General features: G+C 44.5%; 1 long non-coding RNA gene across 1 annotated transcript; it reads left to right on the top strand.

Moving 5' to 3' along the window:
- Nucleotides 1-47,793: 47,793 nt before the first annotated feature.
- On the top strand, nt 47,794-61,445 carry LOC135903472 (uncharacterized). Its single transcript, XR_011509696.1, has 4 exons — nt 47,794-47,908; nt 49,222-49,308; nt 55,405-55,618; nt 61,249-61,445. It is a non-coding gene; the product is annotated as an uncharacterized lncRNA (long non-coding RNA).
- The last annotated feature ends 10,644 nt before the right edge of the window (nt 61,446-72,089 follow it).

The following is a 72,089-nucleotide window of genomic DNA, read 5'->3' as shown; positions in this document are numbered from 1 at the left end:
AAGGTAAACGGCTGTTCATTCAGATGTCATTTACAATAACCATCCGATCAAACAATCTAGTGAGACAAAATTTCTTGGTGTTATTATCGATAACCATTCGCTAGTCGCAATGTCGAAACTATTTCCCTCCCTTATCAATCTTCACTATGCATTTGTTCACTCTCACATTATTACTGCTTAGCGATCTGGGGTTGCGCATTCAAAACTCATCGGTCACCGGTGTTTGCACTTCAGAAAAGAGCTCTTGGCATTATAGCACCCAACAGTATGCATATTAAGAATGAAGATTTATTTAAAACCCTCAACATCCTCAACATTTACGATTTGACAACATACAACATCGCATCCGTCATGCATCCTATAGTTAATGAAAAACTAACCATGACAACAGTCTCGCTCCATCCCTCACTTCGCAATGTTGGAAACGCATCTCGCTGTTGTTTTTTGTTGCCAAAGGTAAATACTAATTACGGTCACTCTACACTACAGTTTACAGGCACCTCAGTTTGGAATAAGCTTGATAGTGACCTAACCACTCTAAGAACATTGCATACATTTCTTAAACAATTAAAACACTTACTTATTATCAATGCATAACACTATGCATGCTTGCACATGTCCTCACTTTCTTTTTTTTTCCTGTGCCGATGTTTTCGATGACGTAGCAAAGAAAATTGTTGGAAAAATGCATCTCATTTGTGAAATTTTTGCTACTACTGTATTTTCTTGTTTTATTTATTCAGCTATTTCAGTTTTATGTGATTTTACAGTATAAAATAACAGCTGCCATAGAAGTGCTTTTTCCTAATAACAATCGGTAGGGACCCTTTAAGAAATTTGTTAGGTCCCAAAAGTGTGTACTTTGCCATTGTATACGTTCATTATGTTAAATAGGCTGTCAGACTCTCGCTCTTCCAAAATATAGGTGAACGAATAAAAAGTGGCTGCTCTTGGAACTTCTGCTGGGGGCGCGACGCACGATTGCATGCTCTGGCGCACTATTTGAGCCACCCGCAATTGCCGTTCGAAACAATCTTATGAAGAGTGCAAACAACTTCTGTTGTCAGCTGATGCTTCTTTGTGCGAACATCGTACCGTGATAGCCTAGCGCCTGGCCAGGGTGGTCGATACCCTTAATATGCTGATTTTCACTCTTCATAAGTGACGCTTTGATAGACGACGGCCGTTTTGCGGTCATCCGGGAGGCACAAAAGTTATAAGCGCGGCCTTGCCAGAAGACTAGACAGAAGACCTGACATACTAGGCCGTCCGGCCATCCACGTGTTCGTAGACTACCCTGCCCATCACGAGCGGGAGGCACCGGGGTAGAACCTGCAATTTTAGTATTTTGCAAATATCGGAGAATTTTGATAGTTCCCCCTGCTCCTGTGCTACCGGGCCTACCATGGGGAGTTCTGTTGCCGTGTCCCTTTCTCTGATTGGGGCAACAACCAAGTGCAATGCATGCGCAACTGCCTGCAGCATATAGAGGCTGACAGGGCTGTATGCATTAAAGTGGATTCCACCTGGCGCACTCGGGCTAGGCGGTGACAACCTGTGTCCTCCAAGAGCATCGCTTCACTAAGCTGGTCGGGCTTTCCTTTTTTGTTACCTTAAAGATGGCAGAACTGGTTACCGTTTCTCCAGCAGCCGAATTCCCCCTGCAGAATTAGTACCACGATATTGTAGCGAAGCTTTGCCCGATGCTAATGCCTTGGACGTCTGAGGTTTATAGTGGTAAAATGCATGCAAGGAGGTGGGCATGATATTGGGCAGAAGGAGGTCCCTTAGTGAGAACACTGTATGAAGACCTCCTGTAATATCTTACATGAAATTCAAAACTACTAAACAGCAAAAAAGAATATTAATGAAAAAAACTGTTACCATACGAGCAGTAGCACAATCTTTGGTACAAAAATAAACAAGTACAATCATTTCAATTTTTAAACAATTCTAGTCAATATATGGTCGTTATTTAGCATACAATGATAAAGGTGAGAGTATTTTACTAGACAAATTGTGCTATTGCTCGAGAATAAAATCACGAAGCAAACGTTTAAATGATGATACAGGAACAGCAGTATTATTATTTAGAGCAAAAAAGTTCAAAATTTAATCGAAACAAAACCAACCCTTTGCGCACCGTAGTTAGTGCGGACTTTTTTAAGGAAAAATTATTTTGAGAAAAAATCCTAATAATTGTATTGTAAGGCCTTGCAAGAAAACAAATTTTATATAGAACGTGATGGTCTTTAATTGCACAATATGCAAATGTGTAAACACTCGATCTCCCAAGATTAGTAATGCAGAGTACGTTAGGGTCGTGGTTCTGTAGTTCTGTAACATATGATCGGCGATTACTCCGAGTAATAGTACGGATAGCTTCATTTTGTAGAAGTAAGGAAGAAAGATGGCAGTGATAGGTTTGAGCGTAGCAAGTTCTTCAATAGCTTATATGGCTAGGATGAATGCACAGTATTGAATAACCAGGGTATGTAAATCAAGATAACATCTAGCTTTGAGTCGAAACCTGGGGCACTATAATGTAAAACTATTCCAATCTGTTTTTATTCCAAATCGGCCATTAGCCTTCCCTGGTAGGTAAGAATGGTTCAGGTCCCGTATCACACCCATATGGGTAGAGCCCAAGCCATTTTGACGTATCACGGAGGGCTGATAGCCTATTTGGTATAAAATCAGATTCGATCAGTTTTACGTGACATCAGCCATAATCCCATATGATTTTTTTTTCTTTTTAGCTCATAGATGTGGAAGCTAAATTTTAAGCGTGAGTCAAGCTCGGCACCAAGGAATAGATATTGGTTGCAGGGATAAATAGTATGCAAATCAATAAAATTGGCATAACTTGCGAGTTATTAGTGGGCCTAGAACTGAAGATTAAGAACTTACTATTCGAAGTATGATTTGGAAATTTGTTTTGAGCACACGAAGTAGAGATATCTAAAAAATCCGCAATAAGGGTCGTTATAACATTCCTTAAACAGTTACCCGAAGATAAAATAGTGGTGTCACTGGCTAGAGTATACATTCTGTTGGTGGAATTAGACACGTACGCAGATCATTAGGGAGTTTTAGAATAGGGGCCCCAATAGTTTGGGGCCCCAAAGAGCTTTGCGGGTGTTAGCGTTGGGGCACGTAGGACAGAAGAGTTTTAGAATAGGCTTTTACGTTTGCGGATACCGTCTTGCGCTGACACTGCCACTACGGCGTCAAAGAAAAGCTGTTAGATATAATTAAATAAAATATACCATTTTGTGATAGGAATAATAACTTTGACTTGCGTGTATTCGCGTTTAATTACAATTTAGAGGTTATTCTGTAAGCAGCAAACAATTAGTTGCGCTTAGTTTTGAGCAAAACCAACTTTACTAGCCTTCACCAGCCAAGCTTAGCCGTGTTAGGCCTACGAGCCATGAAATCCCCAATCGAATTCAAAATCAGCGGCGTCTAATGAGTCAATCTTCACAACACACGCTAGTTGAGAGAAAGCGATAACCGCAGTCACTTCTCCTAGCTTGCGAACTTCACGCGTTACCGCGAATCGAACCCAGTTTTGTGCTAGGTTAGAGCCGTCGCTTCGATGGGTGCCGCCATGTTTGCCGACGCGAAGTTTTTGGGGCCGCTATTTGGGCTCACGCTAAATCGGTGAAATAGCGTTCCCAACGCAAAACCCAAACGGAGTTTGCGTCTTGCGCATGCGCAGTGGCTTCGACGCTATTTCTTTGGGGCCCCAAAACGTTTGGGGCCCCTATTCTAAAACTCTCTATTAATATGTAATAAAAGCGTAATAAACGTAATAAACGTAAACGTAATGTAATAAAAAGTGGAGACTTGTGGAACCCGGATAATAATTATTCTGTCGTGAGAAGAAACGCCGCATAGGTATAATACTTGCTCACGATCAGATAAGTAACCTTTAAAGAAGCTTAGAGGGGTCCCTCCAATGCCATTAAAACCAAGCTTAGAGAAGAGACTATTATGACTGTTTGTATCAAACGCTTCAGTGATATCTAAAAAAATCAGAAGCAACGTACTTACCATTGTCTATTTTTATTTTGCACTTATCACTTAAGGAAACATGACCAAGGTTTTTTGAAGAACTGTGACAGAATCAAAATTGTTTAGGGTGAAACAAGTTAAAATTTTCAGGATAGCTAGGCTTATAAATGTGTATTAGTATTTGAATAACTTTACTAAAGAATGACAGAATAGAAATTGATCTGTAATTAGAAATTACTGATGTATCACACTTTATAAATACCGGGTTCCCCTCTTATTTTTAACAGGCTGGGAAACATGCCCGTTACACTCTAAAAACTAGGGAGGGTATCGCAGCAATGAAGCGGCCGATTTACTCTTCAAAGCGTTGCTTTACTCTTACAAAATGTCGAGTGGAGTGAAATGCATTGTTCACTCCGTCGGCAAGGAGAGAGTGAAATGTGCTTTTCACTCTGCCCTTCTGAGAGAAAGTGGAATCCGCTTTCTACTCTTGTGGCAATAGAGAACAAAACGTAGCGTAAGCTTCTGCTTCAACAGTAAGAGGCTGGCCCCAAACATGGAGATGTATCACTCACGCACGCTGAGCAAAGAACACACCGTTTTGATTTTAACAGGCAGCTACAGATTAATGAAACGTGCAGCGAGCGCTCTACTTTTTCACTTGGAGTGGCTCCAACGCGCGCGCGCTCAACATCACAGAACAGCAGAGCACCAGAGAAAAGTGATCCGTCCAGCGAGCAGCAACGAAGGCCATCCAAAAGATGTCGTGTGTCAGCCATCTTGCTTCACCTTGAAAACACAACAGTCGTTCGTCATTCCTTGGATATAACAACAAATCCTGCACGGTAAGTGAATTCCAACTTAGGTGAACATTGTGCCTATATGATATGCTATCGCCAGGAAGTCGTCGCGGCGCTTAGCCGACGCGATTGACAACGGACTAGGCAAGCTCGCTGTGTTTCTCAATGTCAATCGAAAAAGCCAGTCATCGCGATACCTGCGTGTGATTTTATCACTTGCCGCTATAAGTAAGAGCTTTGAAAATCGCAAACGTTGCCAGAACCATGGTATGTTCAATAAGACGTGAGGCTAGAGGACGCTTAAAACGGTTTGTTCACCAGCCCAGGATACCGAGCCTGTGCGGAGCGGGCGGAGCTGGCTGAACGTGTGTGTTGTGTGCTTGAATTTATTGAGTTTGGCGGTCTACTCTGTACGGAACGCTGTTAAAATAAGGAGTAATATAGCAGAAGGCGTCATTTTGCTGGGGGCATGGTTACGTTATAAATAAACCGCGCGCTTGACGGTGTCTCGCGCATGGTTAATCTGCGACCACTGAAGTTACGTGCAGTGCCAGCGCTAGTTAAAAAGTTTGCCGTAGGCATTCAGCTGGATGATGCAAGAGGTCAGTTGGGTGCGTTTTCTCGAACTGACTGAAAACGCATGAAGAAATCATGTTTTATGCTGAATAAAGTATTAACTCCATATAAGCGATCTTGCGCGCGACAGCTACAAGCCATGCGATGGAGATGTCTGTAGCGTTCGCTTGTCACCTACAAGTCGCACTCCGTGCGAGCGACGATTTTCAGTGACGTCTCCCCGGTGTTACCGGTATGAGGGCTGCAAATATGCGTCGAAACTATCGTGACGCGTGCTTTAGTGATTTAAGTTTATGTATTTTACCGTAATAATAGCTTGAAATATTTCCGAAGGTCTTGCCGTAGGAAATATTCAATCGTGTGCTCGTTCCGCGCGACAATCGGTAGTATTTGAGCAATGCACATCCATTTCCAGCTTCACGCTATTGGCTTGTTGCATCATAGCACTTACGGGGGACGAGCGACGAGTTCTAGATTTCCAGAACCGAGCGATCTGTTCAAGCGACGGCCCGTTTTCTCGCTCGAAGCCGTCGCTCATCGCCGTCGTGCACTAAATTGCTGTATGAGCGTGATCTTTTGCGAGACAGCGACGAGCGACGGCTGCGACCGACTGATCGGGCCGTCGCTTGAACAGATCACTCTGTCTTGTCTAGAATCTAGAATCTGTGGCTCGTTGCCCAGAAGTGCTATGAGCGACTAGCCAATAGCGTGAAGCCGTAACTGGATGTACACTGTCGTCCTTTATGAAAGGGAACACGCAAGCGCGTGGCCTGCGCTCTGCGGCGGTAAAGCCCCTCAATTTTCCAAAAGTAGCGCCATTCTTAGACCTTTCCGCCCCCCCGCTCACCCAGGCGCTTCCTCCTCCACTCCTCCTGTCGCCCCACCCCCTCCGCTCCCCCATTGGCCAATCTGTGTCACGTGAAAGCAGGCCCCTAGCTTTTGTCTATTTTTTTCTTTCCGGCGCAGAGCAGGCGCCACGCTTTTGTATATCTTTTCTTTCCAGCGCGCTGCGACCCCCATTCTTGGGCCTGCGCGACGAAAGCGCGGCAGGCGGTTTGAAGGAGCGCGGTAGTTTTATACAATGTGTTAAGGCCGAGTGCTAAATTGCGATGCCGTGCTGCTGCGCCTACAGTTGCCACAACAGATCCAGTGACGGCAAAAAGCTTTTTGCTTTACCATCCGCCGGGCGCAACGCAAAACGAAGAAAAGTGTGGATTCACAAGATCGGGCGGGCTGACTTCGAGCAAGTGGCAAAGAACGCGCGGCTTTGTGAAGTAAGTGCCACGGCTCCTCCATGCCTCTTCTTTTGACGCCCGTGTCAAAACGGGCCCGTGTCCAGTGCATTGGGGGCGCGTTAAGGAACCCCAGCTGGAAAAAACTTAATCCGGAGCCCCCATTATGGCGTGCCTTATGAGATCGTGGTGTTGGGATGTAAAGCCCAAGAATCAACTTTTTTCTGTCTTGTGTGACTTGACCGTTCCAGTTAACGCAACACTGCTTCCTTGTGAAAACTTACAACGCAAAAGAATACAGACGCACGTAGTATACAGAGATAAAATTAGCACTTCAACAAAAGTGTTGCTGGTGCCAATGAGGGGAGGGGGATAATTATTTTCTGAACCTCTTTCCAGTTGTCCCATCAAGTTCCTTCTTTTTTTTCTATAAAATTCTAAACATTTGCACTGTAATAAATAAATAACGATTTCATATGCTGGTACGTTGTTCAAATGATCTATACCGCCTATGTGTGAAAACGTTGCTCATGGCCACCACAACCTGTGCATGAACTACGTACATCTGTAAAAGGCACGGAACAGAAACGGCCCTGCTACCAGGCATTGCTGACCGCAGACAGTCGGAACCTCTCACGCGCCAGCCGAACAAAAGCATCCTGCAGGTACGTAAATTAACCTACGAAACCACGTGCACATACTTTCACGCTGTCAAAACCTGAAACTCTGGTAATTACTCGCGTGTCTGAGCACACCGCGTGCTTGTGTCGTGTTTCAGCAACACGAACTTTCAACGTGCGCGCGCTTTACGCCTTAAGTACGCCTTGAATAATGGTGCTTTTCTCTATTTCTTCCGCAAATCCGACACGACATTCTTAAGGCCAGTTACCGACTGACAAAGCAAGATCCAGATTGAAAAAACTGCTCCGCAGGACTCGAACGGACTTTTCCGCGGATTCCCTCCCGTAGCGTGTTAGCCGTCGTCTGCTACGGCAGGCCCACCACCGGCGGCGCCACCGTCGAGGCCGCGCCGAGCGGAGGAGGAGGGAAGTGAATGGCGCTACTTTGGGAGATTGAGGGGTTTTATGCGGCGGCTGCCCACAGCGCCATCAGCCGACAGCTAAAGAAAGCACGTCCGCTTTTGGCGTCATCTATTGGCAAACAAAATAACCAGTCATGGCCGGTGGGCAAGCGCTGATAGACTATGCTCCCTCACCGCTCGCGCAACGGGCGATGCCTGCAGCGCGTCGTCTGCTGGTAACAAATCGAGCGTGGTGCACGAGCACGATCGAAACCTAGAAGCTCTGTCTCTCGCCTTACGCCTGTTGCGCTTCGCCTAAACTAGAGCTATATAGGTGAGGGCGATGCACTCAGCGGAAGGTTTGGTTGTGGTTTGCTTTTTCGAAAGTGTATCACTGAACGTCGCGGAAATTTTCCTTCGAGGCAGATTCCCACTTACCCGGAAAGTACTTGCCTGTCGGCAGAGTCCGTGTAGTATGTGCCTGTCGGGTAGTATGTGCGTGAGCACGCCCTCAGTTTCCCTTAGTGCAAAGGAATTAGATTTCCTCAAGCGCTAATCGGAAATTTCATATCCGGGGTTTTTTGTGATGAGTGCAGCGAAAACGATCGCATGACAAAGCCGGCTTGGCATTGGTAGATGGCAATATTTGTCAAAACTATTTTAGCTTTTTGTTTGTTTTTTGTCGCTACCACCCTCCCCCCTGATGATCTTCCTGTATTTATTCCACTGACAAGGGAATAAAACGATAGTTGCAAGTAGCGCTCTGTGGTGTGTGTCTCTTCTGTGTGTATCGTCAAAGTGTTGCGCATTCCAACCTCCAATATGCTATACCAACACGCCAAGTCGTCAACCTTGGAAAGTTTTCTGTCGTTTAGTATATCTGCACTTGATGCTAAAACGCCATGCACAATCAAAGCACCCTGACCGTGATGATAGCGAAGGTATATTGCTACGTAAGAAACTTGGAGCAAAAAAAAATTTTTAGAAATGTTTGTAAATATTTTAATGAATCTTGTATCTGTAATGTAAAAGACGTGAGCACAAAATGCAAAAACAGATATCAATACATTTATTGACATAAAAGATATACGTATATTTTTTTCTTTTGTATTGAGCACCAAAACAAAACAAAAGTCTGAAATATGTTGTGTCGAGGCACTTCTCCGTACCTCGTGCCGTCCCCATTTGCTGCGACGACAGCTGCCATTCTCCAGGGTAGCGAGTTATACAAGGTGGCCGTTAGTGATCTGTTGCTTCTCAGCCGCTTCCACTCCTTTGTGACACCCCAAAGCTCTTTGGCCGATAGCCCGTGCAGACCGAGCCGCCAGCGCAGTTTTCAAAAGGCCCCGCACGTTCTCAATAATATTAAGGTCTGGAGACTGGGGCGGCCACCTTAGAGAGTCGATTCCACGATCCTCGAAAAAGCTTGTCACCCTTCCGGATGTATGTATGGGCGACTTGTCTTGCTGGAAGATGTAAGCACCTTCCGGGAAGGGTCCATTCAGCAAGCAGGGCACCATCACGTCGTCCGTGATTGAGCAGTAGGCAGCAAACGTGAATCTGTCCTCTATGCGGACTAGTGGACTAAGCCCTTTTTTGGTCACGAGGCCCCACACGCACACTGCTGAACGCCCACTTGCAGCCACTCGCTGGAGGTATTCTGGTCTGTAACTGCAGGAAAGTATCATTAGATCATGCATTGACACCAAACCGACAGTCACTCAACTTATCTCGAATACCCTTCCTTTACGCCAAACATGCGGTATTCCGCTGTGCTACATGGCGCGCGCATTTATCGCCGGCTGCTCATGTATACGTTTCGTACTGTTATAGGTTTTCATTCACTTTCCTATTTCTTTCAAGTTATTTTGCTATTTTCTATTCTCTCATATCGAAACAGCAATTGAGCTGGTGGTGTGCCTCTGTTTGTGGCAGTTGCCAGCCTACTGCCTCCTCTTCCGTGTATATATATTCAGCATGTGCTAAAGTTTCTTTCAATGCGAACTAATACTGATGAGCGTAATAATATTAGTAATATTAGAGAACGCATGCACACTTTAATGCTGGTGAACGTAATCTAACACCGTGCCTTGAATATCAAGTTCTCTCTGGCGTCTACGCCAGAGAGAACTTGATAGGCTACAATATCACACAATGCATAAAGAAGGGTAACCGCCCGGTAGAGTTTTTTCAGCATTTCTTACAGTGATATAATTACCGTTAAGGATCAAACGTCACCTACCGGCGGTTTTCTGGGCGCCACACTCTGTCTCTGGTCCCACCGGGTCGTGAATGAACCTTCGTCGCTGAATACAACACTTTCGCAATCGGAGGTAATCCAATCTGCGTGCTCCTTCCCAAACTGCAGGTGTTTGGCTTTCTTGGTGCCTCGAAGCAGAGGATTCCTGCAAGCAATCCTCTTTTTTGAGGAGAGCTTCGTCGAGGGGGCGCGTCGCAGTCGTCTCCCACGCCCTAATGCCAAGTTCTTTCAGTACTTCAGTGACTGTTGTCTGCGGCTTCAGTGCTACTGCAGCCACAATCACATGGTCTTCGTATTCAGTTGTTACCCGAGGTCAGCGCCTGTGCTGAGCGTCCTTCACCCGGCGTTCCGTCTTGAAGGCCTGAATGATCCTGTTTGCTGCTTTTAGTGGCCTCCTTGTAGTTGATGCAATGACCTGCCTCCTGGCCCACAAAAGTAAGGAATTAAACTACATATGCCCCTATCACTTTTTATCAAGCCAGTACGCAAGGCATTCAGCATCCTACCTTTCCCTCTCGTAGTATTTTGGAGCCCATATTTACACGTATGAACTAGTACATTATCACTGCTATCTTTATCCCGGCATTCCTAAATGGTCATAGACTCGAACTTGGTCCACCGACCGAACTGATCATAGCGCTGCCACTCGGCTGAATACCATGCAGGCGTTTTGAAGGACTGCTGCCGATTATCGCACACACAGTGACCATTTAGCCGAGGGGAATCGCTACCGTCGTCTTTTTTTAACTGCACGCACGGATTCGCGCGGACGGAAACGCTCGAATTCGGGGGTTAGTGCCATGCAAGGTTGGTGTGAAATTTATCCTCGAGCGAGTCTAAACTGGTATTTCTACTTTCATTCCCGACGCAGGGACAATACAGCTGAAGCTAAGCATATTTCCATGAAAATTCACGCCTTTATTCGCTGGAGAACTATAATGCTGCATACTGTGTTCTTGGAAATGTATTCAGTTGTGGCTTAAGCAAATGCGAGTTCTACGACGAATCCATAGAGCTCGCATGATAGTGTATCACTGAATGATACAAAGTATCTTTCAGTTATGTGATGTTCCGGCGAAGAAGAAGAAGACAGAAGAGACAAGAACAGCAGGGAGGAAGAGAAAGAAGTGATCAAGATGTATACCTGTAAATAAATGAGTGTATTTTAACTCGTACTTTATATTTGGCGCAGCCGACCATGTGGCTCGAAGTAACGTTGGCAAGAAGAACAGATGGGCAGACGACCGTGAAGACCTACCAGCTTGACGGCGAAGATCCAGTGCTTCTTCAGGAATCAGCGACTTCATCGGAACTGCTCCGCATCATCGCTGAGAAGAGTCAACTGAACGAAGCAGCCCTCGTTGAGAAAGGTGTGGTAAGAATCGATGCTTCTATGTCTGAATTTGAGGTTATGTTTCCGGGACATTCAAGGATAGATTCCAAGAACGAGACTGAGCACTCGCATAACGCCTTGTTGCAAGCGCTGTTTCAGCAGCAGACCACGCAGTATGAGCAACAGCGACTGATTTTCGAAGCAGTTAGCGACTCACTAAGAGCACAGAAACCACATCAAGAAGAGTTCAAGCCCGATAGTTTCGATGGGGTGTCTAATGCCGCCAACTTGTGGCTCAGATTTTATGAATATGCATGTGCGCAAAACCACTGGACGTCATTGGACGACAAAGTGTGTAACATGCGCCGTTTTTTATCTGGCAATGCCAGAACATGGTGGGACATGCGAATCGCAAGTCAATGCCGTGATTCATGGCAGAAGTGGAAAGATAGTTTTCTTTCTGCTTTTGAGCGAAATCCGGTTGACAGATGGGACGACGCATTAGCTTTCAGACACAGAGAAGGGACAGTCATGGATTATTTTTTCGAGAAGAGACGTTTACTCTACATTGCCGACCCTAATCTACCAGACTCTGCAATCCTTCCCCTGATAATTCAAGGCATGACTAACGAATCGCAAAGAGAGGTTTGTGTACACCGTCCAACCTCCACGGATGACTTACTTGCTTGCCTTAAGTATGTGTCCAGTGATTTTCTGATTCACGGTCCCATCAAAAGGCATAGTACTCTACCACTGAGCATTGACGCACATGGCGAAACGGTAGAATATTTTAATACCGAGTCCGACCAATGTGACACGATGGAAAATGTATACCTTCTGAAGTCAAATCTCCTATTTGTTAAAATGATGGTAAATGGAAAATGTCTGGACTCCCTGGTTGATACTGGAGCATCTGTAAGCCTGGTAAATCAGGAAATCATCCAACCGAGCAAGGTTTATGAAGGAAGAATAGTTAGTGTTCAAAGCTATGATGGAAAAACTAGAAGGTTTCAACACTGGGCAGAAGTAGAGGTTGAATTTGGTGGACATCACCTAAAAGTAGATGCCCTTGTCATGCAGGGTGTTGATTTCCTGTTTCTTTTATCTCGGCCTGATATGAAGCGATTGAAGATGAATATTTCTTGGAGAGACGAAGTGACTATTGACGGATCATTTAAGCCTAACTTGCGTGGAATTGAAAATTCACATCGAAGAGTTAGAAATGCTGATGAGATACTGACAAATTTTCCCGAACTTATTTGTGTTGAGACGTACCCGCCAGCAGCAGATGTTTTCGAGGTACCGTTTAAGCTTCGTGACGTCACAGTAGTGCGTAAAAAGCCGTACAGTCTTTCCCTCGAGAAAAAGACCTGGCTAAAGGCCGAACTGCAGCAAATGCTAAATGCCGGTATTATAAGGCCATCAACATCCACTTTCGCGTCACCAGTCACCATAGTACCGAAAGACGATGGCTCATTTCGCCTTTGCACAGATTACCGGCAGATCAACGGCCAGACTGATTTGTTTCCTTTTCCCATGCCCCGAATAGACGAGATCATCAATGAAACTGGTGGATCAAATGTTTTCTCTCGGATCGACCTCTGTAAAGGATACTGGCTGGTGCCACTACAAGAAGATTACAAGCAGTACACTGCTTTTGTAACACCTTTCGATGTGTACGAGTACAACCGCTTACCATTCGGTTGGAAGAATTCTGGAGCTTGGTTTCAGAAAATGATGAATGGCATTCTTGATGAGTTCCTGGGAAAGTTTTGTAACGTATACATTGACGACATCATCATATACTCACGTACAAGAGAAGAACATGAAAAACACCTCTCGTGCGTGTTAGAAGCCCTCAGCAAGTCAAAGTTAAAGATTAACAAGAACAAGAGTGAATTTTTTCAGACAAATGTTGTCTTTCTAGGAAGAGTTTTTGACGGCAAAACTAAAACAACCAAAGAGGAGTCTATACAAAGGATGAAGAAGCTCGTCAAGCCATATGACCTACACTCACTCCGTGTTTTCCTCGGACTCGCCGGTCATTTTCGTGCGTTCATTAAGGATTACGCTGCAAAGACAAGATGCCTCACCAAGCTGACGCAAAAGGATGTGCCATTTATCTGGAGTGAAGAGTGCGAGAAAGCGTACGAGTACCTTGTTGAAGCTATATCGTCGGATCCTGTGCTTGTGCTACCTGACTTCAACAAGCCTTTCGAGCTGTGTACGGACGCTTCACAATATGGTACAGGGGCCGTTCTATATCAACGAGACACAACGGAACAGCAAGGACGCCAGCTCAAGGTGATTGGCTATTATTCTTCTACGTTCTCAAAAGCTCAAGAAAATTACACGACCACAGAAAAAGAGGCTCTGGCTGTTGTGATGGCACTCCGGTATTTCAGAAGCTACATAGAGGGTCGTCATTTCCGGCTTTTCACTGACAACCGAGCGTTAACCTACCTCTTGGGATTAACCCAGCCCAAGGGCAGAGTGGCGCGTTGGATCAGTGAAATACAACAGTTCACTTTCGATGTAAGCCATCGACCTGGTGATAAGCTTCCTGACGCAGATGCACTTTCCAGGCTTCACATCACAGAAGTGAGAACATCTGATCATGAACATGTTTGCAGCTTGTGGGAAGGCACCGAAGATCTGACTTGCAATAATGGCAAATTTTGTGTGCCAGGAACTTTGGTGAAAAAGGTTTTGAAGCTGTACCATGACAGCCCAGAGTCAGGAGGGCATGATGGATTCTGGAAAACTTATTGGAAGATAAAAAGTCGATTCATCTGGAAAAATATGAAGGAAGATATCAAGAACTACGTGCAAACATGTCACCAGTGCCAAATTAACAAGGCCAAGTATCGTCCAAGAGGGAATCAAATGGTCATCGCTCATCATTCCCAAGTCCCATTTGAAGTAATTCATCTAGATTTTGCCGAACTAAAAAAGCGAGGAGAGGGAGTCAGTAAGACTCAGGCATTCCTTGTCGCAATAGATGAATGCACACGCATGGCTGCTGCAAAGCCAGGAAAGGAAGACGCCAATTCTGTTTTGACGTTACTGGAGCGGAATATGTTCAAGAACACCAAGGTAGTGGTCTCCGACAACGGGCCAGCTTTCCGCAGTAAGAAGCTTCAAGAATGGGCCCGTGATAGAGGAATTGCCCTGAGATTTGCCACACCCTACCATCCAGAAGGAAACGGCCTAGCTGAGAGGCTCATTCGGGATTTGAAAACATTCATCGCAATTTACCATGATTTCCATGGAGGATGGAAGTGTGCCTTGGAAGCAGCAGTCAGGCACCACAATCATTCTCATACCATGGGATTAGGATGCACGCCTAATTTTGCTGCATCAGGCGAAGCAACTTGGCTACCGGCCGACTACGACCTTGGAATCGTTGGGAAAGTAGATCTGCAGGAAAGGCGCAAAACAGAAGAGGAGCTTTCACGCTACAGATCAACAATGAAGAGACACTTCGATCTGCGACATAGCCCAAAGATGCCTGTAATAGAGCCTGGAGATACAGTTTTAGTCCGGAGGAGTTTAGATGGACCGAAGTCCAAATTTTCTGGGCCCTACACAGTGATAAAGACCGTCAAGCAACAAGGAATCTTGAAATCGCTACACTATTTGGGACCGGAAGGAAAAACTGAAATAGCAACAGTGGGAAATGTCATACCCTATCATCCCAGGAGGGATGAAAACCGAAGTCCGGGAGGATGTGATGTTCCGGCGAAGAAGAAGAAGACAGAAGAGACAAGAACAGCAGGGAGGAAGAGAAAGAAGTGATCAAGATGGATACCTGTAAATAAATGAGTGTATTTTGACTCGTACTTCATAAGTTATAGATAAAGAACAACCAAACCTTCCGCTGAGTGCATCGCCCTCACCTATATAGCTCTAGTTTAGGCGAAGTGAAACAGGCGTAAGGCGAGAGACAGAGCTTCTACGTTTCGATCGTGCTCGTGCACCACGCTCGATTTGTTACCAGCAGACGACGCGCTGCAGGCATCGCCCGTTGCGCGAGCGGTGAGGGAGCATAATCTAGCAGCGCTTGCCCACCGGCCATGACTGGTTATTTTGTTTGCCAATAGATGACGCCAAAAGCGGACGCGCTTTCTTTAGCTGTCCGCTGATGGCGCTGTGGGCAGCAGCCGAAGAGCGCAGGCCACGCGCTCGCGTGTTCCCTTTCATAAAGGACGACAGTGTACATCACTCAAGTATTACCGATTGTGGCACAGAACCAGCAAACGATTGAATCCTCATAGTGAAAGGATGAGAAACTACTAGAAGACCTTCAGAAAGATTTTATGCTGCTTTTTACAGTAAAACACATCAACTTAATTTAATAAAGCACGCGTCACTCTAGTTTCGGCGCCTATATTCCGGCCCTTATACAAGCAACAGCGGGAAGACATCGCTCGAAGTAAACGCTCGCATGGGGTACGACTTGTAGGCGACGAGCGGACGCGACAGCCACGCAAGAAGGCAAGAAGGCAATGACACAAGGATGTCAAAGAGCCAGGCCACCGCGACTCCACGTAGTGCAGAGGAGCGCACGCCAAAGAATTAAAATCCATTGCCATTCAATTTGGACGATAAAACTAGAATGTAGGTATATTGGGTGTACCATTTGACTAAATGTCAACAAAACTTTCAAAATACAATGTGTCATACCAAGATGAAATTTCTCACGCGCTCTAGATAGTCATCTAACATGACATATTTATGTAATGTCTCCGATGGGAAAGTCATCATGAAGTATGCTCTTTGGAGAAACACACTTAGGAGCAAGTGCCAACGAATGGTTAGAAATGTGTTGAAAGAAGCTGATTAGTTTTGTGAGAGGTGACTGCTTTTTGTCTTGTCTCTCAACAGATATATCCATGTGATAAAGATATAGTGGTACAATAATTATGGGGCCTTACGTGCCAAAACCACTTCCTGATTATGGGGCACAATAGTGGCACAAATAAGTGCATTTTTACTTAGTGACATGTTACATACTTGAAATGAGCATGGTGCCTGTGTTCACTACAGAAAGCAACAGCTGATTCTTTTTAGGTTCTTACATTTACCAGCTTTAATAGCTTGCATCTCACAGCATGTGAATGCAAGGGTGCAAATACAAACTGTTGTCATTCTGTATTTTACATGCTGACATGAAGCAGACAGATTTTCATGTCTTCCCTTTTATGTATTTTATACACCTAATTTTAGAAGTATGGCGTCTTTTTAGGTTCCAGAAACGGGAAGCATTGAGAAACCCCTGCTGAAGAAGTCTATCATTCACGGGCATGCTAACGAAACCAGTTCATTAGAACCACTCGTGCCTCCTGAAGCGAAAGCAAGGAGCAATTGAGGCCTTTAACTTGCACACCGTGATGCACACCTTACGTCTTAGAAGCCGGAGATTCTCTGGGAATTGAAAATTATTTTAAAAATGTAAAATTGCGTTTCTGCTTCTGTGAAATCGTCATATGATAGCTTCCGGCAAGTATTTGAGATATTGATTCGGGTGACTCAATATATTTGCCAACGAAGTATGCTGTGGAAGTAGAGATGCGTTCAAGAACACTTGTTCATCAATTGGCAAATGTGAACATATAGTGTTAAGCAAAAGTTCTTAGTTTCATGGCTTCTGTAGACACAGTTTTTATAAGGCGAAATCAAATTACAGCATTTTTCACATGGTACATTTCCGGACTTCAGCTAGAGTGCACAGTGAGGCGATGTATTAATTTTCCCAGACGCATATGTACTTGTTTTGAGACGAAAATTCTGTGAAGTGCGATCATTTATCTAGCTTTAGCGCATCTTCACCACTTCAGTAGGAAAAAAGATTTGGTTTCAGGTAGTTGGTTCATTGTGCAAGTATATGCATTGTCCCATGCAAAACCCACGAGCATAGAAGGGATGTGTGGAACAGGATGGTGCCTTTCTCAATTTATGATTTGCTTCTTTGTTTGTCTTTTTCGTGCACTTCCCTGCCTGTACTTATGCTTATGTCGCCTTTGATGCATCGTATTCGTCACATCTTATTTTTAGATCAGATCTGAAGCTATCTATACTTCAGTTAGATCTATACTTCAGTTAGATTGCATTTGCGATGAGTCACAATAATTGATCACGTAATTATGCAAACTGCTCCTCAGAAGTATAGCGCTCTTACCATAATGGGAATGAAAAAGTACCATATATGACTAGCAATTTGACGCGCAAGATTTTAATGCCAATGCTCCCTGAAGTTTTATACTCATTTGCTACACACTAGATAATACTGTAAATTTAATTTTATTTATTTGTGAGAAAGTGTAAAGCACCAATCCCAACAGCACCAGAAAACTTTTTTCGTGAGGAGGCCAACCAAATAGGAAATATAATACGCCTCTGTACTGCTTGGAGACAGGGCAGTATATTGCTCCAGAACCACGACAAGACACACATAGAAACAATGGGTTGCAGCCCATACATGAATAACTCTTTAGAAATATAAGCAAAGCTAGCTGGACCGTCGGCCTCACAAGAAAATATACAACACATTTCTAAATGTACTGTACTCTCAGTCGGGAACATCCATACGCTGTACAGGCGTTATCAAATGAGCTGCTGTCTTAGAATAGGGCACGCAAAAAGTTTCTTGCACAATTTACCTACATTACCAGCACTATGCTTAGCAGCTCATCTGGTAACTTCTGCCATAAAAATGCAAGCGTTTCATGCCAGAAATGTGTTTGCTGGCCGGTAATGTGGTGCATATTTCTCTTCGATCATAATGTCAATACTTTGTGAGTTTGCACACGTTTGTTCTATTTTAACTTTCCATTGTATGCTTTAGTTTTGAGAAGGCAGAGCCAATTATAAATAGAGGACATTTCTACACTGTAATACTGATAAAAATTTAGCGAATATACTTATGTTTTATTACAAGATGTGCTATAAAGTTCAGGGGCATCATTGTAATCTGATTTTATGTGTTTGTCAGTATGTGTCTCAAATTCTTAGGTTTGTTTTGTGACTGATCCGTAAAGATTTTGACCTTTTATTAGAGAAAACGTTTCATTTGAGTAACTCGGCGACTACAGATTACATTCTATTAATCAAACATAGGTGCAGGAGCTGTTTATGAAGGAGTCAAATATTCCCCACATGTAAATATTGCGAATCCCCTCTAACGTGACCATGGATCTACATCGTGCTTTCACACTATTAGGAAGAGTGCTAGTACTCTGTTCTGAAGGAGTACAAGCCCTCTGTTTGGGGGAGTAGAAGTACACAGTTTGGATTGGTAGAAGCATTCTGTCTGGGGGAGTACTATTACCCCTGTGGGGAGAGTATTATCATCCTCCGAAAAAGTACTAGCACTGCCTTGCAGTGGACTAACAAAACTCTGTCAGGAGGAGTTCTCTCTCAAAGAGGGTTGGTCTACTGTCGAAAAGAGAGTGAAATATGGGACAAGCAGATACTCCCTCGAAGAGAGTGCCCGGAACTCTTTGTTTGTAGAGTGCATAAAAAGTTATTATGAAAGCGAACACGTTTGCGATGATTTTTGCGAACAATTTATGTGTTTAGCACGAATGATATCTACACCAGCAGTAGAGCATTCTAGATTCATTATTACAGACTTTACCTCTTCAGGAGATAAGGGGAAGAAATGTTTTACCGCAATGACTAAGCTTGTCTGAAGGAAAGAACGGAAGAGGAATAGTGGAGGAAAAGTATTCACTGAATGTGTTAGTACGGATCCGTCGTGAGGAATATTAGCAATAGTAGGACTTATAGGATTATTGAAAACGTAAACAATCAAACATCATTGTTTCTTCGTTCACAATGAGAACGAGTATTTTCATTTTGGTAATTCTTATAGGCATCAAAAAGTGACGTAGACAAACTAAGCCGACTTGTTCAAGAACTTCAAGCTAAAATTTACTCCGAAGTTAATGAGAAAGTGCCACTTAACTGCGAAGAACGATTCTCTAAAATGCAGCATTAGCTGGATGGTTTGGAGCGTAAAAACCTTCGGGGCTTTCGTCAGGGGAGGCTAATGCGCACTCCACTACAGCCCATGAAGTGAGCATCTCCAAAATAGAAGTAGTCGATTTAGAGAACCGCTCGCCCAGGTGCTATTTATTATTTTGCGGGCTTTCTAACTCTGAACAGAATGAGACACAGGAAACTTTTGAGCGCCGGTTTCAGGTACTTTGTGACAACTATCTGAGCATGAAAGTGTCCTCAATAGCAAGAGCCCACAACATAGGTCGTTTTTGCAACAGTAAATACCCACCCAACATTTCAAAGTTTGCTAACGAGAAAGAAATTGAGGCAATACATAGCTATGGTTACACATTATAAGACAATCCGTTTTGTATATCCTGTGGCTATTCGGAAAGCGCGAAATAAACGACGCAACCTCTGCTATCTTCCAAAACAATAGGCAAAGATGGTGGTCATGTGGGACTCGTGTTCATCAAGTTGTTTTTTAATAATAAGGTTTCTATGTGGGACAGTGATCAGAAATATGCTACGCAAGTCTTTAAATAAGGTGCAGAATGACAAGGGCCATGTAATAACGTAACCATCAATCAACTAGACTGATGTCGAGGAAAAATGACGCCCAAGGCTGTATTCCATTTCTGTACACGAACAAAGGTGTGCTTTCTAAAACAGTTCCGCAATCACCCAGCATTGGCCCATGTTCAGCATAGATAGTGATACTAACTGAAACTTGGCTTATCGATGTTGTGCCCAAAACCTACATTCTGGAAAGCAAGGCTTCATTTGACTACTTTCGATGTGACAGGAAAAATCGCATACGTGGGGGCGATTTGGTAGCAGTGCAAAAATATGTTTTTGCCCAACGTAATCACCTCGACATTTCTTTAGTGCAATTGTGGGTTGGAATGAAACATAAAGTAAGTGTTTTAATAAATGCAACTTTTTTGTCGACCTCCTGACGTGGGCAATGCGTTTTCTCATGTATTCCAACGGCTTCTTGAAATCACAACTGTTTGTTCCCCTAAATCAGTGGTACGAGCTTTCGGTGACTTTAATTGTCCCGTTATTGATTGCGCTAACCTTTCAACAACATCCTACCTCTCAGAGGCCAACGGTTCCCTGTAGTCATGTATCGTCGTTTTTTTAACACAGCTTATTACCCGCACCACGAGATTTTCGGCTACATCCGTTAATATTTTACATCTAGCATTAACCACGGATACTGACGTGTGCTTCAACTTAACTCATCCAGATGGGCTATCCGATCATGACATTGTAACAGATGGTCTTGCATGTTTCCCTTCCAAGACGCCTGTGCTGTACTAAGCACATTCTATGTTATAATAGAGCACATTTCGACAGCATGAGCTCCGAGCTATCTGACTTTTCTTTACATTTCCTCTGTTAAAACCAGTCCCGAATCATAAAACATTGCTGGACTGAGCGTAGAACCACTCTTACTGAACTAATTTATCGATTTGTCCCTCTAACAAAAATGGCCTACGTTCCGCTGCACTGTGGTTAACCATAAGGCTTCGCGCCTCAATAATAAAAGAAAAGCGTTTGCATCGTAAAATCGATAAGGACCACCTCTCAGATTCCCGGCACTGCTGTAAATTCTGCGATAAGCGATATCAGTCCCTGTTCAAATCATGAAAACTACGTTTCTTTGCGCGTGGCATATTCTCTGCTCACTAACAATTCTCAGAGTTTTTTTGGCGCGTAATAACCACGAATAGCTATCCCGATGTAACAATAGTTAATGAGCAAGGTGATACGATCCACCACTCCTAATGTGCTGATTGATCGAATAGCACATTTTCATCCATATTTAGGCAAGAAGACACCACATGATCACCATCCCTTAACAATCTCATCAACATATTGATGCCACAAAAGATCGATAGTGAAGCGCGAATTTTTTCTTTGTCGAATAAGGATAAAATTTCTTCAGCATCTGATCACAATCTAATTATTATCAAAGTGTTAAAAAATTGTCACCTAGTTTATAACGCCTATTGTGCGGCCTCTTCGCGCAATCGTTATCAAATAACACTATTCCATATGACTAGAATGTGGCCAAAGTCGTACCAATTTTAAGGTCTGGAGACCGAACTCAACCATTAACCTACAGCCCCATCTCCTTGAATAGTACTATTTGTAAATTAATTCAAGACATCTTTTGTACAGAAATCATTAACTACTTAGAAGGCCTCAAAATTATCATGGAGTAGGAACAAGGCTTAGGTCGGGGTTATTTATGCATCACACAGTTAGCCGGCGTTTTACACAACCTACATTGATACCTAAACTTAGGATTTCAAGTTGATGCTCTCTACCTGGTTTTCTCAGATGCTTTCGATCGTGTTGCTCACGATAGGCTAATACTGAAGCTGATGAACCTTAACATACACAAACCGTTATTGGATGCGTTAACTTTCTGTTGCATGAATTATGAAAAAGTCATTTTAAAAATTATTTTTTCAGCTTTTATTATTTATTGAATGAACCAACACATAAACGAAAAATTTCAGAGTTATAACGACTGTATTATTGAGATACAGCTTTGTGCCAACATGGCACACCATGAAGATGGCCGAGCGCTCTTGCTGCCATGGGCGGAAAACAAAGCTTCGTGGAGGGTGGTTTTTTTAGCGCGATCTGTGGAATGAAAAGAAACAGTTGTTTGCTGCGTTCAGGCAGAGATGAATTTTGCACTTCCTCTATCTTACCGACGACTTGTTTGTGCAAGATGGCCGCTTACATCTTTGTTTCTTCTCATCAAATTCTGGCCAGTGGCCGAGTTGGTAAGATCAGTCGTCTTTGGGTGGCATTGCGGCCACTGGTCCCTGTGCTTTTTTGACTTGAACCTGGAATTCGATGTCTTGACTAGAAGGCCTTCCTGGTCGCTTGTTGGGTGGACATTTGTTATGCGGGGTAAGGCATTCTACAATTTCTGCTTTGAATTGAGCCAGCGGTAGTACTTGTTTCTTCCCAAACTCCTGCTGCACCCTCCTGTACAATAGCCATGATGCTACTACCGAGAAGTCTAGCATATGCGTAAAAATGTGAAAGTTCAATTTCTTCGACCTGATATGTATGCGGTAAAGTTCAAGCAGTGAGTGCAGTAGGTCAACCCCCCCCCCCCCCCATGTGCCTGTTGTGGGCCTTTACTACGCTGGGGCAGTCAATTTCGCGAAACTCTTTGGCGGAGGTAAACCAGCGCTTAGTCTTTCGGACTGGATCTCTCCCAGCAAAGCTCGACAGAAATGTCACGGCGCGGCTATCGTACCACCGCACACACGATAACTCCACGTCATTTATCGCGCATGTGAGTGCCTCTGAAGCACCACGTCTTTTACATTTGAGTTCTATTTCGTTTTTCAGGTGGCTGTTTGGTAGAAGATTCACCCTCACCGTACCGATCGACAAAATTCCATCTTGTGATAGAGTGACGTTCAGCTTCGGGATATTGAAGAGATGGCAGCACGTTACCATATTTTGTCTTTCAAGTGCATACTGTGCCAAATATGGCACACACCGATTTCGGGTCCTCTGTTGTACTTAAAGATGAAATTGAGAAGACTAATAACTGGTTTGAATTGGTGAGACCAAAAAATATTCCAAAACAATTTTTCTATGTTTCCGCGGTGGAAATTTTCAGAGGAAAAAAATACCAATTGCTCGTGTCTGCGCCCTCCGAGTTTCACGTCGCTTCCCAAAATCTACTTGACCTCTGTTTTGCGTATCGCTCAAGAGATGGCAGTACTTGCCCATAATAAGTGCGCATAACTATGAGAATTACTGGGACGGTATCACATTCTCGACTGGAAATCTCACACACGCGGAAAAGAAATAGTAACCGGTATGTATATGGGACACTGTGCAATAGAGGTTTAAGGATTTCCTCTCATCCAGAGTACAATACACATATAAACAGCAACTCCTCTTCTACCAAAGTAGCCTCCGGTGTTCCACGGGGCCGCATTCTTGGCCCTTTACTTTCTTAAAGGGACACTAAAGGCAAACACTAAGTTGACGTGCATTGTTTAAATATCATTCAAGAAACCTCGCGACTCTTGTCTCACACTAACGAAAGACTTAGTTTACGAGGAAATTCAAATGGCCCGCCACCCAACCGGGGGAGTGGTGACGTTGCATGAATCCTTTGTTGCCATCGGTGAGTAAAACCCCGCCCGACAGATGGCGCTACCAAGCCAAGACAGAGTGGTGGATTCGCCACTGCAGCTAGAGTACAGTGTAGCTAGAGCGTATGGTTGAGTGGGACGAGTGGCCGGTTCGGGCCGAGACTTGGGCGCGCAGCCGCCGCCGATGTTCCTTGTCGGCGAGATCGGCGCGGCATTTAGATAGGCGTAGCAACTTCTTTTTCAGGTCAGTCCATATTCGTTTGAGATTTTTTGTTGTCTTGTTTATTTCTTTTGCTTGTCACAGGCATACAATCATATCAATACAGGAGCAATGAAGCAACACAATATAAATAAAAGCAACCGTGCTCTCCACGCGTCTGCGCATGTGCATCGTCACCAGTCACGGCAACGTTGGTTTCCGAATCTTTTTCAAAAGTGCAATACGACACAACTATCAGAAACATCGGCCTCGGAACGCCGGAATAACAGCATGATCGTCGTGGGCACTTAAGTTGCGGGTAGAATATGCGATATGTTGGATAGCGGCATCAATGCTAGAGATGCAACTTTTAGCAAGATGGAAATTTCTGGCCCCGATGTGTTCTAAGATACTGATTGTATGTTTTCGCATTATTCCAGCCGTTCCATTCGAAGGAGTTTTTCTACATTTTTACGTGTAAAAAATATTTTTACATGCCTATTGCATAATTCTGTTTCTTTGTAGGTTTCATATAAAAAAATTGACACCGACAGCTGCAATGAACTTCCAAGCAGTTTCGGCGCGAAGGTTAAAAAAATGTTTGATGATTTTTGATGAAAAAACATAGTGATGACAAGTTCACAAATTGAGTAGATTTGTTTTCTACCGCATCATGTCTAAGCAGAAAAAAGATATGTGCACCTGCTGCGTGAAAAAAGTATTTTGATTCTGTTTTCTTCAGAGGGAAAGGACGTCATAAGAAAAGTTACATAAGCGAAGGGTGATTAATATGCAGAACAAGTGATTGCAGTTATAGTGCTGTCACTAAGGTGGGTTATGACACCTGCTGGTTGGTTGACAGCTTAAGCGCTGAACCGAGAAAAGTTACTCATAAAGAGGTCTGATTTTTTACGTAAACAATATTCTATAAACATATTCTCATTCAGAACAAGTGGAAGCAAGTTTACCATATCTAGGGAGTGTCATGGGCGTCTCTGCTGGCTGAGCGATTCTAAACGAATTCACTGACCTTTTGCTCAATGGAAAATTATGTTTCAAATCGAAATCAAAATCACTTTATTCCAGGGCATTTCCTGCGGAGACGGAGACTATAGAACCTGACTGGGCCCCTGCCCCCGTGCAGTTCATACAGCATAGACAATAAGGTGCACATTATATGAATATTGCAGTGGCATGCAATGTACAGCCGATGAAGGAGAAACAGTGCCTTATAATACATCAAATAACAAGTATGAGATGCATCCATAAGCACGCAGATCACGCAGATAGATATACATATACAAAAAAGTCACACATGATTGTTGTGTTAGCTAGTAGGCCTTTTATCGTAGTATCATGTTACCGATATGTAGAGAATAATCATGTACTAGTAAATTGTGCATACAAAACCGAAAAAAAATTCAGGAATGCTATGAATAAAGTAGTAAGTAATGTAAACCAGTCTACAATACACGTTCTGTTGTGACAAGAAACGTTTTGTACATTCTTTTATGTTTACCACGACTATCTGTCCAGGTTATTATGTATTTCAATTTATTTAGAATCTGTATACCTTGATACGTTATCAATTATTTTCCGTAATTTGCCCTAATCCTCGTAAGCCTCCTTCTATTCTGCTGAAACCCGTATTGGCGTTCAACTACCATATTTTTGTCTATGTTTGTGGCGTGTATATGGGGCACTAATTTATAAAGATAAACTTGATTGGCCATAAGCGTATAAACAGATGCATAGAAAAAACACACACACAGTTGCGACTATGACGCAGCAGCAAGGACCTGCAAATTAGTGGAGAAAATAACGTACAAACATACTCAACATAGATGATTTGAGATATGTGCCCAATTTATTACAACTATGTCGGCTGAAGAGGAAATAATCATATCGCCAGACGTAAAACGGCAGAATTTGTTTAATTAGAAATAAAGAAGGTAGCTGCGTCCTTCGGTTTTTTTCAGGGGTGTAAACGAAAAAATTATTCTCCAGTCTGATTTCTGAAAATGTTCCGCTTATCTTATATTACATACTGAACTTAATGCCATTCCTAACTGTACGTCCACTCAACTAAGCAGCTTCTGTGTTATAAACGGCTGCTTTCAGTTATCCGGTGCACTATGATAACAAAAATAATGAAGCAACTGAAAGAACAGCACGCCTCCCGTGCACATGGAGATATTCGTAGATCAGCTGTGTTCGTTCAAAACTGTTCACAAAACACAAAGCTGTGTTCGGTAACTGTTCAAAAATACATTTTTCTTGCATGTATCAAGTTAGCACATTTGCAGGCTGCCCCAAAACGGGGCGTTTATATTGAATGACAGCTCCGAACTTGTTCAGCAGAACTTATTAGCATCCGTGTGTTAATTCCCTCATGAAATGGTGTACCTTGGTGTCCTTTTAGACGGCTGCTTAAATTGCCAGCTTCAGCTAGAACCTCTCTTTTGTAATTACCTTCAAGTTGATATGCCCTCGTTCAAGCTCGTTAACACTTCGATATTTCAACACTCCACATTTTATTCTTTACTCTAGTGAACTGCCACCTTTTGTACTATGTAGAATCGTGGCGTTCGACATATAACTCCAACCTTGTACCAGTACGACGGTTGCAATAACGAGCTATACGTATGATAATTTTCTCGCGATATTATCGACCAAGCAAATCCCACTCTTCTATGCTAAAAATCTTGCCTTTTGATTACGCACAGGAAATACGATTAGCCACGTGTATTACCAATGTAATAAGATACAATGAGCCGTCACCTACTTCTTTACTCTGTAACCCACAACAACACACTAGGAACCAAGCTTTTGGTTACTTAAATATCCCGCCAATAAAAAGCGCCTATGGCAAACAACGGCTTTACTTTGCTGGAGCGAAGTTATAGAATGGTATCCCGCGTTACATAAAGAACTCGCAGAACTTGCTGAGAGCAATGAAAAAGTATCATTTCGAAGTAATTCTTTCTGGTTCATAAACTGATCCTTATGTTCTCTTTTGTTTAACCATGTAAAACTATTATTTCATCAGGTTTCTCTTGTGTTTATTGGGAATCGCCGCAATTTCCCTGTTCTGTAGGCCAACTTTTCGGAAAGACTAATAGTAATACCTGCACAATAGGTTTTGATTTTGCATATCCATGTGTTGCTGTTGCTCATTATTCCTGTATTTGTTGCAGAGTGCTATTTTTTGTATTCTTTGTTAATGTGTTAGAAACTCTTTACTGGCATTATTTTATAACGGTTTCGTATAAATATATTTTAAATTGGCCACGCACTAGGCATTTGCTATCGGACCATACAGATTGTGCGTAACTTGTACAATGAAATATGTGTGTGGATAATAAAGAAAAAAAAAGAAAAGACAGAAAAAGCCTCTGCGCAACAGCCACGAATCTCCAGCAGCAGAATAAATCAGAATAAGAGTCTTGACATGCAACTGCCTCTCACCTTCGAGACTTCAAAAGTACTGTTATGTCTTAAATCTCAATGGAAACGGCTATTGCATAGTTTTTAATCATCATCATCATCAGCCTAGTTAGGCCCACTGCAGGGCAAAGGCATCTCCCATACTTCTCCAACTACCCCGGTCATGTACTAATTGTGGCCATGTTGTTCCTGCAAACGTCTTAATGTCATCCGCCACCTAACTTTCTGCCGCCCCCTGCTACGCTTCCCTTCCCTTAATGACCATCGGTTATCTTCCCTCCTCATTACATGTCCGGCCCGTGCCCATTTCTTTTTCTTGATTTCAACTAAGATGTCATTTACCGGCGTTTGTTGCCTCACCCAATCTGCTCTTTTCTTATCCCTTAACGTTACACCGATCATTCTTCTTTCCATAGCTCGTTGCGTCGTCCTCAATTTCAGCAGAACCCTTTTCGTAAGCCTCCAGGTTTCTGCCCCATATGTGAGTACTGGTAACACACAGCTGTTATACACTTTCCTTTTGAGGGATAGTGGCAACCTGCTGTTCATGATTTGAGAATGCCTGCCAAACGCACCCCAGCCCATTCTTATTCTTCTGGTTATTTCAGTCTCATGATCCGGATCCGTGGTCACTACCTGCCCTAAGTAGATGTATTACCTTACCACTTCCAGTGCCTCGCTACCTATCGTAAACTGATGTTCTCTTCCGAGACTGTTAAACATTACTTTAGTTTTCTGCAGATTAATTTTCAGACCCACCCTTCTGCTTTGCCTCTCCAGGTCAGTGAGCATGCATTGCAATTGGCCTCCTGAGTTACTAAGCAAGGCAATATCATCAGCGAATCGCAAGTTGCTAAGGTATTCTCCATCAACCTAAATCCCCCATTCTTCCCACTGCAGGTCTCTGAATACCTCCTGTAAACATGCGGTGAATAGCATTGGAGAGATCGTATCTCCCTGTATGACGCCTTTCTTTATTGGGATTTTGTTGCTGTCTTTGTGGAGGACTACGGTGGCTGTCGAGCCGCTATAGATATCTTCCAGTATTTTTACAAATGGCTCATCTACACCCTGATTCCGTAATGCGTCCATGACTGCTGAGGTTAAGACTGAATCGAACGCTTTCTCGTAATCAATGAAAGCTATATATAAGGGTTGGTTATATTCTGCACATTTTTCCATCACCTGATTGATAGTGTGAATATGGTCTATTGTTGAGTAGCCTTTACGGAATCCTGCCTGGTCCTTTGGTTGACAGAAGTCTAAGGTGTTCCTGATTCTATTTGCGATTACCTTAGTAAATACTCTGTAGGCAACGGACAGTAAGCTGATCGGTCTATAATTTTTCAAGTCTTTGGCGTCCCCTTTCTTATGGATTAGGATTATGTTAGCGTTTTTCGAAGATTCCGGTACGCTCGACGTTATGAGGCATTGCGTATACAGGGTGGCCAGTTTCTGTAGAACAATATGCCCACCATCCTTCAACAAATCTGCTCTTACCTGATCCTCCCCAGCTGCCTTCCCCCTTTGCATATCTCCCAAGGCTTTCTTTACTTCTTCCGGCGTTACCTGCGGGATTTCGAATTCCTCTAGACTATTTTCCCTTCCATTATCGTCGTGGGTGCCACTGGTACTGTATAAATCTCTATAGAACTCCTCAGCCACTTGAACTATCTCATCCATTCTAGTAATGATATTGCCGGCTTTGTCTCTCAACGCACACATCTGATTCTTGCCGATTCCTAGTTTCTTCTTCACTGTTTTTAGGCTTCCTCCGTTCCTGAGAGCCTGTTCAATTCTATCCATAATATAGTTCCTGATGTCCGCTGTCTTACGCTTGCTGATTAACTTAGAAAGTTCTGCCAGTTCTATTCTAGCTGTAGGGTTAGAGGCTTTCATACATTGGCGTTTCCTGATCAGATCTTTTGTCTCCTGCGATAGCTTACTGGTTTCCTGTCTAACGGCGTTACCACCGACTTCTATTGCGCACTCCTTAATGATGCCCATGAGATTGTCGTTCATTGCTTCAACACTAAGGTCCTCTTCCTGAGTTAAAGCCGAATACTGGTTCTGTAGCTTGATCCGGAATTCCTCTAGTTTCCCTCTTACCGCAACTCAATGATTGGCTTCTTGTGTACCAGTTTCTTCCGTTCCCTCCTCAAGCCTAGGCTAATTCGAGTTCTTACCATCCTATGGTCACTGCAGCGCACCTTGCTGAGCACGTCCACATCTTGTATGATGCCAGGGTTAGCGCAGAGTGTGAGGTCTATTTCATTTCTTGTCTCGCCGTTCGGGCTCCTCCACGTCCACTTTGGGCTATCCCGCTTGCAGAACAAAGTATTCATTATCCGCTCATTATTCTGTTCCGCAAACTCTAGTAATAACTCTCCCCTGCTATTTCTAGTGCCTATGCCAAATTGCCCCACTGCATTGTCTCCAGCCTGCTTCTTGCCTACCTATGCATTGAAGTCGCCCATCAGTATAGTGTATTTTGTTTTGACTTTACCCATCGCCGATTCCACGTCTTCATAAAAGCTTTCGACTTCCTGGTCATCATGACTGCATGTAGGGGCATAGACTTGTACCACCTTCAATTTGTACCTCTTATTAAGTTTCACAACAAGACCTGCCACCCTCTCGTTAATGCTATAGAATTCCTGTATGTTACCAGCTATTTCCTTATTAATCAGGAATCCGACTCCTAGTTCTCGTCTCTCCGCTAAGCCCTGGTAGCACAGTACGTGCCCGCTTTATAGCACTGTATGTGCTTCTTTTGTCCTCCTAACCTCACTGAGCCCTATTATATCCCATTTACTACCCTCTAATTCCTCCAATAACACTGCTAGACTCGCCTCACTAGATAACGTTCTAACGTTAAACGTTGCCAGGTTCAGATTCCAATATAGTGAATTACAAAGCCGGAAACGATCTGAATAGCAAATGTCATTCCATTACGCTATCGGTTTCTACTTAATTTCACATGCTGGCTTGTTGACAAGCGACGGACATAACGTTGCCCAAGACTTCGCGGTTTCCCCGATTCACTCTGAGTACATAGTTAAATAAACCAGGTATATTGACAGCGTGGCGCGAGGAGTCGCTGATGTTTAATGCGCTTCTAGGTAAATGTAAGCGTACATAGAAATATATATATCAAAGACATACATGTAAGAGAAACATTGTCAAATATTCTAAAAACACTGATAGAACAAGTTAAAAATCCCGACTGTAGCAAGCGTGCTCCTCTTAAAAGCATCACCAGCGCCAGGAATAGCCCTCCGTGCTGCCACCACTAGGGAACGCCCATCGATGAGAAGACACGGTCCTTGTGGACAGGTGTGTGATCGGTTGTGCACACGGAACTCTTCGCAGTGTATGCCGGGCCCCAGAAGATGAGGCAAAAAGCGTAGGTCTAGTGGTAACAGGAGAACAGCAGTAACGACGCTGATCCCGAGCAGACGGGAGAAAAGTGCATCGACAGGAAAAATGGTGCCATCAAATGCTGAAGCATCAAAAAAAGAAAGGATAGAAACTCATTACAATCAGCCCTCCGTGCTGCCACCACTGGGAAACACCCGTTGATGCGAAGACAAATTCCGTTTATCATGTTGACGTTTGCGTCATCGCTTGCGCAGACGCAGGTCTTCGCAGTGTAGACCAGGCCACAGAGGATCAGGCAGCAATCAGCTATCGTAGTGATAGCAGGAGAAAAGGAGTACCTACGCCGATTAGAATGCAGATGGGGGAAAGCGGGATTGACGGGAATAACGGTGCCATCAAATGCTTAAGCTTCAAAAAAGAAGCTAGAAACTCATAACAATTAGCGCTCCGTGCTGCCACCGCTTGGAAACGCCCGTTGATACCAAGACGCAGTTCGTTTTCACGTCTACGTGTGAGTGATCGCTTGCGGAGACGGAGTTCTTCGCAGTGTTGTCTGCACCAAAAGTAAGGCAGTAATCAGCTATCCTATTGGAAGCAGGAGAACGGCAGTAACTACGCCAATCAGAGCGCAGCTGGCACAAAGCGGAAGCAACAGGAAAATTTGTGTCAATAAATGCTGACAGTAGAAATACTAGAATAGAAACTCCTCACAATCAGCCCTCCCTGCTGCCACCGCTGGGGAGCGCCCTTTTATGCGAAGACACAGTCCTTTTATCACGTCGACATCTGCGTGATCGCTTGCAAAGAAGGAGTTCTTGGCCCTGCACACCAGACCACAGAGGATCAGGCAGCTAGCAGGAGCCTTGTGGTTATAGGAGATCGATAGTAACTACGCGGATGAGAGCGCAGAGGGGGAAAACAAGATCGCTTGGAAAAACGGTGTCATCCAATGGTGACGCTACAAAAATCCGGGTAGAAACTCACCACAGTTAGCCCTCCGTGCTACCATAGCTGGGAAAGGCCCGTTGATTCGAAGACACAGTACTTCTATCACGTCGACGGGTGCGGCATCACTTGCGCAGATAGAGTTCTTCACAGTGTACGCGAGGCGCCAGAAGATCAGGCAGCAAGCACCAGGCTAGTAGTAACAAGAGAACGACAGTAACTATGCAGATCAGAGCGCAGAAGGGGCAAAGCAGGATCGCAAAGGATCCGGTACCATCAAATGCTGAAGCTAGAAAAAACATGCCAGAAACTCATCACAATTAGCCTTCAATGTTGCCATCTCTGCGAAACGCCAATTGACGCGGAGACACAATCCTTTTATCACGGCTACGGGTGCGTGATCGCTTGCCCAGACAGACTTCCTCGCAATGTAGACCAGGCCTCAAAAATTTAAGGCATCAAAGAGCAGCCTAAGGATAACAGGAGAACATGTAACTACGCAGATCAGACTGTGCCATCTGTGCCAGAGGAAACTGTGCCATCACCTGCTCAGGCTACAAAAAGGCTAGAAACTCATAACAATTAACCATCCTCGCTGCCAATGCTGGGGAACGCCAGTTCATGCGAGTACACAGTTGACACAGTACACAGTAGACGTTGACGTGTCCGTGATCGTTTGCTCAGACGGAGTTATTCGCAGTGCATACGAGGCTGCAGAGGATGAGGCAGCACGCAGTAGGCTAATGATAAAAGGAGAACGGCACTAACTATGTCGGTCAGAGCGCCAACAGGGAAAGCGGGATCCTTTGCAAAAACGGTGCCATCAAATTCTCAAACTACCAAAAACACACTAGAAACCCATTATAACTAGCCCCCCTCGCTGCCCATGCTGGCAAATACCAGTTGAACCGAAGGCACAGTTCTTTTATCACGTCGATGTCTGTGTGATTGCTTGCTCAGATGGAGTTTTCGCAGTGCAGACTAGGCTCCAGAGGATCAGGCAGCAACCAGCAGGCTAGCAAAAAAAGGAGATCGGCTGTAACTATGCGGATCAAATCGACAACGGGGGAAAGCGGGATCGAAGGAATCAACTGTGCCATTAAATGCTGAATCTACAAAAACAGGCTACAAGCTCATAACAAATAGCCATCCGTGCTGCTGCTGCTGCGAAACGCCAGTTCATGCGCACACAAAGTTCTTTTATCATGTCGACGTGTGCGTCATCTCTTGCTCAGGTGGAGTTCTTCGCAGTGCAGACTAGGCTCCAGAGTTTCAGGCAGCACCCAGCAGCCTAGTGATATCAGGAGAAAGGCAGTAGCTACGCCGATCAGATCGCCAACGGGGGAAAGCAGTATCGAAGGAATAAACTGTGCCATGAAACGCTGAAGCTAGAGAACAGGCTATAAACTCATAAGAATTAACCCTCCACGCGGTCACTGCTGGGAAATGCCAGTTGATGCGAAAACGGTTCTTTTATCCCGTCAACGTGTGCGTCATCGCTTTCTCCGGCGGAGTTTTCGCAGTGCAGGCTAGGCTCCAGAGGATCAGGCAGCAACTAGCAGGCTAGTGAAAAATGGAGATCGGATATAACTACGCCGATAAAAGCGCTGACTGGCGAAAGCGGGATTGATGGAATAAACTGTGCCCTCAAATGGTGACGATACAAAAACAGGCTAGAAACGTATAACAATTAGAATTTCTCCCGGCCGCTGCTAGAAAACGCAAGTTGAAGGAAAGACGCAGTTCTTTCATCACGTCGAAGTGTGTTTGATTGCTGCCTCGGACGGACTTCTTTCCAGTGTAGAATAGGCTCTTGAGGATCATGCAGCAACCAGCAGCCTAGAGATAACAGGAGATCGGCAGAAACAACGCCGATCCGACCTCCGACGGGGGAAAGCGGGATCGTTGGAATAAACTGGGCCATCAAATGCTGAATATACAAAAACAGGCTAGAAGCTCCTAACAAATAGCCCTCCGTGCTGGCGCTGCAGGGAAACGCCAGTTGATGCGAAGACAGAGTTCTCTCATCATGTCAACGTCCGCGTCATCGCTTGCTCATACGGAGTTCAAAGAAGCACAGAGGCTCCAAAGGATCAGTTAGCATCAGCAGCCCAGTGATAACAGGAGATAGGCATTGCCTATCTCCTGTTATCACTGGCTCCTGAGGCAGCAACCAGCAGCCTAAAGGAAAGAGGAGGTCGGCAGTAGCAACGCCGATCAGACCTCCGTCGGGGGAAAGCGGGATCATTAAAAAAACTGTGCCATCAAATGCATAATCTTCCAAAACAGGCTACAAGCTCATAACAAATAGCCCGCCGTGCTGCCGCTGCTGGGAGATGCCAGTTTATGCGAAGACACAGTTCTTTTATTCCATCGACATGTGCATAATTGCTAGCTCAGATGGAGTTTTTCGCAGTGCAGACTAGTCTCCAGAGGATAAGGCAGCAACCAGCACGTTTGTGAAAAAAAGGCGATCGGTTGTAACTACGCCGATAAAGTAGCCGACGTGGGAAAGCGAGATCGATGGAATAAACTGTGCCATCAAATTCAGACGATACAAAAGCAGGCTAGAAACTTATAACAATTATCCCTTCTCGCTGCCAGTTTTTTGAAAGCCCGCTGAAGTGAAAACTCAGTTCTTTTATCACGTTAATGTGTGTGTGATCGCGTGCTCGGATGGAGTCCTTCGCAGTGAAGACTAGGCTCCAGAGGATCAGGCAGCAACCAGTAGCCTAAAGATAACAGGAGATCGGAAGGAACTACGCCGATCAGACCTCCGACGGGGGAAAGCGGCATCGATGACATAAACTGGGCCATAAAATGCTGACTCTACAAAAAAGGCTACAGGCTCCTAACAAATAGCCCTCCGTGCTGCCGCTGCAGGGAAACGCCAGTTGGTTCGAAGACACAATTCTTTGATCACATTGACGTGTGCATCATGGCTTGATCATACGGAGTTCATAGCAGTACAGACTAGTCTCCAGAGGATAAGGCAGCAACCAGCACGCTTGTGAAAAAAAGGCGATCGGTTGTAACTACGCCGATAAAGTAGCCGACGTGGGAAAGCGAGATCGATGGAATAAACTGTGCCATCAATTTCAGACGATACAATAGCAGGCTAGAAACTTATAACAATTATCCCTTCTCGCTGCCAGTTTTCTGAAAGCCCGCTGAAGCGAAAACTCAGTTCTTTTATCACGTTAACGTGTGTGTGATCGCGTGCTCGGATGGAGTCCTTCGCAGTGAAGACTAGGCTCCAGAGGATCAGGCAGCAACCAGTAGCCTAAAGATAACAGGAGATCGGAAGGAACTACGCCGATCAGACCTCCGACGGGGGAAAGCGGCATCGATGACATAAACTGGGCCATAAAATGCTGACTCTAAAAAAAGGCTACAGGCTCCTAACAAATAGCCCTCCGTGCTGCCGCTGCAGGGAAACGCCAGTTGGTTCGAAGACACAATTCTTTAATCACATTGACGTGTGCATCATGGCTTGATCATACGGAGTTCATAGCAGTACAGACTAGTCTCCAGAGGATAAGGCAGCAACCAGCACGCTTGTGAAAAAAGGCGATCGGTTGTAACTACGCCGATAAAGTAGCCGACGTGGGAAAGCGAGATCGATGGAATAAACTGTGCCATCAAATTCAGACGATACAAAAGCAGGCTAGAAACTTATAACTTTCAGTTTTCTGAAAGCCCGCTGAAGCGAAAACTCAGTTCTTTTATCACGTTAACGTGTGTGTGATCGCGTGCTCGGATGGAGTCCTTCGCAGTGAAGACTAAGCTCCAGAGGATCAGGCAGCAACCAGTAGCCTAAAGATAACAGGAGATCGGAAGGAACTACGCTGATCAGACCTCTGACAAGGGGAAACAGGATCGATGCAATAAACTGGGCCATGAAATGCGGAATTTAAAATCCGCCTTCAAGCTCATAACAAATAACCCTCCATACTGCCGCTGCTGGGAAACGCCAGTTGATGCGCAGACACAGTTCTTTTATCATGTCAACGTGTGCGTCATCGCTTGCTCATACGGAGTTCTTAGCAGTGCAGACTAGGCTCCAACGGATCAGGTAGCGAACAGCAGCCTAGTGATAACAGGAGATCGGCAGCACATACACCCATCAGATCGCGAATCGGGGAAAGCGGGATCGAAGAAATAAACTGTGCCATGAAATGCGGAAGCTAAAAAACAGGCTGGAAACTCTCAGCAATTAGCCCTCCGCGCTGTCACTGCTGGGAAATGCAAGCTGATACAAAGGCACAGTTCTTTTATACCGTCGACGTGTGCATCATTGTTTGCTCTGACGGAGTTATTCGCAGTGAAGACTAGACTCCGTAGGATCAGGCAGCAACCTGCAGCGAAGTGATAACATGAGATGAGCTGTAGCTATGCCCATCAGATCGCCGACGGGACAAACGGGAATCGATGGAATAAACTGCGCCATCAAATCCTGAAGCAACAAAAACACGCTGGAAACTCATAACAATTTGTCATCCGCGCTTTCACTGCTCGGAAATGCATGTTGCTGCAAAGGCACCGTTCTCTTATACCGTCGACATGTGCGTCATTGCTTCTTCAGACGGAGCTCTTCGCAGTGCAGACTAGGCTCCAGTAGATAAGGCAGCAACCAGCAGCATTGTAATAAGAGGAGATCAGCTGTAGCTACGGCGTTCAGATGACCAACGGTGCAAAGTGGGATCGATGGAATAAACTGTGCCATCAAATGCTGAAGTTACAAAAACAGGCTGGAAGCTGATAACAATTAGCCCTCCACGCTGCCACTGCTGGGAAACGCCAGTTGATGCGAAGACACAGTTATTTAATCACGTCGACGTGATAAGTCCGCCGTGATACGCACTTCTTCCAAGTACAGACAAGGGTCCAATAGATCAGCCAGGAACCAGCAGCCTAGTTATAACAGTACATCGGAAGTACCTAAGCCGATGATATCGTCGACGGGCGAAAGCGGGATCACGGGAATAAACTGTGCCATCAAATGGTGAAGCTACAAAAACAGGCTAGAAACTCATAACAATTAGTCTTCCTCGCTGCCAGTTCTCAGAAGCGCCCGTTTATGCGAAGACACAGTTTTTTGTCACGTCGACGCGTGTGTCATCTCTTGCTCAGGTGGAGTTCCTCGAAGTGGAGACTATCCTGAAGAATATCAGGCAGCTACGCCGATATTCGGTATATCGGCGTAGCTGCCGATATGTCAGGCAGCTACGCCAAATAATAGGCAGTAACTACGCCGATCAGATCACAGAGGGGGAAAGTGGGATCGATGTAATAAGCGGTGCCATCAAATCCTCAAGACACAACAATTTCTACAAACTCATAACAAGTAGCATTCCGCGCTGCCACTGCTGGGAAAGGCCAGTTATTCGAAGTGACAGTATGATAACCATGTGGACGTGAGCGTCATTGCTTGCTCAGACGTAGTTCCTGGCAGTGGAGACAAGTCTGAAGAAGATCAGGTGGCTACCAGCAGCCTATTACTACCTGAAGATCGGCAGTAACTACGCCGATCAGATCGCAGAGGGGGAAAAACGGGATCGACGGAATAAACTGTGCCATCAAATGCTGAGGATACAAAAACAGGCTAGAAACTCATACCAATAATCCCTCCGTGCTGCCAGTGCTGAAGACGACAGTTGATGTGAACACACAGTTCTTTTACCATGTGCACGTGAGCCTCATTGCTTCCTCAGACGGTGTTCCTGGCAGGAGAGGCTAGCCTGAACATCAGACAACTTCAAGCAGCCTATTAATAACTGAAGACTGGCAGTAACTACGCCGATCAGATGGCAGATAGGGAAAAGCCGGATCGACGGAATAAACTGTGCCATCAGATGCTGAGGATACAAAAGCAGGCCAGAAACTCATACCAATTAGGACTCCGTGCTGCCACTCCTTGGAAACGCCAGGTATGCGAAGACGGAGAAGACGAAGTGGAGACTAGCCCGAAAAATATCAGGTTGCTACCAGCAGCCTAATAATACCAGAAGATCGGCAGTAAAAAAGCCGATCAGATCACAGAGGGCGGAAAGCAGGATCGATGTAGTAAACAATGCCATCAAATGCTCAAGACACAAAAGTTTCTAGAAACTCATAACAAATAGCCTTCTGCGCTGCCACTGCTTGGAAACGCCAGTAATGCGAAGACACAGTTCTTTAACCATGTGGACGTGAGACTCATTGCTTCCTCAGACGGAGTTCCTCGCAGTGGAGACTAGCCTTAAGCCTATTAATAACAGCCTATTAATAACAGAAAATCGGCAGTAGTTACGCTCATCAGATCCCAGAGGGGGAAAAACGGGATTGACGGAATAAACTGTGCCATCAAATGCTGACGATACAAAAACAGGCTAGAAGCTCACACCAATTACCCCTCCATGCGGCCACTTCTGGGAAACATCAGTTGATGTGAATACGCAGTTATTTTATCACGTTGACGTGTCTGTGACCACCTGTTCGGAGGGAGTTCTTCGCAGTGCAGACTAGCCTCCAGAGGATCAGACAGCGACCAGCAGCCTAGTGAAAACAGGAGATGAGCAGTAACTACGCCGATCAGACCGCGAATGGGTGAAAGCGGGATCGGAGGAATAAACTGTGCCATCAAAGGCTGAAGCTACAAAAACAGGATTAAAAATCATAACAATTAGACCTCCGTGCTAGAACTGCTGGGAAACGCCAGTATATCATCATCATCATCATCATCATCATCAGCCTGGTTACGCCCACTGCAGGGCAAAGGCCTGTCCTATACTTCTCCAACAACCCCGGTCATGTACTCATTGTGGCCATGTCGTCCCTGCAAACTTCTTAATCTCATCCGTCCACCTAACTTTCTGCCGCCCCATGCTACGCTTCCCTTCCCTTGGGGAAGTCCGTAACCTTTAATGACCATCGGTTATCTTCCCTCCTCCTCACATGTCCTGCCCATGCCCATTTCTTTTTCTTGATTTCAACTAAGATGTCATTACCTCGCGTTTGTTCCCTCACCCAATCTGCTCTTTCCTTATCCCTTAACGTTACACCTATCATTCTTCTTTTCATAGCTCGTTGCCTCGTCCTCCATTTGAGTAGAACCCTTTTTGTAAGCCTCCAGGTTTCTGCCCCGTAGGGGAGTACTTAGTTATTAAAAACTTTTCTCTTGAGGGATAATGGCAACCCGCTGTTCATGATCTGAGAATGCCTGCCAAACGCACCCAGCCCATTCTTATTCTTCTGATTATTTCCGTCTCATGATCCGGATCCGCCCTCACTACCTGCCCTAAGTAGATGTATTCCCTTACCAATTCCAGTACCTCGCTACCTATTGTAAATTGCTGTTCTCTTGGTCCCCTGAGTTACTAAACTAGGCAATATCATCAGCGAATCGCAAGTTACTAAGGAGTTCTCCACTAACTTTTATCCCCAATTCTTGCCAATCCGGGTCTCTGAATACCTCCTGTAAACGCGCTGTGAATAGCATTGGAGAGATCGTATCTTCCTGCCTGACGCCTTTCTTTATTGGGAGTTTGTTGCTTTGTTTGTGGAGGACTACGGTGGCTGTGGAGCTTCTATAGATATCTTTCAGTATTTTTACACACGGCTCGTCTACACCCTTGTTCCGTAATGTCTCTATGACTGCTGAGGCTTCGACAGAATCAAACGCTTTCCCGTAATCAATGAAAGCTATATATAAGCGTTGATTATTATCCGCACATTTCTCTATCACCTGATTGACAGTGTGAATACGGTCTATTGTTGAGTAGCCTTTACAGAAGTCTGCCTGGTCCTTTGCTTAACAGAAGTCTAAGGTGTTCCTGATTCTATTTGCGATTACCTAAGTATATAGTTTGTAGGCAAGTGACAGTAAGCTGATCGGTCTACAATTTTTCAAGTCTTTGGTGTCCCCGTTCTTATGGATTAGCATGATGTTAGCGTTCTTCCAAGATTCCGGTACGCTCCAGGTCATGAGGCGTTGCGTATACAGGGTGGCCAGTTCCTCTAGAGCAATCTGTCCACCATTCTTCAACAAATCTGCTGTTACCTGATCCTCCCCAGCTGCCTTCGCCCTTTGCATACCTCCCATGGCTTTCTTTACTTCTTCCGGCGTTACCTGTGAGATTTCGAATTCCTCTGGACAATTTTCTCGTCCATTATCGTCGTGGGTGCCACTGGTATTGTATAAATCTCTATAGAACTCCTCAGTCACTTGAACTATCTCATCCATAGTAGTAATGATATTGCCGGCTTTGTCTCTTAACGCATACATCTGATTCTTGCCAATTCCTTGTTTCTTCTTCACTGCTTTTAGGCTTCCTCCGTTCGTGAGAGCATGTTCAATTCTATCCATATTATACATCCTTATGACAGCTGTCTTGCCCTTGTTGAATAACTTCGAAAGTTCTTCCAGTTCTATTCTAGGTGTAGGGTTAGAGGCTTTCATACATTGGCGTTTCTTGATCAGATCTTTCGTCTCCTGCGATAGTTTACTGGTATCCTGCCTAACGGAGTTACCACCGACTTGACTTCCATTGCACGCTGCTCAATGACGCCCACAAGATTGTAGTTCATTGCTTCAACACTAAGGTCCTCTTCCTTAGTTACAGCCAAACGCCTGTTCTGTAGCTTGATCTGGAATTCCTCGATTTTCCCTCTTACCGCTGACCCATTGATCGGCTTCTTATGTACTAGCTTCTTCCGTTCCCTCCTCAGGTCTAGGCTAATTCGAGTTCTTACCATCCTGTGGCACCTGCAGCGCACTTTCCCGGGCAAGTCCACATCTTGTATATGATGCCAGGGTTAGCTCAGAGTATGAGGTCTATTTCATTTCTAGCCGCGCCGTTCGGGCTCCTCCTCGTCCACTTCCGGCTATTTCGCTTGCGAAAGAAGGTATTCATTAGTAGAGTTTGCGGAACAGAATAATATGCGGATAATAACTTTCCCTGTTATTCCCAGTGCCTATGCCATATTCCCCCACTGCCATGTCTCCAGCCTGCTTCTTGCCTACCTTGGCATTGAAGTCGCCCATCAGTATAGCGTATTTTGTTTTCACTCTACCCACCACCAATTCCACGTCTTCATAGAAGCTTTTGACTTCCTGGTCGTAATGACTGGATGTATGGGCGTAAAGATGTACAACCTTCATTTTGTACCTCTTATTAAGTTTCCCAACAAGACCTGCCACCATCTCGTTAATGCTATAGAATTCCTGTAGGTTACCAACTATATTCTTATTAATTAGGAATGCGACTCCTAGTTCTCGTCTCTCCGCTAAGACCCGGTAGCACAGGACATGTCCGCTGCTTAGCACTGTATATGCAGTCTTTTTAACACTGTATATGCTTTTGGTCCTACTATATCCCATTTACTACCCTCTAATACGTCCAATAGCACTGCTTAACTCGCCTCACTAGATAACGTTCTAGCGTAAAACGTTGCCAGGTTCATATTCCAATGGCGGCCTGTCCGGAGCCAGGGATTCTTAGCACACTCTGCTGCGTCGCAGGTATGACCACCGCCGTGGTCAGTTGCTTCGCAGCTGCTGGGGACTGAGGGTCGGGGTTTGATTGTTGTGTTCATATAGCAGGTTGTGGCTAAGTACTGCACCACGTTGGCCAATCCTGCTCTAGTGAGGGAGTGCGTGACCGGTTCTTGTCACCGGGATCAGGCCACACTCCAGGCCTGTTTATGCAATTTTGTCAACCGGCGGATTTTTTTAATTGGGTGGAAAAATGCCGGCACCGGGATTCGAACCACGGACCTCTTGCACGTGAGGCGGGTGTTGTTCCTCTACGCCACCGCTGCATCTGCCAATATATGCCAGTATATACTGGCAGTGCATCTGCCAGTATATGGGTAGGCACCGTTCTGTTATCACGTCAATATGTGCGTCATCTTTTGCTCCGACGGAGTTCTTCGCTGTGCAGAATAGGCTCCAGAGGATCAGGCAGCAACCTTCAGCCTAGTGATAACAGGAGATCGCTGCCACTTCTGGAAAGCACCAGTTGATGCGAAGACACAGTTCTTTTATCACGTCTACGTGGGCGTCATCTCATGCTCAGAGTAATTCGCAGTGCAGACTATGCTCCAGAGGATCAGGCAGACACCAGCAGCCTAGTGATAAATGGAGATCGGCAGTAACTACGGTGATCAGATCGAAATTGGGGGAAAGCGGGGTCGAAGCAATAAACGGTGCCATGAAATGTTGAAGCTACAAAAACAGGCTAGAAACTAATAACAATCAGCCATTCTCGCTGCCAAATCTGGGAAACGCCATATAATGCGAAGACACAGTTGTTATTACAACGTCAACGTGTGCGTCATCGCTTGCTCAGACGGAGTTCTTTGCAGTGCAGACTAGCCTCCAGAAGATGAGGCAGCAACCAGCAGCCTAGTTATATCAGGAGATGTATAGCAACTGCGCCAATCAGATCGTGAATGGGGGAAAGCGGGATCGAAGGAATAAATGGTGTCATCAAATGCTGAAGCTACAAAAACATGCTAGCAACTCATAACAATTAGCCCTCCTCACTGCCACTTCTCGGAAACCCCACTTTATACGAAGGCACAGTTATTTTATCATGTCGACGCGAACATCATCTCATGGCCCGTGGAGTTCTTCGCAGTGCAGATTAGGCTCCAGAGGATCAGGCAGCAACCAACAGCCTAGTGAAAAAAGGAGATCTTCAGTAGCTACAGACTGTCTATAGACTATTCAGAACACAATTCTACAGACTGTCTATAGACTGTTCTATAGGAATAGTCTACAAATTGTTAATACCATTTGCCTATCGACATTCCATAGACATCAGTCTACAATAGTAGAACTGTATGAGCTTATGCTATTTTGTCCATACGCATTCTGCAGACATTTTTTATCTACAAACGTGATTTTTTTATCTAATGACAGTCTATAGACTCACATATATTATAGACTTGTCTATAAAAAGTGTAAGGCAATATCTATGTACACTGCTTTGAAACATGTCTACAGCCTGTGAATAGACTCTTCTATAGTAATAGCCTACATATAGTCGACAGATATTTGCGTATAGACATTCCATAGTCTTCCGTCTTCAAATGTAGAACTGTATAACCCTCTACACTTTTGCCTGTAGATATTCTGCAGAAATATCTACTAACGCGCATTTTCATTTTTCTATAGACATACTATACAGTACCCATGACTCAGACATTTGATAGACTGGCCTATAAAAAGTGCTGGGCAATAAGTATATAAACAGCCTATAGAGTACATAGGCACATGTCTACAGATTGTCTACAGACTGTTACATAGATATTCTATAGACATTTGCATATATACGCTCCATAGACTTCAGTCTTAAAAAGTAGAACTGCATAACACTATGCTCTTTTGCCTATACACATTCTACAGAGATTTGTCGACAAACGTCTATTTTCACTAATATATAGACATTCCATAAAGTGTCTGTAGACATACATTTTACAGACTAGTCTATGAAAAACTGTAAGGCCAGGAGTCTATAGACAGTCTGTAAACAGCATTGACACCTGTCTGTCAATGCTGTCTCTAGACAGTTCTATAAGAATAGTCTATGGATGGTCGATGGACATTTGCTTATACACGTTCCATAGATTTCAGTTTATAAAAATTGAACTGCATAAGCCTCTACACATTTTCGTATAGTCATTCTCCAAACATTCAGCTACAAACATGAACTTTGATTATTTTATGCAGTCTATAGAGTTTCTATAAAATCAGACATTTTATAGACTAGTCTATAGAAGTGGAAGGTCATAACTCTATATACAGTCTATAGACTGCATGGACACATGTTCACAGACCATCTAAATACTTTTCTAACGAATCAATTTATAGATAGTCTTTACTCACTTGCCTAAAGAGATTTCATAGACCTCAGTCTAAAATGTAGAGCAGTATTAGCCTGTACACACTTGCGTATACATTCTGCAGACATTTGTCTACTAACGTGAATTTTTATTGCTCTATTGTGCGAGCGCCCGCACATGTGAGTGCCCGTATTAGCGTAACCGATAGCTAGCATCGCTTCCGGTGACGTTTTTACGCCTACGTGAGACCAGTCCCAAGGGAGGCCCCGGCGTGTATGCTGCTCGTTTTTTCTCGGCCTTCTTGTTCCGGCCACCAGCATGGAGGAACGCGTTTTGGTGTTTTGTTCAAGACGTTATGCCGCCTCGACTTGTCATGCCACTCTAACGTCTCTAGCCTTCACGTCCTGCCCTTACATATGGCGCAGTCGACACCCTACCCTCCGCCCAGCCACTCAGAGTTGCCAGTACGCCGAAAACCTGGTAGCCGACTACTTGAACCGTTTATGGTGTGCTGTCACGCAGTCTTCTCAATCGCTGGCTACCATGCAACAAGAAGATCCTGAGTGCAGCGCGATTCTTTCAAGTCTAGCCAAAGAGGATGACCAGCTGAGTTCGCCAAGCTGGACGACATGTTACAGCGGCGATTGTCATCGGCGAAAAACGCGGAAGTAGCCCCATCAAGTTTGCGTGCTGCCATTCTGCAGCCATTGCAGGATGGTGCAAGGCACTTTGACACAAAGCGTACTTTTCTGAAGTTGCAGGATTATTATTGTTGCCGGATATGGAACAACCGCTGCAAACTAATGTGTTATCCTGTCAATGTTGGCAACAGTTCAATCACCCTACATTGCGCAGCGTTGGCCTTGGCAAAATGCCCACCAGGGACATTTCATTTTCCAGCATAGCAATTGACCGTGTAACTGGCCCTACGAGCCCCTAGTTTCTCCAGTGACCCAGCAACTACAGATACTCGAAGTAGAAAGCACATGCAACCCAGAGGTGAACAACGTCGCCTCCGCAGCGCCGCCACACGCTCGGCGACCACAACGCGCTTGACGGCTGCCTTGCCATCTGAACGACTTTGTGCTGGAGTGACGTCTGTTATCATGCGTCTGCCAATGTGTGACCGTTACGGACAGTGTGTAGAACTCATATACCCCGAGACTTGGTCAATCAGACTGGGGTGGGGTGTGAACGCCCGTATATGTAAGTGCCCGTATTAGTGTAACTGATCGCAAGCACCACCTCCGGCGCCTCCTTTATGCCTTCACATCCAGCCCTCACAATAGACAGTCTATGAGTGTCTATAGAGTCAGACGTATTACAGCCCTATTGAAAATCCCAGCATTGCCCATCATGAATTTTATGCTGGGCATGATGGAAAATGTGCTGGGCATGATGGAAAACATGGTGGTTATGGTGGAATTCATCGTGGGTATAATGGGTGGATGGTGGGTACAGTGGTAGATGGTGGGATGTATTGGTGGGATACATACTGGGTGACTTGTCTCAATGGTGGGCGGGCTGGGTGAATGGTGGGTGTAGTGGGTGGATGGTGGGATGACTACTGGGTGACCTGTGTAAATGGTGGGTGAATGCTGGGCGTGCTGGGAGGATGGTGGGTACATACTGGGTGAACTTTGGGAATGGTGGGTGAATGATGGATGTGCTGGGTGAATACTGCATGTACGTACTGGGTGAAATGTAAATGGTGTGCATGCTGGGTGAATGGTGGGTGTACTCGGTGGTTCGTGAAGCACATAGTGAAGAAAAATTTTGCTTTATCGCACGATTTCTACAGCTTGATTGCTATGATATTTCAACCACACTAGAGCCATTTTACTGTCAAGCAGGAACAGGGCACTTATTGAAGAAGGCAAAGAAGACAAAATTAGTCACAATGTGACGTCATGTCCCACTTTGAAAACACAACCTGATGAATATTTAATTAAAAATTGAGAAACCTCTTTAAGAAAATGTAAATTTCTTAGTAAAAAAAAGTATAAAAAAATATTTCCTCAACCGGGATTCGAACTTGGGACCTTAGGATTACGAGCCTAGCATCTTACCACTGCACCACGACTGTGGTAGGAAGCCTAGGAGCTTACCACTGCACCACGATGCTGTTACGTTTTAGCGTGCATTTTGGCTATGTCAACAGTAAAAACCGCTGTCTGCGTTTCTGTTTACATTTGTATTTTAAAAGCCAAGATGCGGGTTCCCTCCACAGCGCCAGCTGCCGCATCTCTAGAAGAGCACAAGTGTTGTTACCATCGACAGGTAGTACATCGTGGAGTGATAGAACATCGCTTTTGCTGTACGATATGCATATTGAATAAGAAATTCGGAAATAGACAACGGTGACCGGGGACATAGTTAGGGTTGTTACTGCTAATTTCGACAGTTGTCTCTCGCTCTTTACACTTTTGAGCGCGCACATAATTCGTGTGCTCAACGCAAAATAGCTACATAAACACTCGTGGATGAGTCTTCATTCTGACAGCATACTGGCTTCTCACGGCAGCGCTGTACCAGATTAATGAGACTCGAGCGACACAGGTTTTCACGCAACTTTGTGGAACAACCGAAAACTTCTTTTCCGCTTCGCATAAGCTTGTGCAATAATTCTGGGAAATTAACTAATGTGACAGTGTAACCGCACATAAGTCCACAGGCTTGTGTGCCACATCTTACCAAATAAAACAAAACGGATACGCAGCCATTCCCGCAGATGGTATGATTTTGATCAGCGGCCGATTTTGAGGAGGCGGGTAGGTGCCGCGTCGTCACGGCACAATTATAACAATTGGCCACGTCGACTTTAATACCGGTGTCGGTGCTATCAGCATTGCCGGCTTGAGAGAAGCACGGTTGAATACCGCGCAAGAGAAAAGTACAGTGCACACCACCGATGCGAAAGTGACAAACAATTTTAAAGGGCAGCGACGGAAAGCGCTTCTGTTGCGACTTCAGGACTCTTGGCCGTCGCGACCGGATGTTTATGTTGCGACGTCAGAATTGCTGTCGTAATGTCAGAGTCGCTGTCATGATAGAAAGCTGTTGTTCCGACTTCAGAACTCTTGTTGTCGCGACAGAACGTTTTTGTTGCGACTTCAGAGATCTTGGTCTTCGCGACAGAATGCTTCTGTTGCGACATCAGACTTTCTGTCGTAACGTCAGGAATGTCTGTCAACTACGGAAACGTGAGGAACTTCTGTCGTACAACAGAAATTTCTCTAGTTGCGACATGAATTCCTGTTGTCTTTTTCAACTGGTACCTTGTGGATTCTATCGCAGACGCAAGTAAATCACAAAGCTAATGAAGAAACACTGAATAAAACCGTGCATAAGCAGCCGCGTCTATTCGCTGGAATGCACGGTAGCACTTGGCTGCGAACATATTGTACACCGCCGCACATTTCTGGCACCCACCACATAGGACACATTCACGCGGCAGAGACATGCGGTTTTTTCCAGGAATATTCGTGGGCCGCACGATAAATACAGAAGGCATGGACGACAGGAGCGCAATACGCACACATTCACCACACCAACACGAAAGCAATGCGGGTGACACGGGTGTAACCCGCGCCAACCGAGTGCTTAATCCTCGTAGATTTGATGCTTTCTGACTGAATAAGTTACAACGCGCACGGAAACATCGTACACTGGACGTGTACCTCCGAGATCATGTCAACAATTTCTAATGCTACAGTAGAGGGTGACGAAAGCAACAAGTCGTTTAAAACGAAGTGACGGCGCAGGTAGCACGGGTCAATGCACGGGCAGTAGCGCAAGGCGTCGTGGGTGGGCATGGATGGGCTTCAAAACAGCTGAAAGTAGGCGGCAAACTTTCCGGAAGGGAGCAAAGACTTGGCTCGCCAGCCTCGACCAGGCACGGCGGACCGCACAAGCCAGTGGAGTTCTGGGCTAGGGGCTCCACCCCCTCGCTTTCCACACCGTTTTTTTTTCTTTTTTACTAAACCTTTTTATACATATTTCTTCAAATTACAGCCCAGAGAAGGCTTCCTAAGAATGGCATTTGCGAATCTCGAAGGCCATCTTTTTACTGCCCGCATGCGGCGGAAGCTCCTGGAAATCAAAAATACGTCATAGAATTTCTTTCTGCGCTAAAGTATAGCGGATAATTTAAACTGTGCGACGGTTGTTTATGTATTGCAACATTTATATGCAGTTCGGTGCAACAAGGCACAAAGCGAGTGTGTACTGGTTATTATTTTAGTCATCGCGAAGGCCAACCAAGCTCCCAAGTTCACAGGTGGCGCCAACCACCACCCCATTTCAAAGTTGTTGCTCATAGTATCCATCCACCAGTCTTGTTCCCTTGTTTACATGTGCTGTCGGTCGTGCGAGTTGCTACGATGTGTTTGTTTGATCGTGTTTTTGCGTTTGGTGTAATGAATTGTGACTTAGTTCGCGTGCACAAAAGTGCCAGAAGATAGCTTGTGTCTCGCTGCATACTCGCGGTATGCGTTGTGCGCCAGGCAAACGTGGACCAACGATTTTCATGCCATGGAGTGCGTTCCCTTTGTCCGTGGTGGTTGTGGAGAGTTCGGTGGACGCCGCAAAGAAATTATGCGCATTATTAGCGTTCCGCAGGTCGTCCACTACGCAACTGCACGTATGCGGGAATAACTTTGCAGCTCCGGCAACTTGGAGGGCGCTTTTCGACCGCATCGTACCATTTAAAAGGTGAGTACAGGCATGCTGTGCTTGCTTCTCGTGTGTGCCTAGAGTGCCTTGCGGGCGCAAGAAATCGAACTCCCACGACGACATTGACTGTGCCGATGCTTGCTGAGCGTTGGTTGACATAATTTGCTTGCGCAAGTTTATTGGCTTAATGCTAAATTTAAAGTCTTGGTGAGCGCTTCCTTCCGATGAGAGGGATTAGGTTCGGCAACAGTCCTCATTTGCGCGAGCTGCCACTTTTCTGCTGAAGTTGGATAATAAAGACTCATCTGCCTCTTTACCTATTCTTACTGCAATGACGTTTCCTCTCTTACTTATGCTTCGAGGTTGTAAATGTCTGTCTAAGCGGTTGTTGGTTTGTGAGCAGTTATTGGGAAAAAGTATAAACACCATGCAAGTGATCTTTCGCGCGACAGCGACGCGATGTAGATGGCTGTCGCGCTAGCTCGTTCCCTACAAGTCGTACCTCATGCGAGCGGTCTTGCGCGCGACAGCGACGCGATGTAGATGGCTGTCGCGCTAGCTCGTTCCCTACAAGTCGTACCCTATGCGAGCGACGACATTGAGAGCCGTCTCCCCGGTGTTGCCGGTATGAGGGCAGCAAATACGCGCCAAAAGTGTGCATTATTAGTTTAGTTTGCTGTGTTTTACTCAAAGGAGCAGCGTAAAACATTTCTTTAAAGTCTTGCAGTAGGTTCTTAACCTTGCACGTATGAAAATAGTCGTTTGCTTGTTCCGTGCAACAAGCGGTAGTACTCGACTGATGTAGTACATCCAGTTCCGGCTTCGCGCTATTGTCTGTTCGCTCATAGCACTTCTGGGCGACGAGCAACGAATTCTAGATTTCCAGAACCAGGCGACAAAGAACGAGCGATATGTTCGCGCGACGGCCCGTTTTCTCGCTCAAAGCCGTCGCGCGTCGCCGTTGCGCACAAAATCTCCCTCATAGGGTTCGGGCAAAAAAATTTAAGCAATTGCGGCTTGCTACTACTACAGCTTACGTTTTGAGACAAGGTGTTTTGACATAACTAGAGATGACAAGGGAAAGTTGCTTAACCGATAGAAAAAAAAAATGAATTGTTACGTAAACAAACATTTGTTTGTAATGTGCTGTAGCTGTAGGTCTTAAAATTTTATTGTCATGAAGAGGTCCCTATTATCACAACATTCATCAGTAACTTTGACCTTGTGCTTTGTTCCCACCCTGCAGTGGTGCAAACATTGTTTTTGTGACTTTTTCTGTGCTCCTTGCATGTGTTCACAATGACTTCTTTAAAGTGCCACTGCTATAAGTTAACACAGAACCTATCTTGCAGTGGCAAGGCCGTGACCAACAACAGTGTCCACGTCAGGGAGGAGCTATGGCTGCAGCAGCACTGTGTGTAATCGGATGGTCTGGTCAGGTATGACTGAAGTGTATGTGTTTGCAAAAGTAGGATCTCGGTATCATTCGTCAATAAGTTTATGGACATATTACTCAGCAGTGCTTACTAAATAGGCTAAATATCTGCTCAACTTTATTCAACTTGCTGCTTATTTGTGTTTGTATACATTATGTACACGTACCTTGTTCACTTTAAAGCTAGATCTAACATGTCTTGAGGTATATTTTTTCTTGCATCAATAACTTCGCTGCGCGTTACATTTTATTTTGCTTATACACATTATATCTACCTCTTGTTATTTTGTTTTATTGATTTGAAACTTTCCTGTGTTATACCTTTTATATCCACTTTTTTTTGCGTTTAGGCTACACGCTTGTGCAGTTTCTGCACACGTAAGCATTAAAAGTGTAATGGGCCAAATATGTCACAGGTCTAAGTATGCAGCATGCTTACCATTGTTTAACATTGGCATTACAATTATTGTGAGGGTTACTTGCACGAACAAGACTAATTGAAAAAAGTTGCACAAGACAGTGCACTAGACTTCAACTTACAAGCTTTATTCAGAAAACACGCAATGAGGCCCCACCTTATGCTCAAAAATATCTGCAGACAGATGCATAAATAAATGTGCCACATGGGAGGAAACCAAATGCACAACAAAGCCAATACCGCCCACCACAACAAGCCATTACAAAGCATTCAGCAGGTTCTTCTCAAGGTACAACAAACACTCCTTTATCAGTGAGTTCCAGTGAAGGAGTGCTTACACATTCATCAACAGCCTTTGAAATGCCAAACACCAAATATTTCCTTATCTAACTGCCTGCCAAACCATCTGAACACTTGCTTGTTTTGAAAGCACAGGTAGCATTTACGAGCACATCTTCGGCAGCGGTCAGCCAAACGGGCAGTGCCTGCTAGAGCGTTTACAGCGTTCCGGTGCTCCCTAAGCCTCTCATTCAAGAATCTGCCCTTTTGTCCAATACAGCACTTTCTACAGGGAAGTGAAATCCTGTATACCACCCCCACATTGCAGTTAAAAAAGTGGATGACATGCTCCTTAGTGCATGTACCTTGATTCCCGGCGTTGCTTACCAACCTGCACATTCTTGCGAGCTCTAGTGGTGCTGAAGAAAACACCTACACTGCACTGGTTTGCCACGTTGTTTAGGTGGTGGGACACCCCATGTACAGATGGCACAGCCACAGGGCGCCCACTGGGACGTGCGTTATTGCACCGAGCAGCTGCCAGATCTGTTTTTACCTCTTTAATGAGGCTCCCACTAATTGACACCAAGGTGTTATCGAGATACCCGGCCCTACATAAATGGCTCGCTTGTTGCTGAGCGCTGCAGGAAACCTGGTGCACAAGATTTAACCAGAACAGTTCTCGGGCAGCTAGGAGCTATGCATCCTTTAACATGGAGTATGCCAAACGGTAGTCGAGCAAGGGCTTCTTTTTCCTAAGAGAGTATATATAATAAAGGAAAGTATGATTTAAAATTATACGAATATCGAATGATTGCAGGCGATCATCTTCTGGCGACTCATGTGTGAACTTGAGTCCTACTGAACACTGTTCGAAAACACCCACAATGTTTTTAACAGCAAAGCCAGCACAACAAGAAAGTCATTGGCACTACCACATTGCCCACTGGATGTGCAGTAACGCATGTCCCAGTGGTAGCCGTGCAGCGCTGCCATACGTACACAGGGTGTCTCACCGCTTAGAAGAATGGTGGCGAACAAGTTTGGTGTAGGCATTTTTTCAGCACCGCTAACGCTCACAAGAATATGCAAGTTGGTAAACATTGCCGGGCGTCAAGGTACATGGACTAAGGAGCATGTCACCTGCTTTGTTAACTGAAATGTAGTGGTGGTATACTACATTTCACTTCCCTGTGGAAAGTGGTATATTGAACAAACAGGTGCCTGAATGAGTGGCTTGGGGAGTACCGGAACGCTGTAAATGCTCTCACAGGCGCTGGTTACTTGGCTGATCACTGTTAAAGTACCCATAAATGCTCCCCATGTTTTCATAACACACCAGTGCTCAGTCAGTTTGCCAGGCAGTTATATAGGGAAATGTTTGGGGTGTTTTGCATTTCGAAAGCTGCTGATGAATGCATAAGCACTCCATCACTGGTACCAGCTGATAAATAAGTGTTGTGTCTTCAGAAAAATCTGGTGAATGCTTTGTAATGGCTTCTTGTGGATGCTTATCAGGTTCTATGTGCATTTCGTTATCCCCCTATGTGGCACATTCGTTTATGCATCTGTCTCCACATTAACTGAGCATGCGGTGGCCTGTTTGCGTGTTTCTTCTGAATAAAGCTTGTCAGTTGAAGTCTACCGCTTTGGCTAGTCCGACCTTTATTCCATACACCTTGTTTGTGCTAGTAACTATGTCACAGGAGCTGTGTCAACGCCAACTAGCCCAACCTTCTCCATTAATTTCACAATTATTTCTCAAGTTCCCAGAACAATGGACACGAGCTTGAATTTCTTTAAATGGTACATGAAGGCCAGTATTCACTGTGCTGTAAGTACTACAGCAGTGAGGAGTTTTCTAGTAAGCTTGCTTTCTTTCTCTACATTTTTTTATATTCTTCTTAAGCTATACCCATTCATGCAAGTAGGCATTGTGGCAGAGTCTGTGTCCAGTTGCATCGTTTTCGATTTTGTCTATACTGCATAGACCACATAGTTGGTACATAGTTCAGTCTATTGATGCACTATCATTAAATAAGCATGCAGTTTTGCACATGCAAGATTGCCTGCTCGCTATTGCTAAAGCATTTGCTGGTTATTGCTATGTTGCTCATCAAGTGAACTTGATTTCAACAGCACCACACAGAACATCTGCTTGGCAGTGGTGTAATTTTAATAGTGATTATCAGCCAACAAGCTCTAAGTCTACAGCTGTCCAGAAATAATTCTATTAGTTTGGGTCTCTCCACATATTTGGTTAGCACAGTGGGCTGTTTTCTATTTATTCTGCTTGGTGCTGTTCAGGTGAGAATATTTTCAACTAGCAAGTACAAAGTGTAATGCTGTCAAACGCCTTTGATTACTGTGCAGATGAATTGAAAGCATTGTACGTAATACAAAAAGTATTTTTCACAAAATACTAGTGTCATGAACAAGCATCATATGCACTGCAACTCATGGTTTTATGTTGGTATGCAGGTATTTCAAGTTAAGGGTGCTTGTGCATGTATTTTCCACATATTAGCTAATGCTTTAGCTATATGAAACTGCCTATGTTCTGGCTGCTAAAGTCAAACTTGTGGTTGATGAACCTGCTTGTTTTTGCTGTGCACTTACATTTCTGTTGTTTCTTAACGGTTGTAGCCATGTGACAACTGATGTATTGCAGCAATGTCAAAGGTAGCTTCCACCCATTATTGCTACAGTGTGCCAACAGACACCTGTCGCCGTATTTGTGCATTTTCTGAGAACCAGCCGTATCCTCTAGGTGAAATTTGTAGTGTCGTTTTGAGTTTGCCAGTGAGTTCATATAACTCTTGAGGACAAAATTTACACAGTGAAGGAAGGGAGACCATACAACATGACCAGTGATTACTGAATTTGATAGAAGGAATAAAATTAACACTGAATGTGTGCTTATATTGTGCACAAGTTCCTTCAGAAGGAAAATGTGAGTTCTAATACAAAGGTGAAAAATCACAATAAACAGTATTTGCGTAAAAAAAGGTGAATAGTCAGACTAATTTCTATCCCTTGTCATCTAGAAAGGACGCCTTTTTTCATGCATTCATAATGGGGGCTTGCTCACACGTCTTGTGGTATGCCTCTCTGATTTCTCTTGTCAATTTTTCACTGTGGGTGGAAATAGATAAACTAATTTAATCTGGCCTCAAGGCCTATCGCGGCAATGCACGGCCAAGTCAGACGAGCATGCCGGTCTTCTCAGTAAAATGTGGTGATTTCTTTGGTACATATTTAGTTCCTAACATTAGAATGCAGTACACTGCCCCTAACACGCACTAGACATATTTCGTGGTATGTTTAACCAAGCGTAGCTCGCTTGCCTGCTTGCTTTTCTCAGTTCACTTGTGGATTGTGCTGCATACCTGCCTACTTTATTTTTTCGCTCGAAATATGTGTGCATAGCATTCCACAAGCACATTGAGAAAGGCGTCCAGACAAGGGAGATTTGTATAAATTACCACTAAATGTCTTGTGTCCGTCATTAGTAGTGTAGTCTATGCCTCTGTTCATGTGTATGTTTGGTCAAATGTACAGGGTCGTCAACTCTTGGCACGAACACGACTCAGCGTGACCACGCCCCGCGGAGTGCCAGCGTGCATGGCGCAGGGGGGATGTGGAGCTTCGTGTCATCTGCTAAAGTGCGGGAGCATGCCATGCTTTAGCGGATGACACACGACATGAAGTCCCACCTCTAAGCCCCTGTGCGCCTGCACCGCTTAGCTCCGTTGCACAGCCATGCCATGCGCGCTGGCAATCCGCGGAGTTCGGCCACTCTGCACCATCTTCGTACTAAGAATGGACGGTCTTGTACATGGGGCAGACTGGCCGGTGTATAAGCATGTGCCCAGGAGAGCACCATTATTCACTCAAGGGACAAGCATGCTCATCCCACTTGACAATGCATTGACACAACTGGTGAAGTACGCCAGATTTAGATTGTTCATCTCTTTTGTTTACTTAAGGCAACCGATTGATCAACAATATCACTGAGGCATACCATTTAAAAAAGAGGTACATCTGTCAGCCAGTGCTCATTATGATTGCATTACAAAGAGGAATACTCTCTAAACGACACAGAATAGTGATCACTCTGTGCTTATTTGTTCTATTTTTATGCAAGTACTGTTTATCATGATTTTATACATTTGTATTGCAACTTGTGCCCTTTGTTTTAAAAGATCGCTTGTGCAGTGCAAGGGCACACGCAGTATATATATTATCTTTAATTTTTGCATCAAAATTAATGTTGAATTGGTAGTTTTCGTGTCTTGTCTTCTTTCTGTCCCTTGTGTCACTCAAAAGGTAAACATTAACGTACACCAACTTTCTTAATTACTTGGCCGTCAGTGTTGATAGACATGAAATGTTGTTTTCAGCCAGAATATTCTTACCATTTCTCATTTCCGGTCAGCATAGTGCTAATCCTTTGGCTTTTTATAAAGCATGCTAATATGTACTTCTGATTAATGCAAAACTTAGTTCTAGTTGGTGGTAGCTGAGCTTGGACATCATGACAAGTGCAAGGGCACACACACACACAAAGAGATCAACTGAAGGGCTTAATGACAAAAAGCAGCAACGCACATATTGCGCAAAAACCTACAAAAAGATGTAGAAGGTGCAATTGTCCCTAAAGAGAATTCCGCTGCCGCTGTACTAGCGCTGTACTGTTACAACAAACATTTCAAACCTGTTCGCAGTAAAAGGAGCGTGCACACCGAGTTCTGAAGTTTGAAGTTGTGACGGGACTTGGCGCATTCATCGCTGCAATTTAGTCATGACGAAAATGTAACTGCTGAGATCAGTGAGTGGTGCGAGTGGTTTTCAGAGCCCACAAAAGAATTCACTTGTTTTCAACCATGCAAGGGTAATCATACTTTCAAGGCATGTCTCCAGTGTTCTTTAGAACAAGGCCATGTAGTGTGTGATGGTGGTGGATTTTGGAGACTGGCGCGCGTAGGTCTCTAGGTAACATGTGCTGCACTGTTCTCCGTGTGACACTGCAATCTTGGAGGCCTTGACGTCACTCGTTCTTGCACTGTTCTCTGCATGGCGGTGCGCCTATTTGAATCAATTGTTTCGCTTTCTCTGTTAATTTCATTATTGCAAGGTTAGAGTGTACGAGATATGAGTGTTTGCTGCCCTTAAAATGGAAAAATTTTATTAGTTTATACCTTTACACAAAAATGAATTTCTTGGTGAGGTTGGGTTTAACCCCAGTTTCTTTTAAAACTTGTTCGAGGGGCAGAAATTGGAAATTATAGAGTTGCATCAGAAATTGACGGACCTAATTAACCTATATCATATTGTTGTATACAAGTGCGTTTTAGTGTTAAGAATACTGCTCAGGAAAAAAACACTTCATATCTATTGCAGGTACAGATTGGTGTGGGATTTGTGATGCCACTCAACAAGTGGCATTACATATTCAAGTCTGCTTCCGACGGAAAGTGCCCATTAGAGGTGGCATGGCACCTGTGGACACCAGTGCAAGCAGGTGAAAGCAGCCTGACTGGACAGGCCTGCCGAACAATGTGCCGCGCATCTGGGAAGCTTCCGGCAACACCGGAGAAAGTGGCTGCTTTGAAAAGTAAGTCAACAGGCACCTCATTTAAGAAACATAACTGCATTTCTGCAAGTTATCTGAATGAGTTAGCATTACATGATGTATACAGAGCGACAAGAAATGCCAAAGCAAGAATGAGGCAAGTGCCTATATATTATATCTTTTTCTTCTGCTGTATATGCACTGTGTCTCGACACACAATTTAAATGTCTCTGTGCGTATGAAAAGCAGCACAAGATAATTTCGGGATATGGGTTTCCTGCGAAAACCGCCCACAAAGCTTCCCCCATAATCAGTTTCAATTAAAAACAATCAAGAAAGTCGGGTGGCTACACGAGCGGTTAATTTTGACAGGACCTTAACAGCTTGCATTCACCTGCTGCTCATTGTCTTAACAGAAGTGAACATTTAAGCACCTCATTGTCTTTGAAATTTCTAATGTAGACTTGGCATGCGTTATTGTGGCTTTTCACGCTTCAGCTTTCATTTCACTTTTTTGAAATAATGCTTCTCAAGAAAATTGGGTTCCGACACAGCTTGGCAAATTGTATGGTCTAAAAGAAGCTTTTTAAACCACTGCCTTCTTAAGTGTTGACTGTGGTCACCTGATGTGCTGCTTTACAATCTGCAGCGTTCACAGCCATGCAATTTCAAAACACTATTCTCATTATTAGGACGTAAAGTTATAAACAGGGATAAAGTGCCTCAGAAAGGGTAGCCAACGTTTCGTTAGGAAGACCTATCTTCTCAAAGGCTGCCTCGTCATCCTCGGCATGTTAGTTTTAAAGTGTTAGTGGAGTGACGTCACATGCAGTTGTCGGGAGTGGCTGGTTGTAAAGGGAGAGACTTGAAGGAGAATGAGCGCAGTCACTTGATGTCTGTAAGCATGATTCCTAAGACGTAGGAACAATAGTGGGAGTGGGAAGGCGGGGAGAAAAGGAGAAAAAAAGAGACACCAAGAGGGAAAGAAAGAACAAGAAAAGAAAAAGAAGGGCAAAGGAAGGTGTTGGGGAAGCAAGAGGTTAGGGAGCATTCAGGGGTGTCTTTGGCAGCATGTTCTTGTGGCTTTAAAGGAGCCGGTGAGGCGGTCAGTGCTCGAGTAACAAAAACAACCCGAAAAGACATTAGTTGAAAGAATGACTTTAGTAGCATAGCAGCAATGCGTCGGATAATTTAGAAGGAGTTAAGATGGCAGCAAGGAGTCCGGAATGCAGTGCATAGGGCAGCTGGAAGGCAGCGGCATGGTCTTTCTAGGGACGTTAGTCCCAGTAGCTCAACGTACGTGTCGTCACAGCGGTACACAGAAGTGGCGATACCCTGTGTGGCTGAGGCACCGAAGAAGGTATCCTGGCGCCTGGGACTTTGGAGTGTGTTGGTGAGGGTGTTTCGAAAAAATATAATAAAGAACAGACAAATATGGGGGTGAACTGAAACTGGAATAACAAATAATAGGGTGGCATGAGCAAAAGCGGGCGGAAGCAGATGTACATGGGAAAACATATTTATGCGAACATATTTATGGGGATCCTACAGACTTCCTATTGCGCTGCACTGACAGGCCCCACACATACCTACGATACATAGACGACATATTCATAATATGGTGACATGGTCAAGACAGCCTAGATAAATATGTAGGATTTCTAAATTCTTTTCACCCAACAATGAAATTCACATCAAAATCTTCAATGGAGCGCATAAACATTCTGGACACAACAATATACATTGACACTGGGACACTAATGACAATGCTGTATGGAAACCTTTGACAAACAACAGTACCTAGAATATACAAGCCACCATCAAGCCACATTGCGAAGAAGGCATCTTTAAAGGCCAAGCACATGGCTACGTCACATGTGTGTTGAAAACCAAGACTACATAGATAGACTTGATCACCTTAAAGAAACCCTATCAAACGGGAACCACCCAAAGAGTCCCCTTCAGAAAGCCTGCACCAATGCAACCAAACCTGACTGAGCCGAGGTGCTCAAGCCCCACCCTAGGATCACAAAGAACAGCGCCTCTTCTTACTACTAAATTCTCAAACACACTGCCAAACATGAACAACATCCTCAATAAATACTACCTAATTCTCGCCAGCAACCAGAAACAAGATTTTTCCCGCCCTGCCCAGAGTAGTCTTGAGATGCAACACTATAATATTAAGGATATTCTTGTACGTGCCAAACTAAAAACAACAACGAAGTTGGGAACCAGTCCCTGTGGCTGCCCGGGTGCTCTACATGCAAACACATTTAATCTACTACTACAGTAATAAGTACAGCATCAAATTACTCAAACAAGGTAATTTCGAGTTTCATCTGCACATCAAGCAATGTAGTCTACTGTCTAGAATGTGCCACTTGTAGCAAATAATACATAGGTGAGACAGGACAAAAAATTCATAAAAGACTGAACGGTCATCGCGCAGATACAAAACAATTTACCTAAAGTAGTAGCCAGCCACTTCAATGAACATGTCATATGTGACAAAGCAAGGCTCTATAGACTACGAATTTCCGCTCACCTCGCTAGAGGAAATATATGGAATCATACCTCATACACAAGTTTAAATGCCTACATCCAATGGAAATCAATTTAACACGTAGCAACTTAGAATATTTAAAAACTTTAAAGCTGTAACTTAAATCGGAAAGCCTCATGTCATCAACCAAGCCACAAAACACATTGTTTCACCACCTAAACTTAATTCTTAACCTCACCTATTCCACCGTTTCTAATTTTTACCTGCTTACTACTCAATTTATTATATTCTTTCATGTTTTAATGTTTATATCAACTGTATGACCCCTTTTCCCATGTACACCTGCCTCCGCCCGCTTTTGCTCATGTAACCCTCCTATTTGTTATTCCACTTTCAGTTCCCTCCTTTTGTCTGTTTTCTATCATATTTTTTTAACACCCTCACCACCACAATCCAAAATCCCAGATGCCAGGATACCTTTTTCTGCGCATCAGTCACACAGGGTATCACCAGCTCTAATACCACTGTGACGACACCTGCGTTGAGCTACTGAGGCTGACATCCCTAAAACACCATGCTTCTTCCTGCCAGCTACCACATGGATTGCATCCCAGACTCCTTGTCGCCATCTTAATTTCTTCAACATTACCCGACGCGTTGCTGCTATGCTACTCAAGTCATTCTTTCAACTGATGTCTTTTGGGGTGTTTTTTGTTACTCGCACACTGACCGCCTGACCAGTTCTAAAACGGCAGAAACATGCCGCCAATGACACTCCTGAATGCTCCCTAACCCCTCACTTCCTTAACACGCTCCCATGCCCGTCTCTTTCTTGTCTTTCTTTTTTTGCCTCTTGGCATGTCTTTTTTTTTCTCCTTTTCTTTCGTTTCTTTTCTCGCCGCCTTCCTATCCTCACGGTCTTGTGCCCTCGTCTTAGGAACCATGCTTACAGACGTCAGACGACAGCGCTCATTCTCTTTAAAGTCTCTCCCTTTACAACCAGCTGCCACTGACAACAACTGCACGTGACGTCACCCTACTAGTCCTTTAAAACTAACATGCCAAGGCTGACCAGGCCACTTTTGACGAAGATAGCTCCTATCGAAACGTTGGCTAGCCTTTCTGAGGCACCTCATCCGTGTTTATAACCTTCATACCACAGTGTGCTATTCCATCTGTCAGCCGCTTTCTTGATTTTAGATGTTCTGATTATTGAAGTTTGTAAGACATGGCCTATCAGCACTTTCGGCATACTTTCCGTGATCTCATTTTATTTAAGCATAAGAATGAGGAAGGAACTGCTACACAAAGAAAGCACCACGTACATTATTCGCATGTACGCTCTGATCTGCATAGCTGATCTTGTTCTACGCAAAGCATCCTAAAATTTTCATGCCTCTCTTCGGTGCCAAGAAAAGCAAGGTGCTGGGCATCATGCGGAATTCCAGCGATTTCCGCCAGCCTGGATTAGAAAGGACTGTATAGTGTGGCTGTAACTGGCATTCTTCTGCCAAGATTCAATTGTTTTATGGATCAAAGTACCAGGTACTCTTGTAGTCGCATCAACACTCTGCCGAAGATTTCATTTCCTACAGAATGATGCTTTTTTTTAAACAGACGAGCATGAAAGATTGCTCTGTATTACGTTAAGATGCTTCTTTAGGCTTTTTTACATTGAAGATGTAGGTTAGCTTAGCAAAGTAGCAATATGGAGATTGAAAAGTAGAAAAAAATGGCAGATCCCATGCCCTGTGAGAATCGATGTACACGAAGCACACATTGTTTGCATTGATTGACAATAATTAACGGTGATGTTAGTAGCAAGTTTGTAATTTTTTCAGCGTTTAGTCCAATACGAAAGTGGCGAGTTGATGTTAAGCTTTACCTTGCATGCACCACTTCTGTTTGTCTGCATAGTCCGCAGAACACACAAAGAGATGTGTTTGCTTGAGGTGTTGTTGCGAGTCATTGTTCATAATCTCTGAGAGGGAATTGAGCGTTGTCATTGCCTCACATGGCGCAGCGCATCATGGCAGAAATATTAAACTTTAATTGAATTATGAGGCTGTGCATACTTCAATTAGGTATTGTAATTGTATCTATACATAAGTTCGCGGTCTGCACTACATTTCACTGCATAGCGAAGACGCTCCTGTTCTGTGTGACACTTCTTTCAAGTCTGGGTGTCCTCGACGTCGAGTGCACGCCTTGCTGGCGCGTGTTAATGGGCTCCTTCTACATACATGGCCAACACACCGTTGAGATTCCAGCTCAAAGCGCTCTCTTCAGACTAAGGACGATTCTAATGTTTACACTATCACAGCCCAGCATCTGCATTTTTCTCGCATAGAAATTAAAACCAGCACAGTACGTGCAATACACCCTAACGGTGAAATGCTGGGGCAGCAGCGCCGGTCAGGATGTGCAGAGGTGAGCGCCATCTGGTAATGTTGCAAGAAATCCAACGGCATGCATGACAAGACCATAGCAGCTGCAGCGCCCGTAATGTTGGGAGAAGAGGCAAAAAAAGCTTCACTTTAAAACATTAGTTGCCATCATTTGCAGCTAAATAAAGCTTGCAAGCCAGCCATTATACAGCTTTTACATGAAATCTTTTATGCCCATATGGCAAATGCTAAAGTTACGACATCCTCACCAACCGCATGAGCAACAAGTAAAGCTAACAAATGATAGAATGGACAAACCAGACAGCTTGCACCTTGCAGCTCTCCTGCATGCGTTAGAGACAGTGTAGCCAAATTGTGGTTCTCCGAATTTGACAGGAATTTGGGTGGTCGAAGAGCAGACAAATTATGCAAAATCAGAAGCCAAATATCCACCCCACGAGGCTTTGAGTACAGCTCCCATGTGTCTAAATTTTGCAGTTAAGCCAACCTCCAGATGAGAAGAGGCGTGGATTTGGCAAAAAACATACAAAAATTCCATGTAAATCTGCAAAACAATGTGATGCATGTGTATGCATTCTCACTGCAAATAAACCTGTACCTGCTTGCGCCCTGGGTAGCATGTTTGTGTGTGACATTTGCTGCATTTTGTTATCTGAAACTTTTTTTGAAGTGATAAGAGCATATTTTCTTCATTCACTTATTGCTGGAAATCGTTGGAAAAACAATTTACTTATATATTTATTGCACTCTCTTTTTAGGCTGCCTGGAGAAATACATAAGTGACCATCCAATGATGCCACCTACACCACATCCGGAGAACCACCTTGCTTCCCTGCGAAAGCACCTTTGGAGCTTTCTTTTACACAAGCAGGACGCCAGGGCAAGCGAGTGGAAAAGTAAATACAGTACAAGTCCAGTGATGCTTTTTCAATAAAGTGTGATGATATGCTACGTAGTATGGTGCTTTACAGATTGATTCGTTATGGCATGAAAATAGCCGCATCTTGGCAACATATATACAGACTGTAGACTTCATAAGACTCAACATCACATATAAAGATAGCCCGTCATGAGGTTCCGTATAGCAATGGCTGCTCCTTCAATTCATCACACAACTTGCCTTTGACGTGCTGCGCCCACGATGATATCCAACCAAGTGCCCACCGTGCCACCCATCACCCACCGTGCCACCCATCACCCACCGTGCCGCCCAGCACCCGCTGTGCCCAGCACCCGCTGTGCCCAGCAACCAGCATGCTGCCCAGCACCCACCATGCCACCCGTCACCCACCATGTCACCCAGCACCCACCGTGCCACCCGTCACCCGGCATGCCACCCAGCACCCACCGTGCCACCCGTCACCCGGCATGCCACCCATCACCATAATCCACCATGATGATGGATGATGGATTCCACTATGCCCAGCATCGGGCAAATTTTCAATAGGGAGACTAATCTATAAATTTGTAAGGCCATAAGTCTATAGACAGTCTATAGAGTGCATAGAAACATATTCTCAGTCGGTCTATAGCCTGTTCTAAGCAATAGTAAATAGAAAGTCTGTAGTAATAGCGTATATATAATCTATAGACATTTGCCCATAGACAACAAAAGTAGAACTGTACGTCTATACGCTTTTGTCTATAGACATTCTGCAGACATTTGTCTATAAACGTGAATTTTCATTAATCTATAGGCTGTCTCTATAATAAGGAAAATGCAGACTCAGACATTTTATAGACTAGTGAACAAAATGTGTGCGGCCATAAATTTATTCACAGCTTATAGACTCCGTAGACTCATGTCTACAGACTATCTAATGGCGGTTGTAAAGAAATAGTTTTTAGATTGTCTATAGACATTTGCTTATGGACATTCCATAGACTTTAGTCTACAAAAGGAGAACTGTATAGCCTGTACACCTTCCTGCAAATACATTCTGCAGACATTTATCTACAAACGTGAATTTTCATTAAACTCTAGGCAGTCTATAGGATGCCTCTAAACTCACACTTTATATTATAGTTTATAAAAGTTGTAAAGCAACGAGTCTATAGATCGTCTATAACCTGTATATAAACTTGCTACAGACTGTGTGTAGAAAGTTCTATGAGGAATAGTCTATAGATAGTTTATAGACATTTGCCCATAGATATTCCATAGATTCCAGTCAACAAAAGTAGAACTGTATAAGCCTATACACTTTAGTTTGACCATATCCATTCTGAAGAGAATTCTCCACAAACATGAATTTTCATTATTCGTTTGGCAGTCTATAGAGTGTCTAAAGATGGAGACATTTTACAGACTGGACTTTAAAAAGGCCAGGAGTCTAGAGACAGTCTATGGACAGCATAGACACTTATCTAAAGACTGCCTATAGAGAGTTATATAGGAATAGATTATAGATTGTCTAGACATCTGCCTTAGAGATTCCATGGAGTCTATCAGTCTACCAAAGTTGAACTGTATAAGAATATACATTTTTGTCTATAGACATTTTGTAGACAGTGGTCTCCAAGCATGAATTTTCGTATTCTATTGACAATCTATAGAGTATGTATACATCCAGATACTTTACAGACTAGTCTATAAAAAGTGTAAGATCATAAGTCGAATGACAGTCTATAGACTGCATAGGCATATTTCTGCAAACTGTCTATAGATTGTTCTATACGAATAGCGCATAGACAGTCCGTAGACATTTGCCCATAGCCGTTCCATTGACTTCAGCCTTCAAAAGTAAAACTGTATAAGCCTATACACTTTCACCTATAACGATTCAGCAATATTCTGCAATCATGAACATTAATTTTTATACACAGTCTATAGAGTGCCTATGGACCCGGACATCTGATAGACTAGTAAAACAGTGTAAGGCTATAAGTCTATAGACAGTCTATAGACTGCATAGACACATGTGCACAGACGGCCTAAAAGCCCTTCTATGGAAACAGTTTATAGATAGCCTATGTACTTTGCCTATAGAGATTCCTTAGGCTTCAGTCTACAAAAATAGAACTGTATTAGCTAATAAAGCTTCGTTTATAGACATTCTGCAATCGCCCACAAACGTGAATTTTCATTACTCTATAAATAGTCTATAAAGTGCCTATGGACTCAGCCATTCTAAAGACTAGACTACAAAAATATAAGGCCATTAGACTATAGATTGTCTATAGACTACATAGACATATATCTACAGATTTTCTATGGACTGTTCTATATACATAGTGTATAGATAGTCTGTAGACATATGGCCATAGACATACCTTAGACTTGAGTCAATAAAATTACATCTGTGTAAGCCGTTACACTTTCGCCTATAGACAATCTGCAGACAATTGTCCATATAAGTGAATTTGTATTGTTTTACTGACAGTCTATAGAGCATCTACAGACTCCCACATTTTACAGACTAGTCTCTAAACGTGTAAGGCCATAAGTGTCTAGACAGCCTGTAGATGGCATAGACACAAGTTTTCAGACTGTCTATAGAGTCTTCTATAGCAATAGCATATAGATAGTTTATAGCAATAGTGTATGCATATTCTATAAACTTTTGCCCATACACATTCCATAGACATCAGCAAACAAAATTCGAATTTTATAAGCTTATACACTTTTGCCTATAAACATTCTACAGGCAATTCTCTATAAACGTGAATTTTCAATTATATATAAGCTCGGCAGCAGCGCTTCGGGAATGTTGCTTCAAAATCCGCTCTGCTTCTCGGTGCAGGTTCTCGCTACCCTAATCGCAGTATGGTCACCGAACCAGGCTTGTGCATCGGACGGACTTCATTGCCACAATCTTGGTGACAGCGTCATCGAGGTATCAGTGGATGGTGACATGTGCGAGATCAGCGAGAACATCCCGCCTTTGCTCCTGACATCTGCGCTTGCGCCTTCATCTGTGACGTCACATCACGTGGGACTTCCAGCGCCTTTAAAACGGGTCGCACTGCAAGTTGCCTCCTGTGGGCTCAGCAGCAGCGCTTCGGGAATGTTGCTTCAAAATCCGCTCTGCTTCTCGGTGCAGGTTCTCGCTACCCTAATCACAGTATGGTCACCGAACCAGGCTTGTGCATCGGACGGACTTCATTGCCACAATCTTGGTGACAGCGTCATGGAGATATCAGTGGATGGTGACATGTGCGAGATCAGCGAGAACATCCCGCCTTTGCTCCTGACATCTGCGCTTGCGCCTTCATCTGTGACGTCACATCACGTGGGACTTCCAGCGCCTTTAAAACGGGTCGCACTGCAAGTTGCCTCCTGTGGGCTCGGCAGCAGCGCTTCGGGAATGTTGCTTCAAAATCCGCTCTGCGTCTCGGTGCAGGTTAGTTCTTACTTACCTACGAAGTGCTATCGTAGTGACAACCGTTTCCTGATGTTGCTGCCATGCCCACTGCTGCTGTCTGATATGTTTCCGTTTGTGTTGAATCTTTTATCATGTGGCGATATTGAGGCGAACCCAGGTCCGACTGAGAAGGAACTCTTGATGAAGCTACTTGATGGCCAGAATAACATGATGACCACCATGAATAGCCTATTATCGAATCAAAATAGAACGGAATTAGATATAACAGATATGAAGGAAAGACTAAGCTGTTTAGAGGGTAACTCCTCTGTTCTGCAATCTTTAGAACAAGAATTTAAAAACGTGAAGTCATCTGTCGCTACTTTGCAAACACAGGTGTCATACTTACAGAATAAGTTAGATGACCAAGAAAATCATTTACGGGATACAGGAACATGACAATGAAACAACGGATAGCCTAACAAAAATACTACAAGACGGTCTTTTCAAGGATAAGCTGGGACTCAGTGTTAGTGGCATGGAGAGATGTCACAGACTAGGCAAAAAGAGCAGAAAAGGCCGCCCAGTGATAATTAAATTCTTGGATTATCGTGAGAAACTAACAATTCTCAAGTCTTGTTCAAAGTTAAAAGGAACAAACCTTTCCGTAACAGAAGACTTTTCATTCAGAGTGCGTCAAATACGAAAAAAATTGTGGCTAAGTGCGAAACAGGAAAAAGAAAATAATGCTAAGGTGAAGTTGTTCTTTGATAAGTTAAGCGTGGACGGCGTAATGTTTGGCTGGGACGAAGCTAAAGATAAGCGCTTTAAAATTACTAAAAAGAAATGAATTGAGAAGATAAACAGCAGGCCTTTCACAATTCTTAACATGAATTGCCGCAGTGTCGTGAATAAGACTGTCCAGCTTGAGAGCATGCTTTTTTCACTAGAACCCGACGTGGCCGTACTAACTGAAACTTGGTTAAGCGATGATATATTTGACAGTGAATTCGTACCAAAGAATTATAAAGTGTTACGTAGGGACCGGGATAGAAGAGGGGGAGGTATTGCTATACTGTATAAATCTTCCATTATGCTGCAGTCAATGCCTGATGTTCCGGATGTAGAAAGCATATTTTGTAAATTATATGTCAATAATTTTATATATATCCTTGCAGGTTTGTACAGACCTCCTAACTCCACTGTTGATTACTTGGAGCGCTTGTCAACTTATATGCATTCATATGTAACGCAAGAAGATAAATTAATATTAACCGGTGATTTCAACCTGCCAAATATCAATTGGGAAACTTTTTCTTCGTATCCAATTCAAAGTGCGGAAAGTGTTATGACTAATATAGCTTTTACTTTTGATCTACTGTAAATTTTGCAGGATTTCACAAGAATTCAAAATGATTCAAGGTCCATTCTTGATTTGTTTTTTGTAAGTGGCACCATTAAAGACTGCATCTCACATACAGTAACATCTGGTATTTCTGATCATAAAGCAGTTGTCCTGACGTTGAAAAGTGCTTTAATAAATCACACCAATAACGTTCAATGTTTTCCAAATTTTTCAAGAGCACAGGATGACTCTATAATAGATGCGCTAGCTTTTAACTACGATCACTTTCAAGGCCTTGATTGTAGTGTATACGACCTCTGGCTTTTCTTTAAAGACCTCATTTTTGATTGCGTGGAACGCTTCGTTCCTAAAATAGTGAAGAAGTCGGAGCGCCGCAATCCATGGATTACGCGGGAGACGTTACAGATGAGGCGGAAACTTAAGCGATTAAAAAAGAAACGCGCCCTAATGAAGGACGGCGAAGAACTTAAAGCCGATATTGATAACTTGTCCGAAAACTTCACGAAAAGATTGTCAAAGATAAAGAGTATTCTCACAGCACATTACTACCAGACTTTATCAGATCATCTCCCGAGAAATTCTGGAGGGTTGTGACGCCCGCCTCTTCGTCTTCCGACACCTTTTTTATTAACGGTGAAAGTGTGCGGGATGAGAAAATTGTGTGTTCTGCTTTTAATAACCATTTTAAAAGTGCATTCACAAGTGATGATGGCTGTTTACCATGCTTTTCTGCTGAACTGCCTTCCCTTCCCGACATTGTTATTTCGGAACAGGGTATTCTAAATTTATTGTTAAAGCTTGACATTAAGAAGTCTCCAGTACCAGATGACATTCCGAACTGTTTTCTAAAGCGTTATGCTGAATGGTGTGCAACATATCTGTACATTCTATTTGCGAAGTCAATTAACGAAGGATCACTACCGGAAGACTGAAAAATTGCTAGAATAAAACCTTTACATAAATCGGGGGATAAATCACGCATCAATAATTACAGACCGATTTCATTGACATCAACATCTTGCAAGCTCTTAGAACATATATTTCATAAACATATAACTGGATTTCTAGACGAACATAACGTTTTCACAAACATGCAGCATGGTTTTAGAAATGGCCTATCGACGACTACTCAACTAGTTGAAATCATACATGACTTTGCTAACACTGTAAACAAAGGGAAACAAACAGACGCGATATTCATGGATTTCAGCAAGGCATTTGATAGGGCGTCTCATGTTAAATTGCTTCATAAGCTAAGAGCTGTGCTTAAAAATGATAAAATATTAGCATGGATTAAAGCCTACCTTACAAACCGCCATCAGTTTGTTACTGTAAATAAAACAACCTCTGATATAGCTGCTGTAAATTCTGGTGTCCCACAGGGATCCGTTCTTGGCCCCCTTTTCTTTTTGTTATATATAAACGATATTATCAGTAACCTCTCTGTTAAAATCAGGCTTTACGCTGACGACTGCGTTCTGTACGATGAAATAACAACGGAAGAAGACCAACTTAGGTTAAACAGGGACTTTAATAAGGTAGTTGAGTGGTGTAGACAATGGCAAATGAGCATTAATTTCGAAAAGACAGTATATATGCGGATAACATTAAAACAGAAGCCACTGGTATATCGCTATGGCACAGAAAACGCTTTTTTTGGCAGAGGTAACACAATATAAGTACCTTGGCTTGTACATAACAAAGGATCTTTCCTGGTCAAAGCACCTTGACACAGGAATAGCAAATTGTCGCCGTAAGTTGTTTTTTCTAAGACGCGTATTAAAATCTTCCACACCAACAGTACGTCTATTGGCATACAAAACACTAGTCCGCCCCGTTTTAGAATATGCTATAGTTATATGGGACCCGTTCACTAAAAGCGATATTGGAGAGCTAGAAAGCTTACAGAAAAAAGCAGTTCGATTCATTTACAATACATATGGGCGTAGTTCTATTACTAACCTTTTATCTCGGAGCGGCTTGCCTTCTATAAGTGACAAAAATCGTGCATGTCGTTTAAAGTTCTTTTTCGAAATAATAAATGGTCACTACAACATCGACACGTCTCGCATTATCACCTATGCAACAGGTTACGCTACCAGACAGCGACACTCACTAGCTGTAACACCATTTACAACACGTGTCAACTGCTTCAAGTATTCCTTTTTTCCAAGAACTATAGTAGATTGGAATAAGCTGGCCAATAAAACTGTAACACAGGACTCACTATCACTTTTTGAAACATATCTTTAACTTTTTTTTTGTGCACTTGCTGAGATTGTCAGTGATAGCACTGTTTTACTGTATGATTGGGAAAGATCACCGATGTAACCTTGAAGCACTTGTTTTTTTGCGCCTGTGTTTTTTTTGTGCCTGTGTTTTTTTTGCGCCTGTGTTTTCTGCGCCTGTTTTCTGCGCTTGTGTGAAACGCTTGTGTGAAGCGCTGGTTTGAGGAATTTTTGAGTGCAATTCCCCATTGTTGTATTTATATTGTTTCGTGAACTTATTCGTGTACCACGCTGCTAAGATCTTGTTTAAGATCGCAGTATTTAGAAATAAAATAAATAAAATAAATATTGAGGCGAAATAGGTTTGCACGTGTTGACACGGGACCCTTAAGGCGAGAATGACGAAGTTCGTGGTTGCGCGCGGGCTCTCCGAGGACCAGCCATCGCTAAAGGCAGACGTTTTTTCCCAGTCTGTCGGTGCTAAACTGTTTTAGTTGCCATAGCTGCGTGACATTTCTGGTGGACGTGCGGGGTACGGTCGATGTTAAGATCTCCGGAGCATACCCCAGACCTAAGCCCGGCGAGTAGTTCAACCGAGCTTACCCCTGTGCACGTACGTGCCAGCCGACGCCTCCAGGGACTCCAGCCACAGCACGGTCTGCTACCTGAACGAACTAAAATGACGACCCAACCACCTCCCGCCACTCCTGCAGCATCGCACGTTGTCGTCAATCACATACGGACGCCGAATCTGTTCCACGGAAGTGCTTCAGAGGACGCCGATGACTGGCTTGACCATTTTGACTGGGTTGCCAACCTGAACGACTGGAACCACGAGCGTAAGCTACGTTACGTGTACTTCGCTCTTGAGGATTCCGCGAAAATATGGTTTGAGAACCACGAGGCGACACTGACGTCATGGGAAGAATTTCGTAGGTAGTTCCTCAATGCCTTCGCCAGGGCGGACAGGAAGGAGAGAGCGGAGTTAGCGTTGGAGGCAAGAATTCAAGGCCCGAATGAGCGAGTGACTGCGTACGTAGAAGACATGAATCGGCTGTCCAGACGTGCGGACCCTTTGATGACTGAAACAAAGAACGTGCGCCATCTCATGCGCGGCGTCAAAGAGGAAATCTTTGCTGGCCTAATTCGAAATCCGCCGACGTCACTTGCAGAGTTCTATGACGAAGCCACTACTATGGAAAAGGCCCTTCAACAGCGGGCCAGGCAAAACAACCGCGACGCCGTGATTTCAAGGGAGCTCTCTGCCGTTACCCTCGGTAACGACGTTGGCGCCTTGCGAGAACTCATCAGGGCTGTCGTCAAGGAGGAACTGCAGAAGATGCAGACGACCACGGCCCCTGTGGGACAACTTTCCATTGCGGAAATGGTGGGCGCCGAGGTCCGACAGGCCGTCCATGTTCCTGGACAGTACGAGGCACCACAGCAGGTACCGCACGCCGAAATGAGTTACGCTGAAGCAGTACGCCGTCCGCCACCCTCAAGTGCGTGCAGCATGGCACACCCCACTCAACAAATGGACGTAAGCTTCAGGCCGCCTCGCAGCCCACCACACATCCCCGAAGCAAGGACTAGGAAGAGCGACGTCTGGCACACCACAGACTAAAAACCCCTTTCTTTTCATTGTGGCGAAGCCGGGCACATCTACAGAATGTGTCCTTATCGTCATGTTGCGCTTCTTGGATTCTCGCCGAATGCACCTCGTCCACGACCTGGTGAGCGGCAGCCGGATATAGAGAGTTTCGTCGCAAATCGTCGCAATGTTGATCAGCGATGGCCGGAGCCCCGTTCGTCGTCTCCTGTTCGTTACAGGTCTCCATCACCAAGCGAATCCTTTACTCGCGGCGCTCTGAGACGCCGCTCCCCTAGCCCGGCGGGTCGGGAAAACTGAGTTCAGCGACCTCGGGAGGTGAGGCCGCTGACGACGACCGTACGCAATATCCTCCACTACGACGACAATGACGAAAACAGAACGACGCAGACGTACAGACGGAGTCGAACACCTTACGAGAGGTAGTAACGTCGAACATTCCCGTCACCATAGACGACGAAGAAATAACGGCGGCAATCGACACTGGAGCGGACACCTCAGTTATGAGCATGGACCTTGCCTGCAAGCTGAAGAAAGTTTATACCGAGTGGACAGGGTCGCAGATTCGAACTGCAGGAGGACATCTGCTAACCCCGGTAGGAAGATGCACAGCGCGAGTGAGCATTCGTGGGTTTGCGTACCTCGGAGATTTCGTTATCCTCCCAAGCTGCTCGAGGGACCTAATTCTGGGAATGGACTTTCTGCAGGCTAATGGGGCTGTGATCAACTTACAAAAGTCGCGGGTAACGTTTTCGACGGCGCAGGCCTTAGCAGGGAGCAGCACTGACGACACGTATGTCATCGCCTTGAGGATTGTTGACGAGAACATCACGGTGCCGCCAAGGAGCTGCGTATTGACCCTCATCACCTGCGACGCATTCGACGGCTATGAGGGTATTGCCGAGGCAAATATCCCGCTGCTGCTTGAAAAAATTACCGACGATTACGTTACTTCCTAATGCGAAATTTGAGCGCAGCAAATAAGCTGTTTCACATTTTCGATAGATTGAGGCAAAGAAATCGTGCAACACATGTATGCGCTATCACAGAATTTTTTTTTTATTTTTCACACGTATTCCTTTAACAAAGACTCCACTAACAGTTCTTGACAGTCATGAAGGAAGCTTTGTGGTCGGAGAAATAGACTGATATATGTTCGACTTGGTACACCAATGCTTGATTCTCAAAGACGAGATCTATACAAGTGCCTCGCGAGGTTGTCACAGCCGTGGGACGCGTTACGAGCGAGAGGAACGGGATGTTCTCCCGCATAAGTGTTAGGAAATTGCTGTTTGTCTTTATGTCAACATTAAAGTCCCCCAATACTAACATCGGTGTGGATCGATGGACGGTTAATGCGAGTTGCAGGAAGTGCACGACGTCTTTCGTGAGTGCGGTAGCGGACTCACGAAAACGGTATCAGTCGGTCGCTGCTAGCGCTGGGGGGATGAAAGGGGGGCGGAGCTGGTTACGAGGCCGACGATAACGCCGACGACGACGCGAAACCCAGGAACGGACGCCAAAGAGCCATTTGTGTAGCCAGCCCTCCTCCACAGTCTCTCCTCCTCCCTTCCATCATCCTCCCTCGCCCGGAGAGCCGACAGCGCGCATGCGCGGCGGCGGAGTAGATTCGTCGGCGAGCTTGTTACGAGGCCGACGACAACGCCGACGACGACGCCGACGACGACGCGAAACCCAGGAACGGACGCCAAAGAGCCATTTGTGTACCCAGCCCTCCTCCACAGTCTCTCCTCCTCCCTTCCATCATCCTCCCTCACCCGGAGAGCCGACAGCGCGCATGCGCGGCGGCGGAGCAGCAGATTCGTCGGCGAGCCGGTTACGAGGCCGACGACAACGCCGACGACGACGACGACGCGAAACCCAGGAACGGACGCCAAAGAGCTGCGCTCTAAAACACATCTGCATCGCCCGGGGCCTTGTTCGAATACAGCATAAGTGCTCGCAAGTGTTGTTGACAAACTTCAGCCATGAGTATCAGCACGTCCCTCAAGGTACAGCTGTGGCATTCCTGAATGAAATTGTTGACTTCTCCGATATCGGCACGTTACAAGGGACTTCACCGGACGCAACA

The sequence above is a fragment of the Dermacentor albipictus genome, unplaced genomic scaffold, assembly GCF_038994185.2.
Source record: "Dermacentor albipictus isolate Rhodes 1998 colony unplaced genomic scaffold, USDA_Dalb.pri_finalv2 scaffold_18, whole genome shotgun sequence".
Lineage (NCBI taxonomy): Eukaryota > Metazoa > Arthropoda > Arachnida > Ixodida > Ixodidae > Dermacentor > Dermacentor albipictus.
Note: the sequence above shows the minus strand (reverse complement) of the source record. Positions and strands in the feature narration are given on the sequence as shown.